The 72089-nt window shown below is 40.7% G+C and overlaps 1 protein-coding gene across 3 annotated transcripts; it reads right to left on the bottom strand.

Annotated features, from left to right (window-relative positions):
- Nucleotides 1-42201: 42201 nt before the first annotated feature.
- LOC110621010 (ribonuclease II, chloroplastic/mitochondrial) lies at nt 42202-52675 on the bottom strand. Of its 3 annotated transcripts, XM_021765001.2 has the most exons (14): nt 52274-52675; nt 51329-51482; nt 51056-51169; nt 50877-50954; nt 50675-50806; nt 46931-47152; nt 46526-46708; nt 46289-46351; nt 46095-46201; nt 45869-46018; nt 45219-45378; nt 44029-44424; nt 43569-43793; nt 42202-43013 (listed from the first exon to the last, which is right to left on the bottom strand). In XM_021765001.2, exons 1-14 carry the CDS (start codon nt 52543-52545, stop codon nt 42885-42887), a joined length of 2385 nt encoding a protein of 794 aa, XP_021620693.1. In that variant the 5' UTR covers nt 52546-52675; the 3' UTR covers nt 42202-42884. The 3 variants fall into 3 exon arrangements, with proteins under 3 accessions (XP_021620693.1, XP_021620694.1, XP_021620695.1); XM_021765002.2 differs by lacking the exon at nt 52274-52675 and having other exon boundaries at nt 51292-51482; XM_021765003.2 differs by lacking the exon at nt 52274-52675 and having other exon boundaries at nt 51284-51471.
- Nucleotides 52676-72089: the final 19414 nt, after the last annotated feature.

Here is a 72089-nt window from a genome sequence, read left to right as displayed (position 1 = left end):
TGAGTTCAGGCAGTGTGGTACAGCCAGTTGTACGGCCAGCAGCCCCAGTCATGCCTCAGACTAGTGGCAGAGGTAGAGGGAGAGGGGTAGCCTCTACTTCAGCAGCAGGTTCCCGAGGTGGAAATCCGGTAGCCCCAGCACGGATTTTCACGGTGACACAGGAGGAGGCGAACACGTCGAACACAGTGGTGTCAGGTAATCTCATCATTGGGTGTTCAGATGTGTATGCTTTGATGGACCCCGGTGCTTCTCATTCCTTTATTGCTTCGAGAGCCATAGAGCGATTGGGTTTGATCAGTTCTGAGTTAGAGTATCCTCTCTGGGTCAGTGGACCTAGATGTGACCCATCAGTGGCAGTGTCAGTCTGTCGTTTCAGTCCAGTATTCATAGAGGGTAGATGCCTTCCAGCTGACCTTGTGGTTCTAGACTTGACAGATTTTGATGTCATTCTAGGGATGGATTGGTTGTCTACATATAGTGCTACGTTGGACTGTCGAGAGAAGTTAGTGAGTCTCAGAGACCAGGATGGGTCAGAGTGTGTCTTCAGAGGAGACTGGAGAGGTACACCCAGAGGTATGATTTCAACCCTTCAGGCTCGTCGTTTGCTTAGGAGGGGTTGTCAGGGGTTTCTAGCTCATGTGAGAGAGCTAGACAGTCAGGTGAGGGAACCAGCCACAGTACCAGTAGTTCGAGAGTTTCTCGATGTGTTCCCAGACGATTTGCCAGGACTACCACCTGATAGGGAGATAGGGTTTGAAATTGAATTACTATCAGGTACCAGACCTATTTCTATTCCTCCCTACAGGATGGCGCCAGCTGAGTTAACAGAGTTGAAAGAACAGTTGCAGGACTTGGTAGATAAGGGTTTCATCCGCCCTAGTACCTCACCTTGGGGTGCTCCAGTGCTTTTTGTCAGAAAGAAGGATGGATCCCTTAGACTTTGTATCGACTACAGACAGTTGAACAAGGTTACTATCAAGAATAGGTATCCGCTACCTAGGATTGATGATCTATTTGACCAGCTAGCTGGAGCAGGTTGTTTCTCGAAAATAGATCTGAGATCTGGGTATCATCAGTTGAGAGTCAGAGAGGCAGATGTGCCTAAGACAGCTTTTCGGACCAGATATGGGCATTATGAGTTCTTAGTGATGCCGTTCGGGTTGACTAACGCCCCTGCAGCATTCATGGATCTCATGAACAGAGTTTTTAGTGAGTTTCTGGATCACTTTGTCATTGTGTTTATCGATGATATCTTAGTGTATTCCAGAGATGCAGAGGAGCATGCCCAGCATTTGAGGATAGTTTTGCAGACACTGAGAGAGCATGGTTTATATGCCAAGTTCTCAAAGTGTGAGTTTTGGTTACGGAGCATTGCCTTCTTGGGACATGTGGTATCAGCAGAGGGTATTGAGGTAGACCCCAAGAAGATAGAGGCTGTAGCTAACTGGTTCAGACCCACGACAGTGACTGAGATTAAAAGCTTTCTGGGACTGGCAGGTTACTACAGGAGGTTCGTTCAGAACTTCTCAAAGATAGCAGCTCCTATGACCAAATTGACTCAGAAGAACCAGAAGTTTATCTGGTCAGACCAGTGTGAAGAGAGCTTTGAAGAGCTCAAGAGGAGATTGACAACAGCACCAGTGTTAGCTCTGCCTGTCAGTCATGAGGATTTCACAGTGTTCTGCGATGCATCCCGAGTGGGATTGGGTTGTGTATTGATGCAGTGTGATAGAGTAATCGCTTATGCTTCTAGACAGTTGAAGAAGCACGAGTTGAATTACCCTACCCATGACCTCGAGATGGCAGCAGTTATCTTTGCACTTAAGATGTGGCGGCATTACCTCTACGGGGTTAAATGCGAGATCTTCACTGATCACAAGAGTTTACAGTACATCTTAAGTCAGAGAGAGCTGAATTTGCGGCAAAGAAGATGGGTCGAATTGCTCAGTGATTATGATTGTAAGATCCAGTATCATCCGGGTAAGGCGAATGTTGTCGCAGACGCCCTAAGCCGGAAGTCACTAGGCAGTTTATCCCATATAGCAGCAGAGCGGAGACCAGTTGTGATGGAGCTTTATAAGCTCTTTGACGAGGGATTACAGCTAGAGTTGTCTGGTACAGGTGCATTGATAGCACAGATGAGAGTGACACCTGTGTTTCTGGAGCAGATAGCTCAGAGACAGCATGAGGACCCTGAGTTGATGAAAATTGCCAGGACTGTTCAGTCAGGCAACAATGCAGAGTTCAGATTTGACAGCAAAGGGATCCTTCGCTATGGGAGTCGACTTTGTGTACCAGATAGGGGTAGTGTGAAGGAAGACATTATGAGGGAAGCTCATAGTGCAAGATATAGTGTTCACCCAGGAGCTACCAAGATGTATCAGGATCTAAAACAGATCTATTGGTGGCCAGCCATGAAGAAGGAAGTGGCGCAGTTTGTGACAGCCTGTGAGGTGTGTCAGAGGGTGAAATTAGAGCATCAGAAACCAGCCGGAATGCTTAACCCATTACCGATTCCAGAGTGGAAATGGGAGAACATAGCCATGGATTTTGTAGTGGGTTTACCAGTAGCGTCCAACAGGATAGACTCGATATGGGTGATTGTGGACAGACTCACGAAATCTGCTCATTTTCTTCCAATACGGAGTAACTATTCTGTGGATAAATTGGCACAGGTCTATCTGGATGAGATAGTGAGATTACATGGAGTTCCAGTATCTATAGTTTCAGACAGAGGACCTCAGTTTACCTCCCGCTTTTGGCGGAGTCTGCAAAGTGCAATGGGCACGAGATTGGATTTTAGTACTGCTTTCCACCCACAGACTGATGGACAGTCAGAAAGGACCATCCAGACTATAGAGGATATGCTTCGCCTTTGTGTGTTAGACTTTGGCGGTTCTTGGAGGCAGCATCTACCTTTGGTGGAATTTGCCTACAATAACAGTCATCATGCTAGCATTGGGATGGCTCCTTATGAAGCATTATATGGGAGGAAGTGCAGATCCCCTGTTTGCTGGGAAGAGGTAGGAGAGAAGACTCTTGCAGGGCCAGAGTTAGTAGACATTACCAGTAGAATGGTGCCCATGATCAGAGAGAGAATCAGAACAGCTCAGAGTAGACAGAAAAGTTATGCAGATGTTCGCAGAAAGCAATTGGAGTTTCAAGAGGGTAATTGGGTATTGCTGAAAGTGTCTCCAATGAAAGGAGTGGTTCGTTTTGGGAAGAAAGGTAAATTAGCTCCACGGTACATTGGACCCTTTGAGGTGTTACAGAGGATCGGAAATGTGTCGTATAAGCTGGATTTACCTACTTCTATGGAGAGGATTCACCCGGTATTTCATGTTTCTATGCTACGACAGTTTGTGTCAGATCCGAATCAGGTTCTGAATGAGCCTGAGGTGGAGATTCATACAGATCTCACCTATATAGAACAGCCAGTGCGGATTCTGGACACGCAGATCAGACAGCTAAGGAACAAGGAGATTCCGATGGTGAAAGTTTTATGGAACCACCATAATTTAGAAGAATGTACATGGGAGACGCGGGAGTCTATGCTCCAGCAGTATCCATATTTGTTTTGAGGTTCGTTTCCTCCTTTTGTTGTGATTGTTGTTTGTTTTAGGAACATTCGAGGACGAATGTTCTTAAGGAGGGGAGAATGTAATATCCGGCTCGAGTCCGGCACCGGAATTCCAATTGTCTGATGGAATCCAGGGTGCTGGGAGTCGAGAAAAAGGGTAGGAGTTTTGTTTGCTAAGTGTTATGATGTGTTTTATGAGATGTTTTAAGGGTAAGGGAAGTGAGTAATGAGTTGAAATGACCTAAGGCAATTGAGCCAAGTTCGGCCGCCGAAAGTAAGTTCGGCCGCCGAAAGTGTTTGGCTTCCGAAGGGAAGTTCGGCCTTCGAAGGTTGCATGATCTTGCCTGTGATTGGGCAGCCGACGATGAGTTGGCCAGTGAGCTGAGTCATGGTTTTTGACAGATGTTGGCTTCAGATTCTTGCCATGAGTTAGCCACGTCTGCTATGACTCCTCAGTAAGTGTTTTGAGCAGCTCATGCAGGAGTTTGCTCATTTACCACGTTTTGAGAGGTTTAGCAACAAGTGGGTTTGAGAGAGAGTTTGAGAGTGTGAGAAGAGGTGATCCGTTTTCCCTTGGTCAGAGTGTGTAGCTACAGAGGTCAGTGATGCTTTTGACCATGGTTCTATGTTTTCTGAAGGTTTTATGGACGTTAAGGGAGAGAGATGCATGTTGACGTGAGAAGTAGTGTTTTTGATGATTTATGCATGATTATATGTTTCTGTGTTATGTTTGATTTGTTGTTTGGGGTATTAGATAGTTTTGGACCCCTGTGATCATATACATGAGTATATGTATGTTGAGTAGATGAGATATGCATGTTTTGAGAGCTTGAGGGGAAGGAGAAGATGGTTTGCCGTTGAAACTGAGTTCTGGATGAACTCAGGTTCGGCAGCCGAAAGTTCATTCGGCCGCCGAACCTCCTGCATGGTGGCTTAGTTGCCACAGCTTGCCCCGAGTGTTTTTGCATGTTCGGCTCTGTTTGGGGACTTCGGCCGCCGAAGGTGCCGCCGAAGGTTAGAGACTTTCGTCTCTGGAGTATGTTTTGGCCCCCGAAACTTGCCCCCGAAAGGGTTCGGCCGCCGAAGCCTGATATTCGGCCGCCGAAGGTGCTTGAGTTTCGTCTCTGGAGAGGACATTCGGCCGCCGAACCTGCCGCCGAACATGTTCTGTCCAGCTTTTCTTGTACATGCTTTGCATGGCTAGTTAAGTGAGTTTCAGGGGATTCTTGGGGAGGATAATAGAGGTCTTGATAAGTTAGTTTGGTCCCTCATTTGAATCTTTATGTGTTACAGACCAGAGGAACCAGAGAGAACAGCAGTGAGTACTGCTCCAGAGGTAAACCTGCAGAGTCAGTCAGTCCAGATAGCCAGAGGTGAGTGGAACTAAACTTATGACTTTTAATTGAACCATAAACTATTTTTAGCATATCTCATGCATCATGTTTATGCCATAGGTTGATTGCATTAGTATCACGAATATGTTGCATTGCATTGTTATTTGGTGATGTGAGTAAATGCTGAATGATCCAATAGTCACAGACAGGAAGTCCAGGAGCCTTTGACTACGCCCTGGCACGTATAGCAAAGACCAGGAGCCTTTGACTACGCCCTGGCAGGTATATAGCAAAGTCCAGGAGCCTTTGACTACGCCCTGGCAATGGTAAGTTCACAGGTGTTATATACACATATACATATATGACAGGAAGACCAGGTGCTCGATTCTACGCCCTGGCACAGAGTTACTGGGACTATGTGGTGACAGGTTTACTCTTGATGTGGCTTGTCTGTGATATGGCGCATTCCATGAGATCATATTTTACTGAGTTGTTTTACTGTTCTACTCACTGGGCTATAGAGCTCATCCCACTCCCTTAACCCCAGCTTTGCAGGTTCAGTGTACAGTGTACAGGGACAGTCCAGCAGATTACAGGAAGAGTAAAGAGAGTTGTAATAGCGTAGAGTGGACATGTAATATGATAAAGATGTAACAGTTGTTGCTTGACCTAGTGATGTATGTTTTGTACATGATCTGTATATGTATATATGTTTTCCTGTATGTGAAAACCAGGCTTAACAGGTATGAATTAACCCATCTAGAGCAAGCTCTAGTCAGGGATACAGAGTACAGAGTACATGAGTACAGAGTACAGAGATAGTGCATGCATAGTTTAAGCCTTGGTTCAGAACAGAGTTTTATTTTTCACTGAGAATGTATGATCATGTATGAGGTTTACAGATACATAGAGAGTATTGCAGGCTTGCTACGGGTTCTGGCGGCCTTAAGCCGACCTGAATCCTAGCGCCGGTGACGGTCCTTTTTGGGGTCGTTACATACCCTGTTCATGAGATCCATAAATGCTGCAGGGGCGTTAGTCAACCCGAACGGCATCACTAAGAACTCATAATGCCCATATCTGGTTCTGAACGCTGTCTTAGGCACATCTGCCTCTCTAATTTTCAACTGATGATACCCGGATCTCAGATCTATTTTCGAGAAACAACCTGCTCCAGCTAGCTGGTCAAATAGATCATCAATCCTAGGTAGAGGATACCTATTCTTGATAGTGACCTTGTTCAACTGTCTGTAGTCGATACAAAGTCTGAGGGATCTATCCTTCTTTCTGACAAAAAGCACTGGAGCACCCCAAGGTGAGGTACTGGGGCGGATGAAACCCTTATCTACCAAGTCCTGTAACTGTTCTTTCAACTCTTTTAACTCTGCTGGTGCCATCCTGTAGGGAGGAATAGAGATAGGTCTAGTACCTGGCAGCAATTCAATTTCAAACCCTATCTCCCTATCAGGTGGGAGTCCTGGTAAATCGTCTGGGAACACATCGAGAAACTCTCGAACTACTGGGACTGTGGCTGGTTCCCTAACCTGACTGTCTAGCTCTCTCACATGAGCTAGAAACCCCTGACAACCCCTCCTAAGCAAACGACGAGCCTGAAGGGCTGAAATCATACCTCTGGGTGTACCTCTCTTGTCTCCTCTGAAGACACACTCTGACCCATCCTGGTCTCTGAGACTCACTAGTTTCTCTCTACAGTCCAAAGTCGCACTATATGTAGATAACCAATCCATCCCTAGAATGACATCAAAATCCGTCAAATCTAGAACCACAAGGTCAGCTGGAAGGTATCTACCCTCTATAAACACTGGACTGAAACGACAGACTGACACTGCCACTGATGGGTCACATTTAGGTCCACTGACCCAGAGAGGATACTCTAACTCAGAACTGATCAAACCCAATCTCTCTATGGCTCTCGAAGCAATAAAGGAATGAGAAGCACCGGGGTCCATCAAAGCATACACATCTGAACACCCAATGATGAGATTACCTGACACCACTGTGTTCGACATGTTAGCCTCCTCCTGTGTCACTGTGAAAATCCGTGCTGGGGCTACCGAATTTCCACCTCGGGAACCTGCTGCTGAAGTAGAGGCTGCCCCTCTCCCTCTACCTCTGCCACTACTCTGAGGCATGACTAGAGCTGCTGGCCGAACAACTGGCTGTACCACACTGCCTGAACTCATCTGCTGGGATGGTGCAAACGTCACCTGCGGACAATCCCGAGCAATATGCCCTTCCTGTCCACATCTAAAACACGCTGTAGATCCCAACCGACAAACTCTGCCATGTGGTTTTCCGCATCTTCTGCAGACTGGAGCTGTGCCAGAGCTTGAGCCACTACCTATTCCCAGACCTGACTTCACTTTGTTCCAGAACTTACTCTTTGTTCCTTTTGCTCTGTCCCATCTCTTGCTGCCTGACGTGCCTGCACTGGGGGCCTTAGAACCCGAAGCCTGTGCCTTTGACTGTTTCTGAATATTGGCACTAGCTTCCATTTTCCTGGCTGCGTCCATTATGGTGTGGAAACTCTCTTTTTCTGCTGGAAGAATCAAGGAAGAATACCTAGGATGCAATCTCATAGTATATCTCCTTGCCTTCTTCTGATCAGTATCATAGGCTTGACCCACATACTGAAGCAAATCCAGGAACTTATCTGTAAATTCATCAACACTCATCTCATCTGTCTGTCTCAACTGTTCAAACTCTATGACTTTCATCTCTCTGGAACTGTCCGAAAAAGCCCACCCTGCAAATGCATTGGCGAACTCTCCCCATGACATGCTGTCCATTCTGGGTTCCACATAGTTCTTAAACCATTCTCTGGCTTTCTTGCATTTTAATGTGAAACCTGCCATCTCAATAGCTCTACTATCATCAGCTCCCAACTCACTAGTTATCATCCTAACTGATCTGAGGTATTCAAATGGATCATCTCCCGTGTTATATTTAGGAGCATCCAATTTCAAGTACTCCGTCATTTGCACTTTACCTCCTGATGAGCTAGGTTGTTGTCTGTCAACAACAGGGGCTACTGGTTCTGGTGGTAGTACTGGTTCATTTGGCTCTGGGTGTGCTGCACTTGGATGGGTAGGGGACGATGGATACATAGGATATGGTGGATAGTACGGAGGGTAAGGCATATATGGCATGTAAGAAGGATATGGCACAAAACTAGAGTACTCCGACATACCTCCCATCGGATACTCTGGATAGCCAAAACCTGAGGTCTGACCACCTCCCTGCGACTCTCCCATACCTTCCTCAAAACTGCCTATACCCATACTGTCATCTCTAGACTGATCAAACTCCATAGCTTCCCTCCTTTCCTCTGATCATCCTCCCCTAACTGTACCTCTTCTGCTCTCGTCTACAGACCTTCTAGGGTCTATTGACGTACCTTCCCTGCTAGATCTCTGAGACCTTGCCCTTGGCAATGCAGGAGGATGAGCAGCTGGTCTCTCACTCTCTGGTGAGACTCCAGTCAATCGAGCTGATCGACGAGTTCCTCGCATCGTTACTCTCTGGAAACACAACATATAACATAGCACTTTAGCATATAACCAGCACATAGCAATAAAGCACATGCATAACTCATGGCATGAAACAGATAGGACGCAACACCCTATCCTAGTGGACATGCTTTCCTATTGTGCTTGACCACTCTCTATGAGCCCGACACTGTCTCTATAGGTCCGATCATGTGAACCTAGGGCTCTGATACCAATCTGTAACGACCCCAAAATGGACCGTCACCGGCGCTAGGATTCAGGTCGGCTTAAGGCCGCCAGAACCCGTAGCAAGCCTGCTATACTCTCTGTGTACCTGTAAAACTCATACATGATCATACATTTTCTGTGAAAATAAAAACTCTTTGCTGAACCAAGGCTTAACCTGTGCATGCACTATTCTGTACTCTGTACTCTGTACTCTGTACTCTGTACTCTGTACCCCTGACTAGAGCTTGCTCTAGATGGGTTAATTCATACCTGTTAAGCCTGGTTTTTCACATACAGAAAAACATACATATATATCCAGATCATGTACAACACATACATCACTAAGTCAAGCACATGTCTACCTTTAGACACACATTTATTACATGATTACATGTCCACTCTAAGCTATTACAATTCTCTTTACTCTTTCCGTACTCTGCTGGACTGTCCCTGTATACTGTACACTGAACCTGCAAAACTGGGGTTAAGGGAGTGGGATGAGCTCTATAGCCCAGTGAGTAGAACAGTAAAACATCTCAGTAAAACATGATCTCATGGAATGCGTCATAACACAGACAAATCACATCAAGAGTAAACCTGTCACCACATAGTCCCAGTAACTCTGTGCCAGGGCGTAGTCAAAGGCTCCTGGACTTCCTGTCATATATGTATATGTGTATATAACACCATTATACGTACCATTGCCAGGGCGTAGTCAAAGGCTCCTGGTCTTTACTATAAACCTGCCAGGGCGTAGTCAAAGGCTCCTGGACTTAGCTATACATGCCAGGGCGTAGTCAAAGGCTCCTGGACTTCCTGTCTGTGACTATTGGATCATTCAGCATTTACCCACATCAACAACTAACTATGCAATGCAACATATTCGTGGATACTAATGCAATCAACCTATGGCATAATCATGATGCATGAGATATGCTAAAACATTCCATTAGTCAATTAAAAAAATGGTAAGTTTAGTTCCACTCACCTCTGGCTAACTGGATTGACTGACTGAGCAGGCTCTGAAAACTCTGGAGCAGTACTCACTGCTGCTCTCTCTGGTTCCTCTGGTCTGTACAGATACAGATAAACTCAAATGAGGGACCAAACTAGCTTATGACCAACTCTATGAAACTTCCCTAGACTCCCCTTAAACTCACTCTCAACCTCATGCAAAGCATGCAAAGGAAGGCTGGACAGAACACTTTCGGCGGCAGGTTCGGCGGCCGAATGTCTTCTCCAGAGACGAAACTCAAGCACCTTCGGCGGCACCTTCGGCGGCCGAAAGCTCCAAACAGAGCCGAACATGCAAAAACACTCAGGGGCAAACTGTGGCAGCCAAGCCACCATGCAAGAGGTTCGGCGGCCGAATGAACCTTCGGCTGCCGAACCTGAGTTCATCCAGAACTCAGCCCGACGGCAAACCAAGCTCTTCCTTCTCTTCAACATCTCCAAACATGCATATATCAACTCCTCAACACTCATATACATAAGTATATGTTCACAGGGGTCCAAAACTATCTAATAACCCCAAACAACAAAACAAACATAACACATAAACATAGATACATACATAACCATCAAAACCACCAAACATGTCTCTCTCTCTTCCTAAAACCTGTAAACCCTTCAGAAAACATATCAACAGGTTCAAGAGCACCACTTACCTCCTGTAAGAAGAAGCTCAACACTCTGACCAAAAGGCAACGGACCAACTTCCGTCAACCACACAAACTCTCAAACACTTAGGTTTTTCGTCAAAACGTTCACTATCTTTTGCACACCAGCTCACTCTTGCATGAGCTGCTCAAACTAAGCACATATAGTATGGGAGACGTGGCCACTCTTCTGGCCAAGGTTTGGAGCCAACACCTGTCCACCATGCTGACTAAGGATACAAAACTGCTGGCTCAGCAACTCAGCTTCGGCTGCCGAAGCGCATGCAAAACCATGCAACATTCGGGGGCCGAACTTGCACTTCGGTAGCCGAACCTTGAGCACTTTCGGCGGCCGAACTTACCTTCGGCGGCCGAACTTGGCTCAGCTGCCTTGGGTCCTTTCAGCTCAAACCTTAAGTCCATTTGACTTTAACATCTTAACACACAACAGAACACAGAGGAAAACAGAAATCCTACCCTTTCATAGACTTCCGACACCCCGGATTCCACCGGACAACAGGAATTCCGGTGCCGGACTCTAGCCGGGTATTACAGTTTGCAAACTCCTCCCAGGTCATGCTGTCCACCCTCGGGTTCACATAATTTTTAAACCACTCACGGGCCTTCTTGCATTTGAGTGTGAACCCAGCCATCTGAATGGCTCTGCTATCGTCCGCTCCTATCTCATCTGTAATCATTTTGACCCTTCCAAGATACTCAAACGGGTCATCCCCTTTGTCATACTGAGGAGCACCAAGCTTCATGTAGTCGGTCATCTTCACCTTGCTCCCTCCAGATGAGCTAGGTTTAGGTATGTGGGTTTCTGGAACTGCGGGTTCTGCTGGGGGTGGAGGAGGTACAGCATTCCCCGAGGTAGGGTTTGCTGGATTTGGATGGTAGGGAGGGGGTGGATACATAGGGTACTGTGAGTATGGTGGGTAGTAAGGTGGGTATGGCATCTGAGAGTGATAAGGGTTATAGCTGGGGTAATCCGATGTACCTCCCATCGAATACCCGGGGTTTTGAGAAAAGGGTGGGTAGTAAGGTGGCTGAACAAATCCCGAGGCCTGAGTGCCTCCTTGGGACTCTCCCATTCCCTCTTCCGACATACTTACTCCGAGACTGCCATCCCTCCTCTAGTCCACATCCATCTGATCCTCCATATCCTCTGACATCCCACCTTGAACTGTTCCCCTCACTAATCTACTTCTGCTCATATCCAAAGACCTTCTAGGGTCTCTTACTGCTCTTTTCCTGCTAGACCTGCTAGACATTGCCCTTGGCAATGCAGGGGGACGGGCACTCATGCCCTCATCCTCAAGTGGTACTCCAGTCAATCGTGCAGATCGACGAGTTCCCCTCATCCTATTTTCTGAAAAATAGTACACATCACATAAACATTAGCATCATATGGTTCATGTGAGAACACATGAACCCGCATCACATAAACAGCATACATAGCATATCATTAATGCTCATGCATATAATCATGGCATTTCACATCATCATCAAAAGACAGGACTACTCATCCTATCCTAGTGGACATGATCTTTCCTATTGTGCTTGACCTTCTATAACATCTATGAGCCCGACACACTATAGGTCCGACCATGTGAACCTAGGGCTCTGATACCAATCTGTAATAGCCCGAAAATCGGACCGCTACCGGCGCTAGAATCCAGATCGGCTTAAAGCCACCGGGACCCGTAGCAAGCCTAACATACATCCTGTGAACCTGTTTAATCCCATACATGATCAACAACATACATAAAAATTTAAAACTTTTCTTTTCATTCATGAACCAAACTCAACCTGTGCATGCATTAACATAGACATTAACATTAACCCCACCATGAAGTTCGCATCAATGCTCCAATGGGTGCCATAATCATGCATTAAGTTTGGTAAAACATCAACATCCATAAAAGATCATGCATTCATAAAGGGATTACACAGCTAGGGTCAAGCACACTTCTAAACTTCAATACCGTCATTACATTACATAACTCAACATTACATTACAACATCCATCATGTCCACTACTAGCTATTACATAACCAAAACTTTACTCTATCCGACCTCCTGCTCTATCCTGTACCTGCAAACCTGGGGGTTAAGGGAACGGGGTGAGCTAAAAAGCCCAGTGAGCAGAACCATAAAACATTTTAATTATTCATGCTTTCATGGAATACATCATAGCACAGACATTTCACATCAAGGACGGACTTGTCGCCAATAACTGTCATTTCCATAAACAATAATGTAATTGCCCGAACGCGTGGCATGGGCAGCCCGAGACTTCATGACATGGTGCCAGGACGCGTGGCATGGGCAGCTCTGGACTTTATATGTTACATACTGAGAGCTAGTGGGTCATCCAACATCCATCCACATCAATAATAAAAATGCAATGCATCATATTCGTGATTACTAATGCAATACAACCTACGTAAACATAGCATTTATGATGCATGAATCATGCTAAACATTTTATTAAATTTTAAAGCATAGTTCTGTTCCACTCACCTCTGGCTGATGCTCTAAGGACTCTGAAGCAGCTAGCACTGCTGACCTCCTCGGTTCCTCGGGTCCAAACCTACACAGGTGGACTCAGATGAGGAGCCAAACATACATAAACATAACTCTAAAACATCCCCCAAAAACCCCCTAAAACACCTCAAAACAATCAAGGAATTCATGCAAAGGAGGGCTAAATAGGGCACTTTCGGCGGTAGGTTCGGCGGCCGAAAGGCCCTCCAGAGCCGAAAGTCATGCACCTTCGGCGGCACTTTCGGCGGCCGAAGGTTCCCTCCAGAGATGAAACTCATGCATGTTCGGCGGCACCTTCGGCGGCCGAAACTCCCTTCCAAAGCTGAAAGTCCACTTTCGCGGGCAGGGTTCGGCAGCCGATTCATGCTACCACAAGCAGGTTCGGCGGCCGAAAGAGCCTTCGGCTGCCGAACCTGGTTTCTCCCAAAAGGGCAGAAACTCAGCTCAACATGCACAAATGCCTCCCAACACATTCAAACATGCATTTTCCTATTCTACAACATGCATATTCAAGCATACAAGCTCCTAGAGGCTTCAAACTATCCTAAACCCCAACTACAACACATCAAACAACCAACATTGCTCATAAACATAACATTTAACCAAAAACTCAACATAAACCTGCACATGCATTTCTACCCCAAGAAACTTTATAAAACTTACTTAAAACGTAAAAGGAACTATGGATCTACTCTTACCTCTTGTAGAACGAGAGGAGAGACGATCCAACTCAGAGATGGGAGAGATCCGCTCTTTGGTCTCCAAGTTTCCAAAACTTGCTCTTTTTGCTCAAATCTCTCCAAATCAACATAAAGCTTGTTAAAACATGAAAGATCGGAGGAAAAACATCAAAAACGAAACCGTGGCCGAAAATGGGGAGAAAACTCGCCCGTTTCGGCCATGGAGCTCTTATATAGGGCTGGCAGACCACCTTTCAGCAGCTGAACGTGCCCCCACATCTCATGCAAGTTCGGCGGCCAAACATGAGATTCGGCAGCCGAACCTGGAAATATCTCCTTGGTCTTTTTTCATTCAAAACTCAATTTCCCTATTGACTTAAAACATAAAATACATTAAAACATTTCATAAAAACATGACTTTACCCTTCTAGAGGTTTCCGACATCCGAGATCCCACCGGACGGTAGGGATTCCGATACCGGAGTCTAGCCGGGGATTACAATTGGTCTGGGGGTGATAGGCTGAGCTAAACCTTAAGTCAATTTTTCATTTTTTGCAGAAGTCATTAAACCTGGAGCTTGCAAATTGAGTTCCATTATCGGTGATCACTATTTTTGGTATTCTGAATCAAGTGAATATATTTTTATTGATAAAAGCAATCGCTTATTGGGTAGTGATGGACTGTACTGCTTCAGCTTTTGTCCATTTACTAAAATGATCTACTGCTATGATTACGAACTTCTTTGACCGTGATGTTTTAGGGAATGGGCCAAGGGTGTCTATCCCCCAGTGGAAGAAAGGCCAGGGACTTCCAGTGGCTGCTTGCATTTCTCCCGAGATCCTGGGGATGTTCGTATGTACTTGGCACCTTCGATACTTCTAGAAAAGTTGCTTCACGTCTTGCATTATCATCGGCCAATAGTACTCTTGCCTGAATGCTTTCCGGGCGATTGTTCGAGCTCCTTCATGGCTCCACAATCACCTTCATGGATATCCTTTAGGATTTTTTAGCCTTCCTCTTCTATAACACGCCGTAGCCATGGCTGTGTCCAGGATCTCCTATATAACCAACCATCAATTAGTGTATATTTAGAAGATTTTTTTGTTACTTGTTTGGCTGATAACTCATCGGTTGGAAGGTCATCTTGTGTCAAAAATTTGTATACGGATGTCATTCATGACTCACCCTCTTTTATAGGAAAAGACTCTTCCGCTTCTATTGCTGGGGTGTGTAATTCCTTGAACTCAAATGGTTGAGTCCAGTGTTGTTCACCTGCCGCTGCCATTTTAGCTAGAAGGTCCGCTTCTTCATGTTGCCTCTAGCCACTTAGCAAAGTTCACAGCTACCATGTCCTTCTTTGATTTGCTCCTTTAGGAACCGAACATTTTCCTCGTATTTGACAAGATTCGATTCTTGGACTTGAATTATACCTGTTACTGATTAACAACTAATTGTGAGTCACTAAAAATAAATGATTTTTATATACCTAATTCCTTGATGATCCTCAGGGCCATTATCACAACCTCGTACTTGGCCACATTATTCGTGGCATTGAAAACGAGTTTTTTAGCATACCGAAACTTTATACCAGTTTGAGACTGTAATAGGATCCCTATTCTAGAACACCTAGCTCCGCTAGCTCCATCTACCCAAACTTTTCATTCCTCTATGGTTGACTTAGGAGACTCCAAAGGTTCTAACGGTGAAGTCATTTCTGCAATAAAATCGGCTAGCACTTAGATTTTTATTGCCTTCTTGGAAATATACTTGATATCATAAGCCGACAATATTACTGTCCAGGTTCCAATCTTCCGATGGAATCTCCGTTGGAACCCGGAATCTCGAAGCTGGAATCTCCTTAAAAAGGGTAAAATAAGGTTTTTATAAAATGAATTTTGAAAATTTTAAGGTTTTAAGAAAGAAAGAAAAGAGTTTTGAAGAAAATAGTTTTGGAGGGGAAAAACCAGGTTCGGCTGCTGAACCTTAAGTTCAGCCGCCGAAGGTGGTGCCGTCGCGGGACCTCCCTTTTTGGCCCCCGAAGGTGGTTTATCTAGCCACCTATAAGAGGCCTCCAGCTCGGAAATGAGAGAGTTTTTCTCTCCATTTTCAGGCAAAGGTGAGTCTTTGCCACCCTTTGATATTTTTGTGGTTTTTCCTTCAAATCTCTTAAGAAATTCATGTGTTTCACCTTGTTTTTGAAGATTTGAGCTTGAATCCAAGTTTTTAAACCTTGGAGACCTCCGGAGATCGTTTTACCTCATCTCCATGTCGGGGTTGCCGTCACCTTTAGATCTCTAAGAGGTAAGCCTAGATCCTTGCTTTTCTTATGTTTTAATCAAGTTTTAAGAAGGGGTAAAGGGTAAAAAATGAATGAAATGGTTAGATATAAAGTTTTAGGGTTTGAGTTGGGTTATTAATGAATGTTTGCTCTTATGAGTTTTTATTGTTGTTTGTTGGGGTTTAAGCTAGTTTTTATGCCCCTTATGCTTGATGAGTGTGTATGCATGTTTTGAGAAGTTGAGTGTGAGGATTTGAGAGTTTTGAAGGCTGAGTACATAGGGTAGAATCGGGTTCTGCCTTGCTGGAGAACCCAGGTTCGGCCGCCGAACCTGCTGGTGAAGGTAGCCTTTTGGCTGCCTAACTTGCCCCTGAAAGCATGACTTTCATATCTGTGATGGGATTTTGGCCGCTGAACCCGCCTCCAAAAGTCCCTGACTTTTGAATCTGTGTGGAGTTTAGGCCGCCGAACCTGCCCCTGAAAGTCCCTGACTTTCAAATCTGTAAGGGACCTTCGGCCGCCAAACCTGCCGCCGAAAGTCCCCTGCCCAGCCTTCCTTTGCTTGTTTTATGTGCATGTTTTGGGATGTTTAAGGGAATTTTGGGGAGTTGTTTAGAGTCATGTAATAGTTATGTTTGGTCCCTCATTTGAGTCCATCTGTATAGGATCGGACCTGGAAGACCGTAGAGGCCTTCAGTGAGTTAGCTACGTCATTGTTAGGCAAGCATCAGCCATAGGTGAGTAGAACTAAACTAATCTATTGTTTTAAAGTAACCAAACTTTTTAAGCATGTTTACGCATCACGAATGCCATGTTTATGTATTAGGCTATTTGCATTAGAACTCACGAATATGATGCATTGCATAATTTACTGTTGATGTGGATGGATATTGGATGACCCACTAGCCCTCGAGATGTTATGACATGATATGATACGGAAAGATCAGGGCTGCCCATTCTATGTCCCTGGCACTATGTAAGGGAAAGACCAGGGCTGCCCATTCTACGCCCCTAACATTTTGGATATGTTATGATATGTTTAAACGAAAGTCCTGAGGAGCTCCGTCGAGGGCCGGGCACATTGGAATATGCAGAGGGTTACTGTTGACAAGTCCATCTTGATGTGAACTGTTTGTATTGTGACGCATTTCATACGAGCATATGTTTATTAAACTGTTTTTATGTTCTGCTCACTAGGCTCTTGTAGCTTATTCCTTTCCCCTAACCCCAGGTTTGCAGGGTCAAAGATAGCATCGAGAAGTCGGTATAGTAGCTGGTATAGTCTTTGTAATAGTATAGTGTGAACATGTAAATGTTTAATGGATTAGAATTGTGCTTGGCCCTAGTTTTCTTTACCTTTGTAATCCCTGTTAACATGATCATTATGTAAAAGTTTTTAATTATAAGTTATGTTTGAACCAAACTTGAGGCATGTGATGTTAACCATGCCAAAGTATTTGATGAGGGCTCTAGTATGGGTTTTATGTTTTCAGTATGATACATGTACAGGTTGAGTTTCGTTTCATGGAATGTTTAAGTTTTTGTGATAATGTATGATCATGTATGGGATTTTGTCAGGTACCCAGGATGTATAGTAGGCTTGCTACGGGTTCAGACAACCTTAAGTTGATCTGAATCCTAGTGCCGATAGCGATCCGGTTTCCGGATCGTTACTGCGGCATAATACACCAGGCTTTGCTCCCTATTGTTTTCACGAACGAGCACCTAGCAAACTATTTCCTGTGTCACAGACAAGTATAGAAATAAAATTTCACCTTTGACAGGCGGGCTTAGCAACGGAGGATATGATAAAAAAGTTTTTAAACTTTCAAATGCCTCTGTACACTCTTCCCTCCATTTAAACTTACCTTTGTCTTTTAAAGCTTTAAAGAATAGGAGACATCTTTTAGCCAAGGATGATATGAAGCATCCCAAGGCAGTGACTCACCCATTTAACCTTTGCACTTCATTAATGGTTTTGGATGGATAGAGCTTATTTTCTCAGGGTTCACCTCTATGCCTCTTTCTGAGATGATATACCCCAGAAATTTTCCAGCCTTCACCCCGAAGGCACACTTTTTAGGATTCAGCTTCATACCTGCCTTGTCTAGGATGTTAAAGACTTTCCAGATATCTTCTGGATGGTCTTCTAATGATCGACTCTTTACCATCATGTCGTCTACATATACTTTGACGGTTGATCCCAACATGTCCATAAAGATTTCTGACACCAGCCTTTGGTACATTGCTCCCTCATTTTTTAGACCAAAAGGCATTATCTTGTAGCAGTAAACTCCTTCGCCTATTATGAATGTAGTCTTCTCTGCGTCCTCGATGTCCATCATGATTTGGTGGTATCCTAAAATGGCATCAAGGAAGGAAACCAATGTGTGACCCAAGGTCAAGTCTACTAATCTATCAATGGATGGTAATAGCTAATGATCCTTCAGACATGCTTTATTTATGTCAATGAAATCCCCACACATCCTCCACTTTTCATTAGCTTTCTTTACCAGGACTGCATTGGCCAACAATGTGTGATATTGGACTTCTTTTATCAATCCTGCACTCAAAAGCTTATCAACCTCTTCTTTGATCACCTGCTGCTTCTCTGGTGTAAACTTTCTTTTTTCCTTTTTTTTTTCTGTTGGACTGGTTTGACGGTTTTGACAACAGATAGCTTATGCATGATGAGAGCTAGGTCTACATTTGTTATATATTTTGGAGACCAAGCAAAAGTGGTTACTCGGCTTCTGAGCAATTCTATTAGATGAGTTTTTGTTTCACCGATTAACGCAGTGCTGAACCATATCTTTTGCTTCTTACCTATCTAGACCTCCTCTACTAGGTCTGTCAATTCCGGTTTCTCCAACAAGTCAATGGATATGACTGCTTTCCCGAGGCCTTTTGCTGGGTACCTATAACCTTCTTTGGCCAACCTCAGATTGCCTCGGACCACTGCTTTTCTCTCTGGAGTTGGAAGCTTAAGACACATAGCACTCATATTAATAACGATATTGTGGCAGTTTAGGACCGGGCGGCTGAGTATCATATTATATGCAAATGGGATATCTACCGCTACAAACTCTGCATACAACTCTCACCTATACTTTTCGTCATCCAGTACTAGGGGAAGGTTGATGGTACCTAGCATTGCCATGGTCTTATCTCCTAATCCTACTAAAGGAGATAGAAAACACTGACAATGCTATTTTTATCTAAGCATAACTTGTTAAAAATATTTAAGATGAGAAGGTTAACAGTACTACCTATATCCACCAATACCTGTCTTACCTTGTATCGGTTTAGGAGGATATTAATGACCAGTGGGTTATTTTAAAAGAATCCAATCGCTTTTTCGGCAGGACTGAACTTTACCTCTTGCTTAGTCTATGGTTCTTGATCAACATATAGGACGTCTTCTACTACACGCTTATCTTTTCCTTTGTCTTTATTAAGCTCACCCGTAATAACATGTACAATTTCGGCCATTTTAAGAGATAGAGAGGAAAGGTTCATCTTTTAGAGAGAAAAGGAATAAGAGCCCAGTGTTACTCCAAATGAACAGAAAGAATTCAATGGAGTTTTTCCAGCAACAAAAGCAAATGATATTGTAGAGATTAGCTTGATGACGTGGCCGAAATGGAATTGTGCTGTGATTGGCTAGACCTGCAAGGAAGAGAATGTGAGGTGGTGGTGAGTGCCCACGGGAGCCACTCTGATGCTCAAGTCAGTATACTGAATGATGCAGAACTCCAGCCTATTAGAGACTAAAACGACACATACCCTAGTAAAAAGAACTTAGTTCAGAAAATAATTCCTCAATCTAAAGCACCCTTAATTAACGAGCAATTAAGAACACTTATAACTGATTGATTTTAAGAGCCGCAAGAATAAGAAACATACAAGTTAGTATCAAACCTTATTCGTGATGCAATATCAAGAACCAAGATCTCTCTTAAGCTCTGAAAGAAGAATCGCATAAAGCCATTGTATTAAATAATTGATAGTCTCTGTGTACAATATGGAAAAAGAGATGCTTTATATAACCTAAATAAAGACCCATGATCTTTGCCACTTCCCACTACTATGTATGGACCCATGATCTATGCCACTACCCACTACTCTGCATGGATCCATGATCTATGCCACTATCCACTACTGGATAACTACCCACTACTAGATAACTACCCACTACTAGTTAACTACCAATAGCTAAATAACTACCTACTATAAATACAAAATTTGAATTGTCAATAAGGACACATTCGACCTAATTGACTTGAAATGGCCAGATTGTTCTTCAACTTCAAAATAAACATGCAGAGCTTCAACATATTCCTTCATGACTCCTTGAAGTGCTTCCTTAAACCTCTTGGATCTCAACCTTGTAATTGGTTCTTGAGGCAATGCTAGCTCATCATTTTTGGTGTTGTTGGTTGTGCTTACATCATCCCCTCCCTCTTGAAAAGGATTCGTCCTCGAATCTATACCAAAATCAAAAGGAGACAAATTAGAAACATTAAAGGTAGCACTTACACCAAACTCACCTGGCAGATCAATTATGTATGCGTTGTCATTGATCCGTTTCAGCACTTGATATGGTCCATCCCCTCGTGCATCTAGTTTTGATTTTCTTAGATTAGGAAACCTCTCCTTTCGCATATGGATCCAAACCCAATCACCTGATCTAAATACAACTTTTTTGCGACCCTTATTAGCTTGTTTCTCATACATTTTGTTACGCTTCTCAATATGCTCACGCGCTTTCATGTGTATTGATTTAACCATTTCAGCCTTCGCTTTTCCATCTAAATTAAAAAAACCCGTTCAAAGGTAAATGCGTTAAATATAATACAGTTAATGGATTAAAGCCATACACAATCTCAAAATGTGAATAACCAGTAGAAGAATGGACAGCGCGATTATAAGCAAATTCAACATATGGCAAACATTATTCCCAAGTTTTTAAGTTCCTTCCCACAATAGCACAAAGCATAGTTCCTAAAGTCCTATTAACAACTTCAGTTTGGCCATCTGTCTGTGGATGACAAGTAGTAGAAAATAAAAGCTTAGTACCCAATTTCCCCCACAAAACACCCTAGAAATGACTAAGGAACTTAAAATTTCTATCAGAACCAATAGTCCTAGGTATACCATGCAAACGGACTACTTCCCTGAAAAACAAATCAGCTACGTTTGTTGCATCATCAGTTTTATTGCATGGAATAAAATTGACATCTTACTAAAACGATCTACAACAACAAACACTGAATCTGTATCTCGTTTTGTTCTAAGTAAACCTATCACAAAATCCTTAGAGATATCAGTTCAAGGTTCAGTAGGTACAGGCAAAGGAGTATACAACCCATGTGGCAAGGACTTAGATTTAGCCTGTTTACATGCAAAGCATTGAGCACAAATTTTCTCTACATATTTTCGCATGTTAGACCAATAAAAGTGTTCATTCAACATGTCTAAAGTCTTTTGCACACCAAAATGTCCCATTAACTCTCCTGAATGCGATTCTCTAATAACGCATTAAACAATTGGGTATGCATATTTATTTCCCCCTAAAAAGAAACCCATCATGCAAATAAAACTTGTTAAACGTCCTATGTTCACATGCCTTAAATACATCAGAAAAATCAGTATCATTCTCATATATGTCTTTCAAATGCTCAAACCCTAACAAATTAGAACTAAGCATGGAAGTCAATGCATAACGTCTAGATAATGCATCAGCTACCACATTCTCTTTACCTTGCTTGTATTTAATCACATAAGGAAAGATTTCGAGATACTCAATCCACATACCATGCCGCTTGTTCAACTTACCTTGTCCCTTCAAGTGTTTGAGAGACTGATGGTCGGTATGAATCACGAACTCATTAGGCAGCAAGTAGTGTTCCTAAACTTTAAGAGCCCTAATCAGTGCATAGAACTCTTTGTCATAGGTGGAATAGTTTAAATGTGCGCCACCTAGTTTCTCACTGAAATATGCTATGGTTTGGCCTTCCTGTATAAGAACAGCACCAATACCAATCCCAAAAGCATCACATTTGATTTCAAAGGTTTTAGAAAAATCAGGTAACCTTAAAATAGGAGCAGTAGTAAGTTTTTCTTTTAATGTGTTAAATGCAAGTTCCTGTTTTTTACCCCATTTAAACCCAATAGCCTTTTTAATAATCTCATTTAGAGGTGCAACAATAGTGCTGAAATCTCTAATAAACCTCCTATAGAAGCTTGCTAATCCATGAAAGGATCTCACCTCATTAGCATTCTTAGGTGTAGGCCATTCTTGGATAGCCTTAACCTTTTCAGTATCTACCTCAACTCCACATGAACTAATAATAAATCCTAGAAATATGACATTATCAGTACAAAATGTGCATTTCTTAAGATTAGCATACAATTCATGTTCACACAACTTTTGTAGAACAAGTTCAACATTCCTAATATGATCATCTAGGTTTCGGCTATAAATCAATATATCATCAAAATACACAACCACAAACTTACCCAAGTAATCACGCAAAACATGGTTCATCAATCTCATAAATATGCTAGGTGCATTAGTTAAGTCAAAAGGCATCACTAACTATTCATATAAACCATATTTAATCTTAAAGGCAGTTTTCCACTCATCACCTAACTTCATCCTAACTTCATGATAACAGCTTTTCAAATCAATTTTGGTAAAGAAAACAGCACCACATAATTCTTCAAGCATATCATCTAATCTAGGAATAGGATGGCGATACTTTACAGTGATTTTATTGATCGCACGACAATCAACACACATGCGCATTGTTCCATCTTTCTTTGGAACCAACAAAACAGGTATTGCGCATGGACTGAGGCTCTCCCTAATATGTCCCTTAGCTAGCAACTCATCAACTTGCTTTTGCAATTCCTTCATCTCCTCAAGATTACTCCGGTAAGCTGGACAGTTTGGAATCTGAGCTCCAGGAACAAAATCGATATGATGTTCTATTCCCCTAATGGGTGGCAACCTAGATGGCACCTACTCATGAAATACATTCGCAAAATCCTGCAATAACTTAGAAAAAGGACTAGGCAATTCATTAGTAGGGTTATTCCCAATCATAAAATTGGAACTAAAATGCAACATAATCAAAGCCCTCTTCCCTAAGTATGCTTTCTTCAACTCTCTCTCTTTACAATAAAAGGAAGACTTGCTGAATTCTTCACACTTCTCACTCAGCTCTCTTTTTACCTCCACACTCACTAACATTTTCTCTCCTACACGTCTCTCATTTTTATCCTTTCCTGTGCAGTCACTCTCCTTTGGGCCATTTGAAACCTTCTTTTTACTACTGGCCTCTTTTCCCTCATTCTTTTTACTTGTCTCACCTCCTTTATCCAATTTAGCAGATTGTTGTAATTTCACTTGATCTGCATATATATCTTTAGGATTAATGGTACAAGTATATATTTTACGCCAAGGAATGTAAAAGAAAACCTATTACTATACCCATCATGAATGACACGCCTATCAAATTGCCATGGTCTACCCAACAAAATATGTTCAGCCTGCATGGATACAATATCACAAGTAACCTCATCTACATACTTGCCAATAGAAAATGACACTTTACATTGCTGGATTACCGTTGCCTCGCCACTATCATTCAACCACCGAAGTCTGTAAGGATTAGGGTGTTTAATAGTTTCTAATCCTAATTTATCAACTAAAATAGTACTATCACAATTAACTTGACTACTCGAATCTATTATCATGCAACAGACTTTACCACCTATCAAACAATGAGTGTGAAAGATGTTTTTATGCTGTTCAAGCTCCTCTTCTTTAATAGAAACATTTAAAGTACGCAATATCACCAAGGACTCTTCCTGAACAAGATACTCGTCTATCTCTACATCATAACAAACTTCTAAAGGTGGTATTTCATCAGAATCAGAATCAGTTTCGGAGACTATCTCATCTCCCCTCACTATCATGGCACTTTTATTAAAACACTCATTGGCATTGTAATACCCGGCTAGACTCCGGTATCGGAATTCCTACCGTCCGGTGGGATCTCGGATGTCGGAAGCCTCTAGTAGGGTAGAAACATGTTTTCATAAAATGTTTTAAGGTATTTCATGGTTTTAAGTATGAAAATTTAATGAGTTTTTGCATGAAAAGTCTTTGGAGGAAAACCCAGGTTCGGCCGCCGAAAGTCGAGTTCGGCCGCCGAACATGAATGCGTTTTGGAGGCACGTTAGGCCCCCGAAAGCATGAGTGAGGGAAGTCCAGGTTCGGCCGCCGAAAGTCAAGTTCGGCCGCCGAACATGGCATGCATGCGGAAGCACTTTCGGCCCCCGAACGTGGCCTGGCCAGCCACCTATAAAAGGGTCACTTAGCCGAAATGGGCGAGCTTTCTCCCATTTTCGGCCATAGCTAGCTTCCGACCTCCCTCTCCCCAGATCTTGTGTTCTTTCTTCAAATCTCCTCCATTTTTCTTGAGTTTTCACCTCTCATTGCAAGTTTTGAGCATTTAAGACAAGTTTTGGAACTTTGGGAACTCAGGAGCTCATTTGCTTGGATCTCCGAGTTTAGGTCGTCTCTCTCTCGATCTTCAAGAGGTAAGAGCCGATCTTAAGCTCATTATATGTTTTAAATAAGTTTTATGCAAGATCTATGGGGTAGAAATGCATGTGTAGGTTTTTAGTGAGTTATGGATGATTTTTGAGTTTATGCAAATGTGGCATGTTTGAAGTGTTGTAGTTGGGGTATTTGTTAGTTTGAGACCCCTAGGTGTGATGTATGATGGGTATGCATGTTTTAGAACAAGTTTATGCATGATTTGAGGTTTTGGGAGGCAAGAGGTTCGTTTGAACCAAGTTTCTGCCCATTTGGGAGAAACCAGGTTCGGCAGCCGAAGGGAGTTTCGGCCGCCGAACCCCCTTGTGGAGGCAGCATTCGGCTGCCGAAGCTTGCCCCCGAAAGAGGACTTTCGTCTCTGTCTGGGAGTTTCAGCCGCCAAAGGTGCCGCCGAACCTGCCTGACTTTCGGCTCTGGAGGGACTTTCGGCCGCCGAAGGCGCCGCCGAAAGTGCCCTGTCCAGCCATTTCTTGCATGTTTTTATGTAGTGGTTTTATGATGTTTTAGGGGGTTTTTGGGGAGTATATTAGAGTTATGTTTATGTACGTTTGGTCCCTCATTGGAGTCCACCTGTGTAGGTTCGGACCCGAGGAACCGAGGACCCCAGTAGTGATCCAGCTGCTACAGAGTTTGTCAAAGCTAGCCAGAGGTGAGTGGGATAAACTTTAAGTTTTAAAATAAATGAAATATGAATTTTGAGCATGATCCATGCATCATGAATGCCATGAGATATAGTAGGTTGTTTGCATTAGTATTCACGAATATGTTGCATTGCATTTATGATGTTGATGTGGATTGGTTATTGGATGATCCTTTAGTCCTCATATGGCATGATGATGTTACGGCATGATATGGTATGGAAGTCCAGGTTGTACCCATTCTACGTCCCTGGCACGATGTAAGAGAAAGTCCAGGTTGTACCCATTCTACGTCCCTGGCACATTGGTATGTTATGATATGTTATGATAAGGGAAAGACCGGTTGTACCCATTCTACGTCCCGGCACAGTTGGACTATGTAGAGGACTATTGGTGACAATACCATCTGAGATGTGATTAGTTGTGATTTGTTGCATTACATAATGGTATGAAATTTTAATATATGATTTCACTATTCTGCTCACTGGGCTTTGTAGCTCACCCCTCTCCCCTAACCCCAGATGTGCAGGTACAGGGTAGACCAGGAGGTTAGCCAGAGTTTTGAAGTATGTGTATGTAATAGTTAGATTGTGGACATGACAATTGTACTATGATGTAATGTAAGAGATTACAGTATGTTATGTAATGAGGTATATTGAGGTTATAGATGTGCTTGACCCTATGAGTATTGTAATCCCTTGTTGATGCATGATCTTAGATTTTTGATGATACAGATATTAGCCAAACTCAACACATGTATATCGCCCTTTGGGGCATTGATGAGATCCCATAGAGGGGTCAGGTTATGATGATGATTATATATATGTTTTAGTGCATGCACAGGTTGAGTTTGGTGTATGAGTAATGAATGAAAGAAAAGTTTTAGTTTTTATGTATGTTCTTGATCATGTATGGGATTAAACAGGTTTTCCAGGATGTATGTTTGGCTTGCTACGGGTCCCGGCGGCCTTAAGTCGACCCGGATCCTAGCGCCGGTAGCGGTCCGATTTTCGGGTCGTTACAGAATGGTATCAGAGCCCTAGGTTCATAGGATCGGACCTAGAGTGTCGGGCTCATAGATGTTATAGAAGGTCAAGCACAATAGGAAGATCATGTCCACTAGGATAGGATGTGGAGTCCTGTCTTGCATGATGATGTGAATTGCCATGACTTTGTGCATGTGCATTAATGATATGCTATGCTATGTGATGAGGGTTCATGTGTGCCCACATGAACCATATGATGCTAATGTTTGTATGATGTGTACTGTCTTTCAGAAAATAGGATGAGAGGAACTCGTCGATCTGCACGATTGACTGGAGTGCCACCTGAGGATGAGGGCACGAGCGCCCGTCCTCCCACATTGCCTAGGGCAATGTCTTGTAGAGCCAACAGAGAAAGAGTGTCAAGGGACCCTAGAAGGTCTTTTGATGCTAGCAGAAGGGGGACTGATAGAGGAGGAAGTTCTTCGGATGTGAGGGAGGTTATGGAAGAGGATCAGAGGAGGGATGGGAACCTGGATGTGAGCATGGAGGAAGAAGGGACAGGGGAGTCTCAGGGAGGCGTTCAGGCCTCGGGGTATGGTTTTCCACCCCATTATCCACCCTTCCCACAGGGTTCAGGGTATCCGATGGGAGGTACATCGGATTACTCCAGCTTTAACCCCTACCCTACCTACATGCCTTATCCACCTTTCTATCCACCTTACACACAGTACCCAGCTTATCCACCCTCACCCTTCTATCCAAACCCGGCAAACCCCACCTCGGGGAATGCTGCACCTCCACCTCCACCACCTACAGAACCAGCAGCCCCAGTTACTCAACCTCCTAGACCTAGCTCAGCTGATGGGAGCAAGGTAAAGATGACAGATTACCTCAAGCTAGATGCTCCCAAATACAAGTCAGGGGATGACCCCTTTGAGTATCTGAGAGTGGTGAAGACAATAACTGATGAGCTAGGGGCAAGTGACAGCAGGGCCATTCAGATGGCAGGGTTCACTTTAAAATGCAAGAAGGCACGGGAATGGTTCAAGTGTTATGTGGACCCGAGACTAGACTGTATGACATGGGAAGAATTTGCAAATGAGTTCGCTGGATGGGCTTTTTCAGACAGTTCTAGAGAACTGAAGATGATTGAGTTTGAGCAACTGAGGCAGTCAGAGCACATGGGTGTAGAGGAGTTCACGGATAAATTCTTAGAGCTATTGCCTTTTTCAGGGCAAGCTCTAGATACAGATACGAAGAAAGCCAAGAGGTATGTTATGAAGCTGCATTCCAGGTACTCCTCGTTGATTCAGTCAGCTGAGAGAGAAAGTTTCCACACTGTGGTGGATATGGCTCGAAGAATGGAAGCAAGTGCTATAGTTGAGGGGTCAGTGAAGCAGTCAGTGACCCAGTCTTCAGGGGTTAAGACCCCAGGCAGAGAAGGACCAGGTTTCTCTTCTCAGAGCTCAGGTAAGAAGAGGTGGGATAACACCACCAGGAAGCCGAAGAAGAATAAGTTTTGGAACAAGTTGAAATCCGGTCTGGGATTTGGCGGTGGCTCGAGCTCAGGCTCAGATGGTACAGAATGCCAGAGATGTGGAAGACCGCACAGGGGAGTGTGTCGAGCTGGGACTAATACATGTTTCAGATGTGGACAGGAGGGACACATAGCTCGGGAGTGTCCTAGAGCGCCTTTTATGGGCCAGCCCCAGCAGACAGCTTCTGGTAGTGTGGCACAGCTAGCAGTTCCAGCCACAACTCAGGGCAGTGGCAGAGGTAGAGGGAGAGGGACAGCCTCTTCTTCTGGTTCCCGAGGTGAAGGTCCATCAGCTCCAGCCAGGATCTTCACCATGACTCAGCAGGAGGCTAACACATCCAACACCGTGGTGTCAGGTAATCTCGTCATTGGGTGTTCTGATGTGTATGCATTAATGGACCCGGGTGCATCTCATTCATTTATTGCTCCGAGAGCCGTTGAGAGGTTGGGTCTGATAGTCTCTGGGTTAGAGTGTCCCCTATGGGTCAGTGGACCCAAGTGTGACCCGTCAGTGGCAGTGTCAGTCTGCCAGTACAGTCCAGTTTTTGTTGAGGGAAGATGCCTCTCCGCCGACCTTGTGGTTCTAGATTTGACAGACTTTGACGTCATTCTAGGGATGGATTGGCTATCTACCCATGGTGCTACCTTGGACTGCAGGGACAAGGTAGTCAGGTTCAGAGATCAGAACGGGTCAGAGGTCGTCTTCAGAGGAGACAAGAGGGGCACACCTAGAGGTCTGATATCAGCTCTTCAGGCTCGTAGGTTGCTTAGGAAGGGATGTCAGGGGTACTTAGCTCATGTGAGAGAGCTAGACAGTCAGGTCAGGGAGCCGGCCTCGGTGCCAATTGTCAGAGAGTTTCAGGATGTCTTTCCTGATGAGCTTCCAGGTTTACCACCTGCTAGGGAGATAGAGTTCGAGATAGAGTTGGTGCCTGGAACTAGACCGATCTCTATCCCTCCCTACAGGATGGCCCCAGCCGAGTTGAAGGAGTTGAAAGAGCAATTGCAAGAGCTGGTAGAGAAGGGCTTCATCCGACAGAGTACCTCACCTTGGGGTGCTCCGGTCTTGTTTGTGAGGAAGAAGGATGGATCCCTCAGACTTTGTATCGACTACAGGCAGTTGAACAAAGTCACTACCAAAAATAGGTACCCTCTGCCAAGGATCGATGATCTATTTGACCAGCTAGCAGGAGCGGGTTGTTTCTCCAAAATAGATCTAAGATCGGGGTACCATCAGCTAAGGATAAGGGATGAAGATGTGCCGAAGACAGCTTTCAAGACCAGATATGGGCATTTTGAGTTCCTTGTAATGCCGTTCGGGTTAACCAACGCCCCTGCAGCATTCATGGATCTCATGAACAGAGTGTTTAGCCAGTACCTGGATCACTTCGTTATTGTCTTCATAGATGATATCTTGGTGTATTCCAGGAACGCAGAGGAGCATGCCCATCATCTGAGGTTGGTTCTGCAGACTTTGAGGGAACATGGCTTGTATGCCAAGTTCTCTAAGTGTGAATTCTGGCTGAGGAGCATTTCATTCTTGGGGCATGTAGTGTCAGAGAATGGTATAGAGGTAGACCCCAAGAAGACAGAAATTGTGGCTAACTGGCCTAGACCCACTTCAGTGACGGAGATCAGGAGTTTCTTGTGTTTGGCAGGTTACTACAGGAGGTTCGTTCAGGACTTCTCAAAGATAGCAGCTCCTCTGACCAGACTAACCAGGAAGAATCAGAAGTTTCTGTGGACCGACCAGTGCGAGGAGAGTTTTGAAGAGCTTAAGAAGAGGTTGACTTCAGCACCAGTTTTAGCTCTGCCATCTAGTGATGAGGACTTTACAGTCTTTTGTGATGCGTCCCGTGTGGGACTGGGTTGTGTACTAATGCAGAATGAGAGGGTGATCGCTTATGCTTCTAGGCAGCTGAAGAAGCATGAGTTGAATTACCCCACACATGACCTAGAGATGGCAGCAGTAATCTTTGCACTCAAGATGTGGAGGCACTACCTCTATGGGGTAAAATGTGAGATCTTCACGGATCATAAAAGCCTGCAGTACATCCTGAGTCAAAGAGATTTGAACTTGAGACAGAGGAGATGGGTGGAGCTGCTGAGTGACTACGATTGCAAGATTCAGTATCATCCGGGTAAGGCGAATGTCGTGGCAGACGCCCTAAGCCGGAAGTCACTAGGCAGTTTATCCCACATATCGGCAGAAAGGAGGCCAGTGGTGAAGGAGTTCTACAAGCTCATTGAGGAAGGTCTACAGATGGAGTTGTCTGGTACAGGTGCCTTGGTGGCCCAGATGAGAGTAGCACCCGTGTTTCTGGAGCAGGTGGCTCAGAAACAGCATGAGGACCCGGAGTTAGTGAAGATTGCCAGGACTGTTCAGTCAGGCAATGTTAGTGAGTTCAGATTCGACAGCAAGGGGATCCTCCGCTATGGGAGCAGACTATGTGTACCAGATGACATAGGGCTAAAAGGAGACATTATGAGAGAGGCTCATAATGCAAGATACAGCGTTCACCCCGGGGCCACCAAGATGTATCAAGATCTAAAGAAGGTTTATTGGTGGCCAGCTATGAAGAAAGAAGTGGCACAGTTTGTGTCAGCCTACGAAGTGTGTCAGAGGGTGAAGCTGGAACATCAGAAGCCGGCTGGAATGCTTAACCCGCAACCTATTCCAGAATGGAAATGGGAAAATATAGCTATGGACTTCGTAGTGGGGTTACCGGCAACGTCCAACAGATTGGACTCCATATGGGTGATTGTGGACAGACTCACCAAATCTGCTCACTTCATCCCTGTCAGGAGTGGCTACTCTGTGGACAAGTTGGCACAGGTATATGTGGATGAGATCGTCAGGCTGCATGGGGTTCCTGTTTCAATAGTGTCAGATAGAGGGCCCCAGTTCACCTCCAGGTTTTGGCAGAGTCTGCAGAATGCCATGGGTACTAGGTTGGATTTCAGTACTGCCTTCCACCCCCAGACTGATGGACAGTCAGAAAGGACCATCCAGACTATCGAAGATATGCTCAGAATGTGTGTGCTGGACTTTGGCGGTTCTTGGAGGCAGCATCTACCTTTGGTGGAGTTTGCCTACAACAACAGCCATCATGCTAGCATCGGGATGGCTCCATATGAAGCTTTGTACGGAAGGAAGTGCAGATCACCTGTTTGCTAGGAAGAAGTTGGAGAAAAGGCCTTGGCAGGGCCTGAGCTAGTAGAGATCACCAGCAGGGTGGTACCCATAATCAGAGAGAGAATCAAGACTGCTGCCAGCAGACAGAAGAGCTATGCAGACGTCCGCAGACGGCAGTTAGAGTTTCAGGAGGGGGATCTGGTATTGCTCAAGGTGTCTCCAATGAAGGGAGTGGTTCGCTTCGGAAAGAAAGGTAAACTAGCCCCACGATACATCAGACCCTTTGAAATCTTGCAAAAGATTGGGAGTGTGTCGTACAAGCTGGATTTACCTACTTCAATGGAAAGAATCCATCCGGTTTTCCATGTTTCAATGTTGAGGAAGTTTGTGTCAGATCCGAGCAAGGTTCTTAGTGAGCCTGATGTGGAGGTCCAAGAGGATCTCACTTATGTTGAACAGCCAGTACGGATCCTAGACACCCAGATCAGAAAGTTAAGAAACAAGGAAATCCCGATGGTGAAACTCCTGTGGAACCACCACAACTTGGAAGAATGCACTTGGGAGACACGGGAGTCTATGCTCCGGCAGTACCCTCATCTCTTTTAAGGTTAGATCTCTTTGCGTTTATGTGTTTTCCATGTATGTTACGTTTTATGCCATGCTATGTGTGCTAGTTGAGGTACATTCGAGGACGAATGTTCTTAAGGGGGGGAGAATGTAATACCCGGCTAGACTCCGGTATCGGAATTCCTACCGTCCGGTGGGATCTCGGATGTCAAAAGCCTCTAGTAGGGTAGAAACATGTTTTCATAAAATGTTTTAAGGTATTTCATGGTTTTAAGTATGAAAATTTAATGAGTTTTTGCATGAAAAGTCTTTGGAGGAAAACCCAGGTTCGGCCGCCGAAAGTCGAGTTCGGCCGCCGAACATGCATGCGTTTTGGAGGCACGTTAGGCCCCCGAAAGCATGAGTGAGGGAAGTCCAGGTTCGGCCGCCGAACATGGCATGCATGCGGAAGCACTTTCGGCCCCCGAACGTGGCCTGGCCAGCCACCTATAAAAGGGTCACTTGGCCGAAAATGGGAGAAGTCCAGGTTCGGCCGCCGAACATGGCATGCATGCGGAAGCACTTTCGGCCCCCGAACGTGGCCTGGCCAGCCACCTATAAAAGGGTCACTTAGCCGAAATGGGCGAGCTTTCTCCCATTTTCGGCCATAGCTAGCTTCCGACCTCCCTCTCCCCAGATCTTGTGTTCTTTCTTCAAATCTCCTCCATTTTTCTTGAGTTTTCACCTCTCATTGCAAGTTTTGAGCATTTAAGACAAGTTTTGGAACTTTGGGAACTCAGGAGCTCATTTGCTTGGATCTCCGAGTTTAGGTCGTCTCTCTCTCGATCTTCAAGAGGTAAGAGCCGATCTTAAGCTCATTATATGTTTTAAATAAGTTTTATGCAAGATCTATGGGGTAGAAATGCATGTGTAGGTTTTTAGTGAGTTATGGATGATTTTTGAGTTTATGCAAATGTGGCATGTTTAAAGTGTTGTAGTTGGGGTATTTGTTAGTTTGAGACCCCTAGGTGTGATGTATGATGGGTATGCATGTTTTAGAACAAGTTTATGCATGATTTGAGGTTTTGGGAGGCAAGAGGTTCGTTTGAACCAAGTTTCTGCCCATTTGGGAGAAACCAGGTTCGGCAGCCGAAGGGAGTTTCGGCCGCCGAACCCCCTTGTGGAGGCAGCATTCGGCTGCCGAAGCTTGCCCCCGAAAGAGGACTTTCGTCTCTGTCTGGGAGTTTCGGCCGCCGAAGGTGCCGCCGAACCTGCCTGACTTTCGGCTCTGGAGGGACTTTCGGCCGCCGAAGGCGCCGCTGAAAGTGCCCTGTCCAGCCATTTCTTGCATGTTTTTATGTAGTGGTTTTATGATGTTTTAGGGGGTTTTTGGGGAGTATATTAGAGTTATGTTTATGTACGTTTGGTCCCTCATTGGAGTCCACCTGTGTAGGTTCGGACCCGAGGAACCGAGGACCCCAGCAGTGAGCCAGCTGCTACAGAGTTTGTCAGAGCTAGCCAGAGGTGAGTGGGATAAACTTTAAGTTTTAAAATAAATGAAATATGAATTTTGAGCATGATCCATGCATCATGAATGCCATGAGATATAGTAGGTTGTTTGCATTAGTATTCACGAATATGTTGCATTGCATTTATGATGTTGATGTGGATTGGTTATTGGATGATCCTTTAGTCCTCATATGGCATGATGATGTTACGGCATGATATGGTATGGAAGTCCAGGTTGTACCCATTCTACGTCCCTGGCACGATGTAAGAGAAAGTCCAGGTTGTACCCATTCTACGTCCCTGGCACGATGTAAGAGAAAGTCCAGGTTGTACCCATTCTACGTCCCTGGCACATTGGTATGTTATGATATGTTATGATAAGGGAAAGACCGGTTGTACCCATTCTACGTCCCGGCACAGTTGGACTATGTAGAGGACTATTGGTGACAATACCATCCGAGATGTGATTAGTTGTGATGTGTTGCATTACATAATGGCATGAAATTTTAATATATGATTTCACTATTCTGCTCACTGGGCTTTGTAGCTCACCCCTCTCCCCTAACCCCAGATGTGTAGGTACAGGGTAGACCAGGAGGTTAGCTAGAGTTTTGAAGTATGTGTATGTAATAGTTAGATTGTGGACATGACAATTGTACTATGATGTAATGTAAGAGATTACAGTATGTTATGTAATGAGGTATATTGAGGTTATAGATGTGCTTGACCCTATGAGTATTGTAATCCCTTGTTGATGCATGATCTTAGATTTTTTATGATACAGATATTAGCCAAACTCAACACATGTATATCGCCCTTTGGGGCATTGATGAGATCCCATAGAGGGGTCAGGTTATGATGATGATTATATATATGTTTTAGTGCATGCACAGGTTGAGTTTGGTGTATGAGTAATGAATGAAAGAAAAGTTTTAATTTTTATGTATGTTCTTGATCATGTATGGGATTAAACAGGTTTCCAGGATGTATGTTTGGCTTGCTACGGGTCCCGGCGGCCTTAAGTCGACCCGGATCCTAGCGCCGGTAGCGGTCCGATTTTCGGGTCGTTACAGGCATAATGCCCACGCCCTTTACATTTAAAGCACTAAATATCTTTAGCCCTATTAGATTTAGGGGCTGATTCATTTTTACCATGAGAGTTAGATGTTTCTTTGGAAGGTAACACGCCTTTTTGAGTTGAAGACTTATCAAACTTTTAGGATCAGTCTTGGTGTTCCATTTGGAACCCCATTTGCTGTTGGAGTTTTGAGCAGCCCTGTTACTCCCCCATCTATTTCGGCTTCTTTGTCTTTCCACCTTAATGGCAATGTTCACCAAGTCTTCCAAATCAACATATGGTTGCAAATCAACCACATCAGCAATCTCCTTATTTAGACCACCAAAAAAACAAGCCATAGTCTGGTCTTTCTCCTCCACTATGTTTGCTTTGATCAGGAGTAACTCCATCTCCTTATGATACTCATCAACAGATTTTGATCCTTAGGTTAATCTTTGCAACTGATGATGGAGATCTCTATGGTAATAAGTAGGCACATATTTCTTCCTCATGATTCGCTTCATCTCTTCCCAACTAGCAATGGGTAACTCTCCATTCCTTCTCCTAGATTTCACAAGCTCATTCCACCATATTAGTGCATAGTCTGAAAACTCAAGGGCAGCAAGTTTTACCTTCTTATCGTCGGAATAGCTTTGATAGTTAAAAACCATATCCACTTTACGCTCCCACTCTAAATAGGCATCAATATCAGCCTTACCATTGAAGCTTGGAATCTTCATCTTTATGGAGTTCATATTGTTATCTACATAGGATACACAATCATTGAACCTTCTGACTCAGAAAGGGGCTGATTGTGCCACATTTTCCTCTTCATAGGATGGATCGTGTGTATCATCATTCCCCTGATGGATCGTGTGTATCATCATTCCCCTGATGGAACTTGCCCTTTGAAGATCTAAGGTTGTCCTCAAGGTTATCCATTCTTAAATTTTGCTTCTGAAAGCTATCCATGAAAGCTTTATACATATCTTTAAGATCAAACGTATGGTCAGAAGTATCACCAGTATTATGCCCAGACATTATAGAAAAATTCACAATTCTCTCAGCTCACGTGTTTAACTTTCAAGCACTTACTTGGTATCTCAAAAGTACACTTCAGAATAAAGACTCAATAAGCCAAGCTTGTATGATTCAAATAATAAGGAAAGTAAGGAAAGACCTAACAAGAAAAGATAGGAAATAACGCTAGATGCAAACTGACCAAAATGAACAAACGGATTGATTTAGCACACAAAAGTGAAGTTTCGTGTACTAAGTGTAATTAGATATTCAACAATGTGCAATTTGTCAAACTAAGTGTAAGGAACCAACAGACAGAAAGACACCAAATTGACAAACTAAGAATAAAAAATTAACAAGACGGATGTACTTAACACGAAGTTATCCCTAAGCATGCAATCCTAGGTTAACTGATCTTAATATTGACTCAGCAAAAACAATTCAAAGCAAGCAAACAAAATAGACACTTAAAACAGAAAGTATTAAGTACAACTGTTTTTATGAAAATACTATCCAAATTTTCTCTAAACCTACCCCAAACATGTATTTTGAATCCCAAACCCAGAAATATATTCAAGGTATATGAAATATGATTTGTACCAGTAGGTATCAATATCAAAATGAAGTTTGAACAATTGACCCAAATTGCAGAAATTCTTTTTTTTTTCTTCTTTTTGGTATTTTTTTATATGGACTAAAGTAAAACATTGAAAATACTATTCTAGGAGTGTTAGAATAGGAGCATACGAATTAGGCCAGAAAGCACAAACCAAACCACTAAAGATAGTAATTCCGCCTAAACAAGAATTTAGAGTAAAATTCGATTTAAACAGCAACTAAACAATGTATTCGACTTTAGTAGGTATCCTGACGCAGAACCCTGTGGCACAAGCCTCAAACCTACACGCACAAGTAGATATAGAATCCAAAGATTTGATAAACTCACCTCCTATGGCATCCCAAACTTAGAGAAGCTAAAACACCAATGATCGAAGGATTTAGATGAGAATCTGACAAACGCCACAACGAATAGTTGATAAGTTAGCCAAGATTCTTGGTGCAATTGATGAAAGCAAATCCTAACTCTCACTCAAAGCAATACACGCCAAAGGCATGAGAAGAATTCTGAAATATTTGATTAAAAGCTGCCTCTTACAATTATTTCTTATCCTTATATAGTAAGGAGAAAAACAAATCAAACCCTAAGACACTCTTCTTGGACCTGACTTAAACACATAAGGCCCAAGCTCAATCACACACTAAAATAACACATAAGTATTAAAACATAAACCCAAAATATGGCCCAACACTCTAAAACTTAAAAGATAAAGTATGGCCAGAATACAAGCCCAAACAAAGCTAAAATAAAATAAGTGTTAAATAATAAAAATATAGCAAGCCCATCATAACAAAGCTGAATCCTCACAAACGCCTTACTTGATCTTCACTTTAGGCTTCCCTTTGTGTAGTTTTAGCCCATAGGTTTGATTAGGCTCCCTAAGCCTATGATTGCAAGTGTTGCACCAAATCTGTCCCATATGAGTTGAAGCACGCCCCAAATATATATGGATCATATGAATATGATTTTGAACTCCTTTTAGATCCATTTGAATGACATAAGTTTGCTCCACACCATTATTAGAAATTTGCTCTATTGGATCCGTATCATTCTCTCCTTCTTTAGAAAAGATTCGTCCTCGAATCTTGCTGATATTTATGTCAAAAAGGGAAGCTTTAGGAACCTATGTATCTTCAAAGACCTCCTTTTGAATAGGTGGAAATAGGATAAAACTTTCGTCGTGAATGTTTTCATCAACAACCTACACATCAAGAACAAATGAACTAGGCATAAAAAATATTAGTCATAGAAAGATCCTGTGGATGTGACCCATTCTCCTCTACAACTTCCAAAACAGTCTCATTCGCCTCCTCCACCTCATCAATCACGTGCTCCCCATGTCCCTCATCATTCACAACCTCTTCTATAAGTTCATTGATAGAATTCTCAACAACAACTACATTAGATTCATGCATTACAACTTCCTCTTCAATTTCAATCTCTATGGAAGTTGATATAAGAACTTTAGCCTCTTCTTTCTCCTTTTCTTTCTCCACCTTCCCTCTTTGAACTAGTATTGATTCTTTTTCAACCTCTTTACCCTCAAACTCACTCTTTTCTCTCATCTTTTCCGCAGAATTCAAGCTCTCACTCCCCTTTATGGCCAAGGCCGAAGCCTCCCTCTCCCTCTCCAGCATCTTTATCTGATCAACATATACCTCCTGAGGTGATAAAAGAGCGAGTATAACCTTCTGTCCTTCATGAGTGAATGAGTACTTATTATTGAACCCATCATGTTGCACCTTTCTATCATGTTGCCACGGTCTACCCAACAACATATGGCTTGCCTGCATAGGTACCACATCACATAAGATCTCATCCTTGTACCTACCAATAGAAAATGGTATAACCACCTGGCGTGTAACCCTAACCTCACCACAATCATTCAACCATTGCAATCTATATGGCTTAGGGTGTTTAATAGAAGCCAAGCCCAATTTTTCCACCATATACACACTAGCCACATTTATGCAACTACCTCCATCAATAATGAGAGTACACACTTTTCCATTAACCAAACACCTAGTGTGAAATATGTTTTCCCGTTGTTCTAGACTTTCTTCCTTAACCTGCATATTCAGAGCATGCCTAGCAACAAGCATCTCACAATGTGCAGCAAGCAACATATTATTAACCAACACATTCGAATCATCACAGTCATTATTGCAATTAGGAGTTTTTTGAGGTATTCTTGTAGAAGTGGAAGCTTGTGAGACATTCAAACTCTCCATAGTTTCAATCAACCTCTCAAGAGTCTTATTGAGCCTTTGTAACTCACCACTGACTGACTTCTTAAAGAGCATATAATCATTACCCATATTTGATTCACTTCCATTAGTACGATCCACCACATTCTTCTCTATACTCATCCTACCTTAAATGAACAAAGAACAAAAAGAACTAGCAAATATTGTGTTAAAAAAAAAAGTACTCAAGTGTTTGCACTATTACCATTCTTTTGCTGATTCTTCAATTGCACTTCAGAAACTAAGGTCAACCAACCAACCATAAGGTGCGTTTAATGAAATAAATAAGAAAACCTAAGGAAAGAAGGAAGCGCGCAAAAAAAACTAGAAAGAAGACACTGACAATTTAGAAAGTAACATACAAACTAGGCTTTGTGCTACTTGAAAAATATCACCTAGAGTATAGATCCAAGCAAACAATACTCCAGCAATGTCAAGGAAGCAAAAGCAAGCTTAAACCAAAAAAAGAAACGTAGAATTCAAATAAAAAAAACTAACCTGAATAAAAGTTTGAATTTAATTCACTTCAAAGCAAATTAAATATGGATCTATATAAATCTACCCAAAAAGGAAAGTATCAAAACCGCACAAATAGAATTAGAAAAGAAAAATATAAATTTCACTCAGATAAGAAACATAGACGAAAATTCTGGTATTAAAAGAAAGATTTGACATCAAATCAATTTTAGATGTAATTGCCTTAAATGTACACCTTAAGGAATAGGCAGATTTCTTTTGTCTCCTAATCTGGATTCAACCCAATTCAAAATTCAAATTTGATTCCCATAAACTACAGTAATCAATTGAGATAGGTAAGAAAATATAGATGAAAAAGAAAGCATATCACAATTTCGACCAGATCAAGATAAATATGACAAAGGCGATTTTTTTTTTCGTTTTCCTTTTTTTTTTTTTTTTGGATTTCGAATTTTTCTTCCAAAGGGATTATGTGATAATTTATCAAGAAGGTGCAGCCATGAATATAAAAGCTTTCACCGAAATCAATAACGAAGAAAAGAAAACTAAAAAAAAAAACTCTAGATCCTGAAATAAATAAGAATTTACCTCACTTTGGCTCTGATATCAACTGACGCGGAACCCTATGCACAAGCCTCAAACCCACACGCACAAGCAGATATGGAATCCAAAGATTTGATAAACTCACCTCCTATGGCACCCCAAACTTAGAAAATCTGAAACACCAATGATCGAAGGATTTAGATGAGAATCTGACAAACGCCACAACGAATAGTTGATAAGTTAGCCAAGATTCTTGGTGCAATTGATGAAAGTAAATCCTCACTCTCACTCAAAGCAATACACGCCAAAGGCATGAAAAGAATTCTGAAATATTTGATTAAAAGCTGCCTCTTACAATTGTTTCTTATCCTTATATAGTAAGGAGAAAAACAAATAAAACCCTAAGACACTCTTCTTGGACCTGACTTAAATACATAAAGTCCAAACCCAATTACACACTAAAATAACATATAAGTATTAAAACATAAGTCCAAAACATGGCCCAACACTCTAAAACTTAAAAGATAAAGTATGGGCAGAATACAAGTCCAAACAAAACTAAAATAAAACAAGTGTTAAATAATAAAAATATAGCAAGCCCATCATAACAAAGCTGAATCTTTACAAACGCCTTACTTGATCTTCACTTTAGGCTTCCCTTTGTGTAGTTTTAGCCTATAGGTTTGATTAGGCTCCCTAAGCCTATGATTACAAGTGTTGCACCAAATCTGTCCCATATGAGTTGAAGCACGCCCCAAATATATATGGATCATATGAATATGATTTTGAACTCCTTTTAGATCCATTTGAATGACATAAGTTTGCTCCACACCATTGTTAGAAATTTGCCCTATTGGATCCGTATCATATCCCAAATGGAAAGATCATGAAAAATTGAAGAAAAGACACAAAGGATAGTTAAGAAATTATTACTAAGTCTAGCTCTGATACCAATTGATGCGGAACCCCAGCTTATTAGAGATTGAAACGACACATACCCTAATAAAAAGAACTTAGTTCAGAAAATAATTTCCCAATCTAAAGCACCCTTAATTAACTTGCAATTAAGAACACTTATAATTGATTAATTTTAAGAGCAGCAAGAATAAGAAACATACATGTTAGTATCAAACTTTATTTGTGATGCAATGTCAAGAACCAAGATTTCTCTTAAGCTCTCAAAGAAGAATCGCATAAAGCAATTGTATTGAATAATTGATAGTCTCTGTGTACAATATGGAAAAAGAGATGCTTTATATAATCTAAATAAAGACCCATGATCTTTGCCGCTTCTCACTACTATGCATGGACCCATGATCTATACCACTACCTACTACTCTGCATGGATCCATGATCTATGCCACTACCCACTATGGAAAAAGAGATACTTTATATAACCTAAATAAAGACTCATGATCTTTGCCACTTCCCACTACTATGCATGGACCCATGATCTATGCCACTACCTACTACTCTGCATGGATCCATGATCTATGCCACTATCCACTACTGGATAACTATCCACTACTGGTTAACTATCCACTAATGGTTAACTACCAATTGCTAAATAACTACCCACTACTAAATAACTATCCACTATAAATACAAAATTTGAATTGTTAATAAGGACACATTTGGCCTAATTGACTTGGAATTACCAGATTATTCTTCAACTTCAAAATGAACTTGCAAAACTTCAACATATTCCTTCATGACTCCTTGAAGTGCTTCCTTAAACCTCTTGGATCTCAACCTTGTAATTGGTCCTTGAGGCAATGCTAGCTTATCATTTTTTGTGTTGTTGGTTGTGCTTACATCACTGAAGAATAGAGAGAATGCGTTGAATTGCTTAGAACTTGAGTAGTGTTCAAGAATAGTGTAATTTTTCTCCTTTTATACTATAAGAATATGGGAATAAATATAGTATTTCCCGATTATCCGGCGGTGATGTGGTCGGCTACTTGATAAGAATATCGTCAGTTAATAAGTGGACAATCCTGCTATTATAGATGTAATGGGGATATGCTGGACCATTCCTACTAATGGTAATTTCGTGTCGAGATTCACTCTATCGAGGGAAGAGCGAGTCTTAATGATGCACTAGGTGTTAAGGTGTCCGCATCTTTCTTCCCTTGGGTTGGACCGCATTTTCCACTCGTCAGAACCTTGTCACGTAAACCTATCTGACCTATCTCGTAGTGACAGTTTACGGCTTACATAGTACCACTTCCCAATCGACCAATTTGATAAGTTGAAAATTTTAAAAATCTTCCATCCTCTTTTAAACACGGGTTGAAAATTTTTAAATTTTGAAAAACCCTCTATTACCTTACAAAATCTCCTCCCAAACAGAGCTTCAGCGTTTTATGTGGGTTAGGTAGGCATTTTTTTTTAATAATAATTAGCCTACTATATTATTTTATATATATATACAATTAGCTTTCCAGGTTCGTCGTACCTTATTAATGAAATATTATAGCTCGATAAAAAAAAAAAAACAAACAAACAAACTTTTCTCTCCTTATCGTCTACTTCTTTCTCTCCATGTATTATTACCATCTCTTATTATCCTTTTCTTTTTCCTCTTTGCAATTACTAAATTTATAATTTTAGTATAATTATGAAAAAAATATACATAAATAAATGGATTGAGATGAAGTGTGTATAATTTCATTAAAATTAATAAAATTACAAACAAATAAATTAATGTGTTAAGTATCGTGCAAGAGAATTAAACAATTGTATTAATCACATCATAAAATACTAAAGTATACAAATAATATAATAAGTGAATTAAAACTTTTTTTGAAAAATAAAATTCTTAAATAAATTTTACTTAGCTCATTTATAAATTTAATATTTGGCTCACAAATTGGTTTTATATGCATTTTATTTTAATTTAATATTTAATAAATTTATTTCTACTAATTGTATTAATTACTATATGAATTAATATCCTAATAATCGTTTTTTTTTAATTATAATTTTTATAATATGTTTCCAAACTTAAGCTAATATACTACACATACAATTAGAATTCTTGTCGAACATATAAATTTATTTATTTATTTATTATTATTATTATTAATTTGTTATTGCTTATTTTTTAGTCTTATTTTTTGCTTTTATTTATTATTTTTTTTAAATCAAGATTTTTTGCTTTTATTTATTATTTTTTTAAATCAAGACCCTTCACGTATAATATTCTTATCTTTACAAATTATTAAAAAGAAGAAAAAAAACTTGAATTACTTTAAAGATATTGAGCATGGCAAAAATTTATCAGGATTTCTTCGTTTTTCTCTAAATAATAATATAAAAAAATTAGCATAGCTAATAACTATAATTGATAATTAAATTAAAAACTTTGTAACGTTCAAATTATGATTATATTTGCATCATATAAAGGTAATTAATTACTTTATCCTTTGTTTGGAATAATTTTTTTTTTTTTTTTGTTTCTGTCAAATTTCATTATTGAAATGTAAAAATTCTTTTTTTTTTTCCGTTTAAAAATAAATGATTCCATTCATAAGCAGATCAGTACAAACCAAGCCTAAGTGAAGGAGCTAGAGCTAATTTGAGCCTTTGAAAAAAAGCAGACACAAGAAAATCCTAATCCAATTACAGGGCTCAGGTCTCCTTCCATCTGGACCTGGCCGTGGGCTTAGCCAGAAACGCAAGTTCGTGCGGTTTCACGGTTCGTTGGCCTTCACTATTATATAAAAAACATGCCAAAATCAGGGATACAACAATGCTATTCTTTTTTTCCAACCAAAAATTGGAAAAAATGGACAATTTCAGCCACAACACTGGCAACGAGCCCTTGAAGAAATTTCTGTTGATCAAATTCCAGATTTTTCTGAGAATAGGTGGGCAGAGATATAGATAACGTAGCTTCTCAGTAAATACCCTTCAGTGCAATGAAATTGGTTTGTTCCAAAATTTGCACTTCCAGACTTGAAAGGTCACTGGAATCTTTCCTGTCAATCATCCTCACAGAGCAATGATTAGCAGCAAGCTAAAGAGAATCTAGGTAATTACCAAGATGAATTGGAACATTTAAGGTGGTCTGGTATTTTGATCTTTTGGGCAAAACCTCTTTCACTATAATTATAATTTTAGTTGCCCTGTATAACCTCCTTGAGAGAAAGAATATCATCACGTGCATGAGCTTCTTCTACCAGAACTTGTATTTCATCTCCTATATGCCTTCCTACAGACACCCATGCAGACGCTTGAAATCCCACCTGCAACATCAAGGGGCTGCTCTTCAATCGAACTGCACGCATTTCTTTTACACACACATGCACACGAAAATAACTAAGCAATTTTCGCATGTTTACTAATTTGTCATGTTTGACCACTATTGATAGAATAGAAACAATGCTGATTACAAGAATTAATAAATGTGTGTGCATGTGCTGTTACTTCTATTGTGATTTCTTTCCAGTATAGTTACTTAAGGCGCAAAGCACACCAAGGGACTAAGGGGTTCATAGTTCATTTGGTGCCTTACAATCATTTTCTGTGATTCTTTCACATTTTTTGGAAAACCAATATATTGATGACAATCATGGAATTCAAAATTTTCAACAATCTCATGAAAAATATGCACCATTAATTTTTCATGCCCCTACATATAATCTATTTAAAAAGCACAGAACATGGATAAAGCACAAATCAAAGCCAAGCTGGGAAGACATGGGGCCAAGAGAGAAATAGAGAATCATAAAATGATGACTATAACTAAGAAGATGATCCGTATTAATTTTTCCCCCAGCTAGTTCATGCTTGAGGCTTACCTCAACTAGTAGTAAGGCTGCAACTCGATCTTTGATAAATCTAAGGATCAGTGCATGATATCTTCTCTCTTTTGGTTGCCTTTTCAAGAATTCAATTATCCAATAGCGAAGACTGCTGTTACAGAGCCTCCTTGCTACTCTAGCTTGCATGTTAACTATTGATGCCATCCCTTCCAGCTGACCAGCTGAGAAAGGAGGAGATTCACCTCTTAGAAAAGCTTTGACCTACACATGCACGTACACACAATTGATTTTTTTTAGCAGATAAAGCACCATCTAGACTAGGTTGATATCATATAACATGTATGCATCATAAAGGCCTGTTGAGGGGCTGGGAGGAAAAGATCAAGAGAAGTACATAAAGTAAATGACATATTGTGAAAGCTGTCAAAGGCATTAAGATATTTTCTTTGAAATTCATTGATTATCCGATGCATTGAGATTAATAGAAGAAACTCACTTGATAATGAGCAAGAAGATCCATATATCTGCGAATAGGAGAAGTAAATTGAACATAACCAGGTATTCCCAAAATCCCATGCCGTATAGGTTTTCTGAAATCAAATTCAGCTGCGCGCATTATTCTAACAATCGCAGCACTTCTAACAGGCCCTTCAGGGAGGTGTGCAAAAGCAGATACATCAATATTTGATTGGGGTTGTCCTCTATAGGGTAAAGGAATGTTGTGGCAAGAGCCATAGGTGGCTATGACTTCCCCGCAGAGTATCATCATCTCAGAGACAAGTCGCATTGCAGGATCAGCTTGGTTTTCAACATAAAGATTAATTGAAGGCTCTGGATCTTCAGGATTAGCCACCTTGATACGAGTTTCCAAGGTGGTTGTGTCGACCGCACCCTGAGAATCACAAGTTCTCAATTTCTTTCTTGAATGTTATTAGAGAAAGGTCATGTACAATTAATAACAGCCAAGGCAAAATCATTAATCCGTTAAGCATGATCTGTTAAAAGTATGTTAAACAGGGTGTTCAAATTCCAATGAAATGAAAATGATAATAATTAAATTGATTTTGACAAACTTATCATTTTAATCACAAGCAGAAAACTTATCTATTCACAAGGTACGACAGTATCTTGAGACTACAAAACAACTTTGTGTGACAATTATTTGTAACATATGGATGGATTATATCCTTCACAAGAGGGTTGCAAGATTACATTATTAACTTACAGAATGCATCAATGATCAAACACTCACATTCATATGAGACCCATGAATAAAACTAACTCATGGTCCAACAGCCTAAGAAGAGTGCAATTCACCAAGTCCCTGAATATACCTCCATAAACAGAGAAAAAAAAATTTCATGTAAAGCCAGTACTCTCAGCAACATTTATGTGAATATTACATTGTTGTTTTTTGAGTGTACTAACAACAATTGCTATCCCCCAATAAATCGATGAACATATTTGATATCACTAATACAGCTTAGGCTTATTTTGCAATGAGCCACAGTAATGAATTCATACTCCAAGTTGCTGGTCATGTTAGCTTAACCATGAAAACAAGGATCAGCAGAAAAGCAATTCATTTGTTAAGACTGTCTGATTTAACAGACAGGAAAAGGAAGAATGCAAACAATTTTGTGCTCCATCTAAATTGATTTGTAGATGAAGGCCAGCAAGGCTAACCTGTTGGCGGCGCCATTGTAACCGGCGAGCTGCAGCCTCAGAAAGAAGTCTTAATTCAGCCTCCTCTTCAAGGTTCAAATGAAGCAACTCAGATGCACTCTCATATGTCAGCATATAGGTTGGTTTAATGATTGAGTTATCCACTGAATATTCTGCAATGCTATTGTAACCACAGATTATTTAATACTCTTGATATCATGTTTTACAAGTCCAGCAAATTCATTTCATATAAATATTTACATTCAAGAGAAAGTAGCCACGATCATGAAGTGATACCTAGAAGTATTCTTTTCCAAGTCCAAATAATTGGATGATAAGGGCAAATCTCATGGTTGCCACTTGACAATTAGTTAGTATTAACCCAATATTGTAACCACATGGTTGCCACTTGACAATTAGTTAGTATTAACCCAATAGTGTATATTATGGCAAATCTCACTAGGTTTTCAGTAATTTCTGTTAACAAAATCAAAAGCCTATTTTGATAGCCCACTTACAAGGAAAGCATTCACCCAACTTTTGTAAGATATCAGAAGTCCCAACATTATGTCAATATGAGATCCTAAAGTTCAATTGACATATGTAGAAACTCAAACATGCATAAAATGAAAATCATTCTCATAGAAAACACATGCAGGAATTGTATTTACCAGCCATCAGGGTGTAGAACAACAGATACTGAAACAGCATTGCAAACCTCTCCTTGTTTCAAACTCATTCCCTCCATAGCAAGCTTCTCTGGAAACATTGGATAAGTAGCTGTGGGCAAGAAAACAGAAGTGCCTCTTCTCATTGCTGTCCTGCATGGTACAAAATAAAATTTAAAGACAAGATACAATGAAAAAGGTTAGGTATGTGCTAGAGATCCAGTGAAACCTGTCCATTGTGCTTCCAGGTTGGACATATTGAGCTGGATCCGCAACATGTATCCAAACTTTGATCCGACCATCCTGTAACCTTGTTGCACTCAAGGCATCATCAAGCTACATTCAAATCAAGGCCATTGCAGGATCACAAACAACATAATTCAATAAATAACACCGCATCAAAATAGAACTGCTGCCATTTACCTCATCAGCTTCATCAACATCAATGGCGTAGACCTTTAAGTCAGTAAGATCTTTTCTGTTGGTCTAAATACAAAGATAGAGTAAGATCTTTTCTGTTGGTCTAAGTACAAAGATACCAATAAGCCAGCAGCAACACAAATCCCAGAGAAATAATAGTACTTGCATAAAATAAAATCATCAGATATGGTTTCATGAATTTAGTCCTGAAAAAGATAGCCTCAACAACAGGAGATGTACCTTGTCTGGGTCAACTGATGCCAACACAAGATTTTCAGCAGCTGATATAACCTCATCTGAATGATCCGTAGCAATATTTAACTTCAATAGATCAAGATTGACATGGACAGGGAAATACCCAATATCTATGAGGAGGTTTACAGCAGAGGATGCTGCTTTTGCCATTCCCATTGCCTTGAGGATCTGATGAAAGAATAAACACATCATATAGAAAATGGCAACAAATCCCATCTTGAATAAATCACACAAAAAGCAAGCATGTGATATTTTTCAGTCTATTCTTCATATTAAAACCTTCTTAAGCACCTAAAGGAGGTTTCACATCTTAAATCTTTTCAGTATACAAATTATAAAATCCCATATCATAAAAAAAAATAAATAAATAAATCAAGTTAAACAAGTTACCATCCCTGCTGTTTTCTTTTGGCCATCACTTTTGCATGCATCAATTGCATATGCTTCAAGAGATTCAATTTTTTCTTGGATTTTCTCTTCAATCATCCATGATGATTTGGAAGGTTTAGCATGTGAAGGCATTGCCTTAGCAGATTTTAGTAATTGGAGAAACTCATGAAGATCTTTTTCAGCAGCCTCCCTAGCAAGCTTCCTGTTGATTAGTTCTTCCACCTATTTTTCAAAAATGACAGAATCTCAGTTAGAGTGAAAATGTGAAATAACACATGGTTTTAAAGGCCATTAAAGAAAGGTTTCTGAGGTACTACCCTTGTAACCAATGGGCATTTTGAGAATGGTTATGATCATTATCAGCCATTACTTATCAGGTCATGGGTTAAGCATAAAGGAGAGAATCTATTTTCTTCCTTTATTGTGCACAAGCCAGGATCAACTTTCATCACATCCACTCTTTCTGCACTTCTCTCAAATTTCCCATCTCTATAAATCCTCAAATTATCAAATAAACTATACAAAGTGAATGTTTATTTGAAGGAGAGAAATTAATCTATATGTCTACATCCATAATTTGCAAGGATGAGATCTTTGTTATATTACTAGTGTTTTTTTTTTCTTATTTGGTGAAGAAAGTTATGATTTATGTTAGGTTATGATGTATTTTGTAATATGAGACACTATTTTGCATGATTCTACAGGTTATTCTCTTTTTTCTAATTGTTTTCTAATTTTGAATTTTTTTTGGTAGAATACATGAGTAATTGGAAACTAACATCAAAGAAAGTTTTCGTCTTCAATAATATTTGTTATGTATAAATTTAGGCTTCGATAAGGTAAAAATTTGAGAAAAATAATTTAAAAAAAAAATATTTTGAAATTAAACTTAGTAAGTTAAATAGAACTTAATTTTTGAGTTAACTTCTTACTTGTTTATTATACCCAATGCATAAATAAGTCAATTTAGTGGATGGGTAAGTGCAAACAAGTCATAATGATATATATTGTAACTGAAATAAAATAGATCTGTTTTTGAAGTTCAAAAACTTAACCATAATTTATTAATTAGGTTCATATTTTCAAATTTGATGTGACATACTTCTAATATTGTTATGAAATGAAACTAAATTTAGAAGTGATTTTGAGTATACTTTTCTCGACAGCAAGCTTGACCCCCCAGTGTTTGAAAATGACTTGAAGAGGAAATGCAAAGCAAGTAATGGCATTGGAAGGAAATTTCCCACCCTAATAGGGGAAAAAAAAGGAGATATTGCTTGCTAGTTTGTAGAAGGAAACTAACTAAATAATTTCACTAGACCATAGTTCGCCATTTAATTAATATGCATCTGGAATCATAATTAAACAAAACAAGAAAGTGAACTGGTGTGACCCAGTTGACTCGGCCATTCGAACCGGTAACCCAGTCAATGGCAGCAAATATTTTGAAAGGTTGATTCCACCATTCCAACCGGTGAACCAGTGTGACTTGGCCGGTCAGATAGGTTAGTTAAAGAAAATTTTATTTTGAACATTGACAAAGGGATATCCAACTCTTCACAGAAGATCCTTAAAGCCATAACCAACTAAGCTAGCTTGATAATTGTATATTTACTATTCCACAAGATATATATGCCTAAAAATATAATAAATTTGATAAAATAATATACCTATTTATTGTTAACATATACTTATATTTCATAAATATTAAAAATATAGTAGCTCATTTGTAGAAAATTTTATGTATTACTTGTATTAGAAAATGTAATAACGTTTAAAGTAAAATATTGTCATATAAAATTTAAAAATATCATTCAAATTTTATGTAAATATAACTTAATAAATATTGAAATTTTCACTTTAAATAGCTTAATTAATTTTATTTATTTATTTCTATTGATGGTTATTACATTCGACTAATTTTTAATTATTTATGCATTTAAATAATTTTTTATTGATCCATAGATTGAACCATTGACTATTGGTTTAGTTTGTGGTCACAGTAATGGAAACAGGCCTATAGCAGCTATAGCATAAAAATAATGGACTATTGCGATGCAAATTTTTTCAAAATTTTGCATAATACAAAAAAAAATAATAATAAATATTTAAGGATATAATTAAAACTAAGGAAAATTACTATTTAGTTGATGTGATATAGTGAAACAAGCTAATTTCCCTATGGTATTAAAAATAAATCAAATAGTCCTTATGGTTTTGAAAACCCAACTATAAGATCCCTCCCATTAAGTTTTAGTACTACTACCATTAGTGTATACAATAAAAGGTGAGAGAGAAGCTAGTGTTAACAATGCTAAAACCTAACGAGAGAGACCTTTTAGTTAGTTTTCAAAACCACAAAAACTATTTAAAAGTGTTCTTAAAGGCGCCAACAGGTGCCGAGCGAGGCGCCAACGCCTCTTGAAGATAACATGCATGGCTTTTTTCTTTCTTTATTTTTAAAGACTAAACCCTAATACATATCCTTTTGAAGCAAATGATTCCAAAGCTAAATTTTTTAGGTACTAACTAGAGAATGTATCCTCATAATTATGCTAATTAATTAGGATTTATATCCTATAATTGGGTTAATTAATTAGAGATTATATCCTATAATTATGCTAACTAATTGAGAATGAATATCTTTATAATTAGGGTAACTACACTTTACTCCTTGAATTTTAGCACAATTAATGGATTGGCCTGTATTTTAAAACCGAACACTTAATCTCTCTATAATCAATCCATCCAAACTCTAATCCTTCCATCCATTAGTTGCCGCTAAAAGCATAAAAATGTCTTTATTACCCATTTATTGTTGTCCTCGTGTTCAAATTATACATAATTTAAACACTTTGGTCCTTCATTCTTAATTTGAAGAAACACTCAAGTCCTTGTAACTTTTGTTCATATTATCACATCCAATTAGTTTTTAACACTTTTACCCTTCAATTTCTATTCATTAAAATATTTCAATACTTGACAACGAAGATGATGATGAGAAGGGTTTGTGATGAATAAGAAGTGGTACCAAGTAGCCTTAAGTAGGTCGCAGACTTTTACAAAAAGTACTTTAGGAAGAAAATTAGATTTTCAGAAGTGTGACCACCCACCTACATTGAGCTAACATTTATAATGGATGGAAGGACCACGGTTTTAGATGGACTGAATATAGAAGGATTTAAGTGTTTGGTTTTAAAAATACAAGGATCGATCCATTAATTATGCTAAAACTCAATGACTAAACTGTAATTTACCTTTATAATTATGCTAACTAACACTAATGCTGTCCAAGAATGACGGAGTTATTGTCCTTATCTAACATATTAATATTTATTGTTTAGTTGTATACCTTAATTTTAATCATACCTCTAAATATCTATTCATTTTATAACTTTGCAATTAAAAAAAAAATATCTGCATATCGATAGGCAGTCACTGTTAAGTTACAGCCATTACATGCTTTGTCTCTGTTATCCATGAAGACAGTCGCAACGGCAATTTTAATCCATGATCACAACAACCAGAATTCATCAAACAAAAACTTGTTTCAATCAAGGTCAGCAAAAAAGATATTTGACCAAATTAGCAATTTTTCTGGTCAACCCAACCAAACAAGATGTCTTATTTGCAATATGCATATCACGTACTACTGAGAATCATAGGTGCCATAGAACTTCTCATAGAAATAAATAAATAGATCTTACAAACAGAAATATTATAGAAAGATGCAAAAACATATACCTGTGTAGCAGGCCGAGGTCCATAAAGAGCACAAGAACCCCTTGTCTCCAACACTGTGAAATATATTTCATCTTTTGACAGCAAAAGATGTGCACAATAGCTCTCAAGAGGTTCCACACTACCAAAAATCATCTGTATAGTAAGATAGAATCATTAAAGAAGCAAAAAGGCATATGAACTAAAATGCTTTTTAATATGGTACCTCTGCTAATTCCTCTGGAGTTACTGACTTATTCTTTTCTAGAAGTTCAACCCAAGCAAACTCTAGCAGTGATGGGTCCTACACCATTCATGCATTGTGAATTTATCAACCAAGTTACACCATTCACATAAAACTCAACATAGCTTTAAATAACCTCTCATTAAGAAAGAAGAACCCACCAAGTTATCTTGAGCTTTCTGAATAAATTTAGAGATCTCCGTGTAGTCAAAATTTTCAACACCCGGAACAATATAAGTAACTTGCTGTGGTTTAATGGAGGACATAACACCATTCTGCCATAAAAACAAAAAAAAAAAAAAGGAGAAAAAGAAGAAAGAAACACTTAAATTAATGAAAAATGAATCGCTCTTTAAACAGCTCAAAAAAGCAATGCCAAATTCCAACACCTAGCAACCTATTCAACATGCCGCATTAGTTGTTTCTACTAGAACCTGATCATACACCATCCAATTCTTCTTTCCATCTGGCCTCTGTGCCACTGCCAATAGAACTCTATCGGAATCCTTCTTGAACTCCAGCAACAATCCTTTCTCAAGCACCCGGTTTACAAGCTTATCATTCAGAAGCTCTCCACTGCTGGTTAATCTGTATAATCACTTATGAATTTATTATACAGCATAAATTAAACTATAACATATTAATATATGAACATAGTGTTCATGTATCTTATTCACAACCACCCCATTTCCCGAAGTGAAGCTGGTCCAGCAACTCATGCGATAATGAACCTGGTACATGGATATTCAATTTTAACCTCATTGAGAAGCATAGATGAGGTTTATCCGAAGAACAAGAAAAAAAAAATATCTTCTTCATCTTAGATTTTCCAGATATACAAGAAGCAATATCCCTAAAAGTTGATGCTTCTGAGTTAACTAATCCTAATTTGGGTTCTTGCAATAAGGAACATTTGATAGAGTGCAATGCGATAATAAATAATGAATTTAAGTCTCCATGACATTCCATTGCAGTCTAGCACCTATTATAATTATAGTATTGCACAACATGAAAAGCTATTTTATCAGCTGTGTCATGTTTCTCTCAACCTCGTATCTAATGAGCTTGAGGAAATTAGAGGGAGCATTCAATCTGATGGTTTGACGTCATCTCCTACTGATTATCTTCACATAAGAAATGGTTTTCCATGTCAATTGATAGCACCACGGCTGCCTCACTTCCTCCATATCCCAGTTCACTAATTTCAACTCTTGTCATGCATAAATATATATAATACGAACAACACATTCTTTCTGGCAATTACTTAATAGTCATGAATATCAAATCGATAAGAGAAAATTCAGAGTAATGAAACAGAAAATAGCATAAAAAAATATACTAGATAACGAAAATTGCAGCAGCACAAAATTGAGACGCACTTGATGGCGGAGCAAACTCTCTTGCGTTTGCGAATAGCTGCAAGCTCTTCCATGACGCTGTTGACGAGACTGTGGACCGAACAGCTCCTGATACTGCCGCCATGACAATAAAATGAGTCGCAGCGAATTATGTTGGACTGAAACCCAAATTTGATGTAGCGGCCATATTGCAAGGTCTTGAAATGGCAAAAATGGTATTGAAGCGCAAAGAGAGGAGGTGGAGAAGCGGTGCGAAAGAGAGAACAAGTGTTAACAGCTCGAAGCGCCATCATTATCTAGCAAAGGTAAGTGATAGGGTTTGAATTCATGTGGTGAGAGAAAAGAAAAGATAGAGAAGATTGACGATTTTCTCTGTCTGAGGCCTGGAGATAAATGGAAGCGTACTGGAGCTTTGGTGGGATAAAGCCGCGTCCGCTGTTAAGTTACTAAAAACGCCCACGGTAATTTGCTGCCGTCGTGTGAGTGGGCGCACTACCTAGAGATGCGATTTTCTTTTATTTTAAAAATATGCTAAATGCACTACTAAATTTTATTTTTAAAAAAATTATGTTATTAAATTATTCAAAAAGTCTAATTAAAATAATCTTATAACTTTAATATAAAATAGTATGAATTACAAATACATTAATATATATGCATAATATTTAAATTATTACATAATTTTATTATTAATAATACATAATATATAAATTTTAAAATCAAAAGATCTTCTCTTTAAATACTAATTAAAATTTTAAAATTATTTTAATTTCACTTTTAAATAGTCAATCAAAATTTAAAATACGATAAGATTTTTTTAATAAAATTTAGGAATGCAAATATATATTGTGTTTTAAAAATAAAAATAAAAAATAAATCAAAGCCTATACATATATATATATATATATATATATATATATCATCAAATTAACATAACATCTTTTAAAAATGATGCAAGATGTGTACTCTTTCACAATTGAATCTAGCATAAAAACAATTTCAACCGAAGAATGAGCACAATAATTCATATTGTAAATTGAATGTGAATAATGAATTACTTATGAATATGACTTTTAACATTAATCCATAAATAATCAAGAAGTAAAATCTTGATTAATATTAGTTGATGATGTTCTAAAATTCAAAAAAAGAGTTTTACAGTATGAGTGTAAGTTTAGATGGAGAGATAGGAAATATTCTTCCTCTGCTAGTAACTTCTAACGACCTCTCTGTTATAATGTCACTTGTTTCTGTCACTCAGTTTCGTATGTACGGACGTGTCAGACTCCTCTCCACACCAGACGGTCATTTAATTCTCCCGGTGCGCATGCAGATAGGGCTGCAAAGTGACTGGACCTGCTATTTTTTCTCATATCACATCACCAGGCTGAATTACCTTTTGGTAGATCTAGATTCACGATTGACCCGGCTTGTCCTGTGTATCTTGGTCAAGACTTGAGATGATGGATGGATCAGTTAAAGGGAGTTTTATGGGTTTTGTACTAACTCTGTTTTCTTAGACTCGTCCTTACTAAGGATAGATAAACCCGACGATCATCGGTTGGAATATGTAATAGTTTTGAAAATCCATTTTAATATTTAAAAAAAGTGAATTCAGTCCAACTTAGATAAAGTTTCAACTACCTGACTATTGAGAAAACATGAAAATGAACCATAGCTCCTAATTATACCATAAAATCCAATCCCGGCTTATTTTAGAATAAGTGCAATCCAGTATTATTTCAACATTGCATTTAAAAGAATAAGAAGTCACTTAACCACATGATTACAGGATTGTTCTTTTTAGGATGTCCTCGAAATTGATGAGTTAAATACCATTCAAACAAGGTGCACTCATGCTTCGAGATTCAGCATCAAGTTGCAAAAACAGAGTTTGATTAAGGGGTTCAATTAATGTAGCTAAGGGATCTGTATTTTCAAACATGTGTTTTTAATGTTAGAATGAAGCTAAAACACTATAAAAGCAATATAATTTTTTTTTTAACTGAAAATTGGAAATCAAGAGGGTAAAACAGATTTATTCAGATTTATTAAGTTAAATTTCATAGTCGAAATAGTTGGTTTCTCATGTCCACGTAGCAATAAATATTATGTATTTATTTGCTATTAATAAATTTCAAAATAAAGAGGACCCAATCAAATTAATACTTTGTAAGGGCTGGGAGACATTCTATGAAATTCACATGTGAAATATATTCCAGCTTGATTAATATGTTCAATAAGTTTTATTAAAAATCTCCTAATAAATGTTCTTGAGATTTTTAATTTATTCTATTAAACTTTATAACTTCAATCTCAAGACATTTTATTAGATGCTATGCCTTGTTTTATCTATTAAGTTACTCATTGAAAAAATAATAGACGAAAGATGTAATGACTCGATTACTAAGTTGAAAAACATTCTGTAAATCAATTATCACATATTCAAAAGCCCATTATATTACTAGAAGTGAAAGGTCTTGCCACTAAAAGGAATGATATTACATTACAACATCATTACAAAATTGACATTTTTCAATGTTGTGAATAGTTTTTAATTAAAATAATTAAACAATAAGTTCAATAATTACACATTGAACTGATGATATAAAAACAAACATCATTTTGAACTGATGATGTTTGCAAATTGGTATAAAAATTTATACCTTACGACTCTGTTGAATATAGAATGATATAATTAACCGTGCAATTTGAGTATTTTAAATAAAAATTAATTCTCTCTCTCCTCGATATACTTTTTATCGGGGTCAAATTAGTCTATTTTAATTATTTTTTAGACCAAACAGGTCATTAAGCCTTTCAAAATAATAAATTAACTCCATAAATTGTCAGAATATAACATATATATTACATGGTGTAATGAGTGAATGAAGGATGACTTCTTACGGTCATAGAGAAAAAGTGAATGTATGCATGAAAAGAGGTAAATTAGCTCTTAAATCCATAAAATCACAAACTTCTCCTGAAAATTTGAGATCTGGATCTCAAATTCTCTCTGGAATCCTTATAACTGCAAGCCTTTTGAATTGAATTTGATGAATTTGGATTTAATGAATCTATTAAAAAAATATAAAAGTCTTTTGATTATGTGAAATCTGAGTCATTTTTATTATTAAAGCCACTGTAAAAGCATTTATCAAAAAAATAATTGTTTGTCGAGAATGAATTCCAATATGGTCTCAAGTTACAAGTGCGAATTATTATTTAGATAATTGGACTATAAAACTAAAAAGAATCATTTATATTGAAAATGGATCTTAATATGGTCTTAAGTTACATGCACGAATTATTATATAAGCAATTGGGCTATAATAAAATTATTTTATAATGAAAGATATTTTTCTTCATGGTGTATCTTTTGAAGAAGGCGTATATGGAGTAACCACCTGAATTTGTTATTCAAGAAAGTCAAGGAAAGTGTGTAAACTGAGGAAGTCTTTTTATGACTTGAAATAAACTTATCGAGCTTGATTCTAGAAGATCTAGTGAAGTAGTACAAGAATTTGGTATGCATAAGAATAAATGTGACCATTCAGAAATTAACAAGAAAATCTAAGACTAATCTAATATTATTAGTAGTTAATTTCATAATTTCCAGACTCGGATCGATCCAAACAGTCTGATCATGAATCTTGTGAATTGATTTACTCAATTGTTCAACCCATATTCAGGAACTGTTAAGATAAAAAACAGCTGAAACATGTCGAATCGATTGGATACTCAATAAACCATTTAAACCGATACAAAATTTTGAATTTGAATAGGTCTGATTTTATTTTATTTTTACTCATAAAATGATATTGTTTAATATATTTTATTTAATTTTTCACTCCTTTCTCTCTCAAACTCAACAACTTCTCACACGTGATAGCCTCCCTCCGTTAGTCTTTCTCAGGCTATGCAACCACCAAATCAAGAAGCAACTAACATCTCTTTTCTCCCATTTTCTCCTTCTCACACATGATAGCCTCCCTCCCTTAGTCTTTCTCATGCAACCACCAAATCAAGAAGCAACTAACATCTCTTTTCTCCCATTTTCTCCTTGAATCTTCAAGTTGCAGATTGGATTTGGATTTGCAATTACAAGTTAGTCTTCAAGTTGCAGATTGGATTTGGATTTGCAATTACAAGTTAGTCTTTAGTTTTTCGAAGTTATGAATTTTTAATTCTTTAGTTTTTTGAAGTTATGAATTTTTAATTCTTTGAAGATTGTGTATTTTAGTTTTATTGTGGATTAGTTTTTAACAAATCTGAAAATTAAAGGGAGAGTAAATTAGTTCGTTGAAAATCTGTAATTTTTAAGAAGTTTATTATTTAGGAATAATTATAAAAAATTATCTCGTGGTTTAGCACATTTTCACGTTGAGTCCTATACTTTAATTTATAATAAAAAAGATCATTTACTTTTACACCGTTAGTAAAATAATATTTTTCTTTTTAACACCATTAAATATCAATGATAAATTATCATTTACTCTTTGATGTTTAATAAAAATTATATTTTAATCCTTAAATTTTTAAATTTAGTCCATTAAATTTTATTTGATTAATAAAATAATTTTTTAATTTAAATTTTATATTTTTAATTGAAATTAATCCTATTTTTATAGATTGGTTTCTAAATATTATAATTACTAACAAGTCCTTATATTTATAAATTAACCTCTTTGTTTATTAAATTTTAATATTTTACATACGAAAAATAATAAAATAAAAATAAGATGAAAAAATATGATATCTCCTTTTTGTCCTAACTAATAAAAAAATAATTGGGAAGGGAAAAATTAGACTAGAAAGAACTATTTGGACTTGAATTTAGATGTATATTGTGCCAAGATTCTTGATTTAATTTTTATTTTATTAATTTATTTTAAGATATTAAATTTAATAAGCATGCGAGATTAATTTGAAAACAATACATAAGTACTTGTTTGTAAATAATTATAATATTTAGGGATCAATTTGTAAGAATGTAGGAATGAATTATAACTAAAGGGACTATTTTATTATAAAACAGAACTTCATAACTAAATTTATAAATACTTGAACTAAATCATATATTTTATAAAATTTTAGAATTAAAATGTAATTTATTCGAATTAAAAATTATTTTTAATTAATTTTTAAGTGTCACATCAACATTTATTAACAGTGTTAGGGTTAGATAAAAAAGTCTCACTTTGCTAACAGAATAAAACCACATAACTCTTTTTGTTATAAACTAAATTACAGGATCCTACTTCAAAAAAATACCAAACTATAGGATAGTTTTTTTGTAACTACCCTTTACTTGTTAGCATTTGATCTTCAAAATTAAAGTATTTTGTTATTATAGCTGAGGCCAAAAGAGTGAGCCCAGTTGGATTTGATGGATTTTAACAATTTTCAATAAAAAAAAATAGGACAATGAAATACTTTTTAATCTTGAAAGATCCACCTAAAGAAATTTTATCAGAATGAAAATTTATTTTATTTCTGATATGAGTGTGATATAAATGGATATAAGAGAGTTCAATATACAAAAATTTCAACTGTAATACCCGGCTAGAATCCGGTACCGGAAGTCCTGTCGTCCGATGGCATCCGGGGTATCGGACTTCTAGAGGAAGGTAGGAGTTAAAGTCAAATGGAATTAAGTTTTGAGCTGAAAGGACCCAAGGCAGCTGAGCCAAGTTCGGCCGCCGAAGGTAAGTTCGGCCGCCGAAAGTGCCCAATGTTCGGCTTCCGAAGTGCAAGTTCGGCCCCCCGAATGTTGCATGGTTTTGCATGCGATTCGGCAGCCGAAGCTGAGTTGCTCAGCCAGCTCTTGTGCACTCCTTAGTCAGCATTTTGGACAGGTGTAAACACCAGATCATGTCCAGAAGGTGGTCACGTCTCCCATGATATATTTGCTCAGTTTGAGCAGCTCATGCAAGAGTGAGCTGGTGTGCAAAAGATAATGAAAGTTTTGACGAAAAACCTAAGTGTGTGAGAGTTTGAGTGGTTGACGGAAGTTGGTCCGTTGCCTTTTGGTCAGAGTGTTGAGCTTCTTCTTACAGGAGGTAAGTGGTGCTCTTGAACCTGTTGATATGTTTTCTGAAGGGTTTACAGGTTTTTAGGAAGAGAGAGACATGTTTGGTGGTTTTGATGGTTATGTATGTATCCATGTTTATGTGTGATGTTTGATTTGTTGTTTGGGGTTATTAGATAGTTTTGGACCCCTGTGAACAGATACTTATGTATATGAGTGTTGAGGAGTTGATATATGCATGTTTGGAGATGTTGAAGAGAAGGAAGAGCTTGGTTTGCCGTCGGGCTGAGTTCTGGATGAACTCAGGTTCGGCAGCCGAAGGTTCATTCGGCCGCCGAACCTCTTGCATGGTGGCTTGGTTGCCACAGCTAGCCCCCGAGTGTTTTTGCATGTTCGGCTTTGTTTGGGGACTTCGGCCGCCGAAGGTGCCGCCGAAGGTACTTGAGTTTCGTCTCTGGAGAAGACATTCGGCCGCCGAACCTGCCGCCGAACGTGTTCTGTCCAGCCTTCCTTTGCATGCTTTGCATGAGGTTGAGAGTGAGTTTAAGGGGAGTCTGGGGAAGTTTCATAGAGTTGGTCATAAGCTAGTTTGGTCCCTCATTTGAGTTTATCTGTATCTGTACAGACCAGAGGAACCAGAGAGAGCAGCAGTGAGTACTGCTCCAGAGTTTTCAGAGCCTGCTCAGTCAGTCAGTCCAGTTAGCCAGAGGTGAGTGGAACTAGACTTAACGTTTTTAATTGACTAATGGAATGTTTTAGCATATCTCATGCATCATGATTATACCATAGGTTGAGTGCATTAGTATCCACGAATATGTTGCATTGCATAGTTATCTGTTGATGTGAGTAAATGCTGAATGATCCAATAGTCACAGACAGGAAGTCCAGGAGCCTTTGACTACGCCCTGGCAGGTATATAGTAAAGACCAGGAGCCTTTGACTATGCCCTGGCAGGTTTATAGTAAAGACCAGGAGCCTTTGACTACGCCCTGGCAATGGTACGTATAATGGTGTTATATACACATATACATATATGACAGGAAGTCCAGGAGCCTTTGACTACGCCCTGGCACAGAGTTACTGGGACTATGTGGTGACAGGTTTACTCTTGATGTGATTTCTCTGTGTTATGACGCATTCCATGAGATCATGTTTTACTGAGATGTTTTACTGTTCTACTCACTGGGCTATAGAGCTCATCCCACTCCCTTAACCCCAGTTTTGCAGGTTCAGTATACAGTGTACAGGGACAGTCCAGCAGAGTACGGAAAGAGTAAAGAGAATTGTAATAGCCTAGAGTGGACATGTAATAGTAAAGAGATGTAATAATTGTATGTCTAAAGTTAGACATGTGCTTGACTTAGTATTGTATGTGTTGTACATGATCTGGATATGTATATATGTTTTCTGTATGTGAAAAACCAGGCTTAACAGGTATGAGTTAACCCATCTAGAGCAAGCTCTAGTCAGGGGTACAGAGTACAGAGTACAGAGTACAGAGTACAGAGTACAGAGTACAGAGTACAGAGTACAGAGTACAGAGTACAGAGTACAGAGTACAGAGTACAGAGATAGTGCATGCACAGGTTAAGCCTTGGTTCAGCTAAGAGTTTTTATTTTCACAGAAAATGTATGATCATGTATGAGTTTTACAGGTACACAGAGAGTATAGCAGGCTTGCTACGGGTTCTGGCGGCCTTAAGCCGACCTGAATCCTAGCGCCGGTGACGGTCCATTTTGGGGTCGTTACAGATTGGTATCAGAACCCTAGGTTCACATGATCGGACCTATAGAGACAGTGTCGGGCTCATAGAGAGTGGTCAAGCACAATAGGAAAGCATGTCCACTAGGATAGGGTGTTGCGTCCTATCTGTTTCATGCCATGAGTTATGCATGTGCCTTATTGCTATGTGCTGTTTATATGCTAAAGTGCTATGTTATATGTTGTGTTTTCAGAGAGAGTAAGATGAGAGGAACTCGTCGATCAGCTCGATTGACTGGAGTCCCACCAGAGAGTGAGAGACCAGCTGCTCATCCTCCTGCATTGCCGAGGGCAAGATCGCAGAGATCTAGCAGGGAAGGTACGTCAATAGACCCTAGAAGGTCTGTGGACGAGAGCAGAAGAGGAACAGTTAGGGGAGAAAGATCAGAGGAAAGGGGGGAAGCTATGGAGTTTGATCAGTCTAGAGATGACAGTATGGGTATAGGCAGTTTTGAGGAAGGTATGGGAGAGTCGCAGGGAGGTGGTCAGACCTCAGGTTTTGGCTATCCAGAGTATCCGATGGGAGGTATGTCGGAGTACTCTAGTTTTGTGCCATATCCTTCTTACATGCCATATATGCCTTATCCTCCGTACTATCCACCATATCCTATGTATCCATCTTCCCCTACCCATCCAAGTGCAGCACACCCAGAGCCAAATGAACCAGTACCACCACCAGAACCAGTAGCCCCTGTTGTTGACAGACATCAACCTAGCTCATCAGGAGGTAAAGTGCAAATGACGGAGTACTTGAAATTGGATGCTCCTAAATATAACACAGGAGATGATCCATTTGAATACCTCAGATCAGTTAGGATGATAACTAGTGAGTTGGGAGCTGATGATAGTAGAGCCATTGAGATGGCAGGTTTCACATTAAAATGCAAGAAAGCCAGAGAATGGTTTAAGAACTATGTGGAACCCAGAATGGACAGCATGTCATGGGGAGAGTTCGCCAATGCATTTGCAGGGTGGGCTTTTCCGGACAGTTCTCGGGAGATGAAAGTCATAGAGTTTGAACAGTTGAGACAGACAGATGAGATGAGTGTTGATGAATTCACAGATAAGTTCCTGGATTTGCTTCAGTATGTGGGTCAAGCCTATGATACTGATCAGAAGAAGGCAAGGAGATATACTATGAGATTGCATCCCAGGTATGCTTCCTTGATTCTTCCAGCAGAAAAAGAGAGTTTCCACACCATAGTGGACGCAGCCAGGAAAATGGAAGCTAGTGCCAATATTCAGAAACAATCAAAGGCACAGGCTTCGGGTTCGAAGGCCCCCAGTGCAGGCACGTCAGGCAGCAAGAGATGGGACAGAGCAAAAGGAACAAAGAGTAAGTTCTGGAACAAAGTGAAGTCAGGTCTGGGAATAGGTAGTGGCTCAAGCTCTGGCACAGCTCCAGTCTGCAGAAGATGCGGAAAACCACATGGCGGAGTTTGTCGGTTGGGATCTACAGCGTGTTTTAGATGTGGACAGGAAGGGCATATTGCTCGGGATTGTCCGCAGATGACGTTTGCACCATCCCAGCAGATGAGTTCAGGCAGTGTGGTACAGCCAGTTGTTCGGCCAGCAGCTCCAGTCATGCCTCAGAGTAGTGGCAGAGGTAGAGGGAGAGGGGCAGCCTCTACTTCAGCAGCAGGTTCCCGAGGTGGAAATCCGGTAGCCCCAGCACGGATTTTCACAGTGACACAGGAGGAGGCTAACATGTCGAACACAGTGGTGTCAGGTAATCTCATCATTGGGTGTTCTGATGTGTATGCTTTGATGGACCCCGGTGCTTCTCATTCCTTTATTGCTTCGAGAGCCATAGAGAGATTGGGTTTGATCAGTTCTGAGTTAGAGTATCCTCTCTGGGTCAGTGGACCTAAATGTGACCCATCAGTGGCAGTGTCAGTCTGTCGTTTCAGTCCAGTGTTTATAGAGGGTAGATACCTTCCAGCTGACCTTGTGGTTCTAGATTTGACGGATTTTGATGTCATTCTAGGGATGGATTGGTTATCTACATATAGTGCTACATTGGACTGTAGAGAGAAACTAGTGAGTCTCAGAGACCAGGATGGGTCAGAGTGTGTCTTCAGAGGAGACAGGAGAGGTACACCCAGAGGTATGATTTCAGCCCTTCAGGCTCGTCGTTTGCTTAGGAGGGGTTGTCAGGGGTTTCTAGCTCATGTGAGAGAGCTAGACAGTCAGGTTAGGGAACCAGCCACAGTCCCAGTAGTTCGAGAGTTTCTCGATGTGTTCCCAGACGATTTACCAGGACTCCCACCTGATAGGGAGATAGGGTTTGAAATTGAATTGCTGCCAGGTACTAGACCTATCTCTATTCCTCCCTACAGGATGGCACCAGCAGAGTTAAAAGAGTTGAAAGAACAGTTACAGGACTTGGTAGATAAGGGTTTCATCCGCCCCAGTACCTCACCTTGGGGTGCTCCAGTGCTCTTTGTCAGAAAGAAGGATGGATCCCTCAGACTTTGTATCGACTACAGACAGTTGAACAAGGTCACTATCAAGAATAGATATCCGCTACCTAGGATTGATGATCTATTTGACCAGCTAGCTGGAGCAGGTTGTTTTTCGAAAATAGATCTGAGATCCGGGTATCATCAGTTGAGAGTCAGAGAGGCAGATGTGCCTAAGACAGCGTTCAGAACCAGATATGGGCATTATGAGTTCTTAGTGATGCCGTTCGGGTTGACTAACGCCCCTGCAGCATTTATGGATCTCATGAACAGGGTATTCAGTGAGTTTCTGGATCACTTTGTCATTGTGTTTATCGATGATATCTTAGTGTATTCCAGAGATGCAGAGGAGCATGCCCAGCATCTGAGGATAGTTCTGCAGACACTGAGAGAGCATGGTTTGTATGCCAAGTTCTCGAAGTGTGAGTTTTGGTTGAGGAGCATTGCCTTCTTGGGACACGTGGTATCAGCAGAGGGTATTGAGGTAGATCCCAAGAAGATAGAGGCTGTAGCTAACTGGCCCAGACCTACGACAGTGACTGAGATTAAAAGCTTTCTGGGACTGGCAGGTTACTACAGGAGGTTCGTTCAGAACTTCTCAAAGATAGCAGCTCCGATGACCAAATTGACTCAGAAGAACCAGAAGTTTGTCTGGTCAGACCAGTGTGAAGAGAGCTTTGAGGAGCTCAAGCGGAGATTGACAACAGCACCAGTGTTAGCTCTGCCTGTCAGTCATGAGGATTTCACAGTCTTCTGTGATGCATCTCGAATGGGATTGGGTTGTGTATTGATGCAGAGTGATAGGGTGATAGCTTATGCTTCGAGACAGTTGAAGAAGCACGAGTTGAATTACCCTACCCATGACCTCGAGATGGCAGCAGTTATCTTTGCACTTAAGATGTGGCGGCATTACCTTTACGGGGTGAAATGCGAGATCTTCACTGATCACAAGAGTTTACAGTACATCTTAAGTCAGAGAGAGCTGAATTTGAGGCAGAGAAGATGGGTAGAATTGCTCAGTGATTATGATTGTAAGATCCAGTATCATCCGGGTAAGGCGAATGTTGTGGCAGACGCCCTAAGCCGGAAGTCACTAGGCAGTTTATCCCATATAGCAGCAGAGCGGAGACCAGTTGTGATGGAGCTGTACAAGCTCTTAGAAGAGGGGTTACAGTTAGAGTTGTCTGGTACAGGTGCGTTGATAGCACAGATGAGAGTGACACCTGTGTTTCTGGAGCAGATAGCTCAGAGACAGTATGAGGACCCTGAGTTGATGAAAATTGCCAGGACTGTTCAGTCAGGCAACAGTGCAGAGTTCAGATTTGACAGCAAAGGGATCCTTCGTTATGGGAGTCGACTTTGTGTACCAGATAGGGGCAGTGTGAAGGAAGACATTATGAGGGAAGCTCATAATGCCAGATATAGTGTTCACCCAGGAGCCACCAAGATGTATCAGAATCTGAAAAGGGTCTATTGGTGGCCAGCCATGAAGAAAGAAGTGGCGCAGTTTGTGACAACTTGTGAAGTTTGTCAGAGGGTGAAACTAGAGCATCAGAAACCAGCAGGAATGCTTAACCCATTACCGATTCCAGAATGGAAATGGGAGAACATAGCCATGGATTTTGTAGTGGGTTTACCAGCAGCGTCCAACAGGATAGACTCGATATGGGTGATTGTGGACAGACTCACAAAATCTGCTCATTTTCTTCCAGTTCGGAGTAACTATTCTGTGGATAAGTTGGCACAAGTCTATCTGGACGAGATAGTGCGATTGCATGGGGTTCCAGTGTCGATAGTTTCAGACAGAGGACCTCAGTTTACTTCCAGATTTTGGCGAAGTCTGCAGAGTGCGATGGGCACGAGATTAGAGTTTAGCACTGCTTTCCACCCACAGACTGATGGACAGTCAGAGAGGACCATCCAGACCATAGAGGATATGCTTCGACTGTGTGTGTTAGACTTTGGCGGTTCTTGGAGGCAGCATCTACCTTTGGTGGAGTTTGCCTACAATAACAGCCATCATGCTAGCATTGGGATGGCCCCTTATGAAGCTTTGTATGGGAGAAAGTGCAGATCCCCTGTTTGTTGGGAAGAGATAGGAGAGAAGGCTCTTGCAGGGCCAGAGTTAGTAGAGATTACTAGTCGCGTAGTGCCCGTGATCAGAGACAGAATCAGGACAGCTCAGAGTAGACAGAAAAGTTATGCAGACGTTCGCAGAAAACAGTTAGAGTTTCAGGAGGGTAATTGGGTATTGCTAAAAGTGTCTCCAATGAAAGGAGTGGTTCGTTTTGGGAAGAAGGGTAAGTTAGCTCCACGGTACATTGGACCCTTTGAGATTTTGCAGAGGATCGGAAATGTGTCGTATAAGTTGGCTTTACCTGCTTCTATGGAGAGGATTCACCCGGTCTTTCATGTTTCTATGCTACGGCAGTTTGTGTCAGATCCGAATCAGGTTCTGAGTGAGCCTGAGGTGGAGATTCATACAGATCTCACCTATATAGAGCAGCCAGTGCGGATTCTAGACACACAGATCAGACAGCTAAGGAACAAGGAGATTCCAATGGTGAAAGTTCTATGGAACCACCATAATCTAGAAGAGTGCACCTGGGAGACGCGAGAGTCGATGCTTCAGCAGTATCCATATTTGTTTTGAGGTTAGTTTCCTCCAGTTTATGTGTTATTTGTTTTAGAATCATTCGAGGACGAATGGTTTTAAGGGGGGGAGAATGTAATACCCGGCTAGAATCCGGTACCGGAAGTCCTGTCGTCCGGTGGCATCCGGGGTATCGGACTTCTAGAGGAAGGTAGGAGTTAAAGTCAAATGGAATTAAGTTTTGAGCTGAAAGGACCCAAGGCAGCTGAGCCAAGTTCGGCCGCCGAAGGTAAGTTCGGCCGCCGAAAGTGCCCAATGTTCGGCTTCCGAAGTGCAAGTTCGGCCCCCGAATGTTGCATGGTTTTGCATGCGATTCGGCAGCCGAAGCTGAGTTGCTCAGCCAGCTCTTGTGCACTCCTTAGTCAGCATTTTGGACAGGTGTAAACACCAGATCATGTCCAGAAGGTGGTCACGTCTCCCATGATATATTTGCTCAGTTTGAGCAGCTCATGCAAGAGTGAGCTGGTGTGCAAAAGATAATGAAAGTTTTGACGAAAAACCTAAGTGTGTGAGAGTTTGAGTGGTTGACGGAAGTTGGTCCGTTGCCTTTTGGTCAGAGTGTTGAGCTTCTTCTTACAGGAGGTAAGTGGTGCTCTTGAACCTGTTGATATGTTTTCTGAAGGGTTTATAGGTTTTTAGGAAGAGAGAGACATGTTTGGTGGTTTTGATGGTTATGTATGTATCCATGTTTATGTGTGATGTTTGATTTGTTGTTTGGGGTTATTAGATAGTTTTGGACCCCTGTGAACAGATACTTATGTATATGAGTGTTGAGGAGTTGATATATGCATGTTTGGAGATGTTGAAGAGAAGGAAGAGCTTGGTTTGCCGTCGGGCTGAGTTCTGGATGAACTCAGGTTCGGCAGCCGAAGGTTCATTCGGCCGCCGAACCTCTTGCATGGTGGCTTGGTTGCCACAGCTAGCCCCCGAGTGTTTTTGCATGTTCGGCTCTGTTTGGGGACTTCGGCCGCCGAAGGTGCCGCCGAAGGTACTTGAGTTTCGTCTCTGGAGAAGACATTCGGCCGCCGAACCTGCCGCCGAACGTGTTCTGTCCAGCCTTCCTTTGCATGCTTTGCATGAGGTTGAGAGCGAGTTTAAGGGGAGTCTGGGGAAGTTTCATAGAGTTGGTCATAAGCTAGTTTGGTCCCTCATTTGAGTTTATCTGTATCTGTACAGACCAGAGGAACCAGAGAGAGCAGCAGTGAGTACTGCTCCAGAGTTTTCAGAGCCTGCTCAGTCAGTCAGTCCAGTTAGCCAGAGGTGAGTGGAACTAGACTTAACGTTTTTAATTGACTAATGGAATGTTTTAGCATATCTCATGCATCATGATTATACCATAGGTTGAGTGCATTAGTATCCACGAATATGTTGCATTGCATAGTTATCTGTTGATGTGAGTAAATGCTGAATGATCCAATAGTCACAGACAGGAAGTCCAGGAGCCTTTGACTACGCCCTGGCAGGTATATAGTAAAGACCAGGAGCCTTTGACTACGCCCTGGCAGGTTTATAGTAATGACCAGGAGCCTTTGACTACGCCCTGGCAATGGTACGTATAATGGTGTTATATACACATATACATATATGACAGGAAGTCCAGGAGCCTTTGACTACGCCCTGGCACAGAGTTACTGGGACTATGTGGTGACAGGTTTACTCTTGATGTGATTTCTCTGTGTTATGACGCATTCCATGAGATCATGTTTTACTGAGATGTTTTACTGTTCTACTCACTGGGCTATAGAGCTCATCCCACTCCCTTAACCCCAGTTTTGCAGGTTCAGTATACAGTGTACAGGGACAGTCCAGCAGAGTACGGAAAGAGTAAAGAGAATTGTAATAGCCTAGAGTGGACATGTAATAGTAAAGAGATGTAATAATTGTATGTCTAAAGTTAGACATGTGCTTGACTTAGTATTGTATGTGTTGTACATGATCTGGATATGTATATATGTTTTCTGTATGTGAAAAACCAGGCTTAACAGGTATGAGTTAACCCATCTAGAGCAAGCTCTAGTCAGGGGTACAGAGTACAGAGTACAGAGTACAGAGTACAGAGTACAGAGATAGTGCATGCACAGGTTAAGCCTTGGTTCAGCAAAGAGTTTTTATTTTCACAGAAAATGTATGATCATGTATGAGTTTTACAGGTACACAGAGAGTATAGCAGGCTTGCTACGGGTTCTGGCGGCCTTAAGCCGACCTGAATCCTAGCGCCGGTGACGGTCCATTTTGGGGTCGTTACATCAACAAACACAAAACTAATAGAATTATAACAAAAGATAAATTCAAGTGGTTGATTTTGATTGTGATTCCAAAATCGAACCAACATTATCTCTAACAGAAGATAAATTTAAATAGTTGATTTTGATTGTGATTCCAAAACTGAACCAACATTATCTCTAACACTCCTCCGCAAGATTGAGGATTCTGACACGTATACATCGTGGATATGTTGTCACAGTAGATGACCAGCGGTGATGTAATACCCGGCTAGAGTCCGGCATCGGACTTCTACTTTTTGGTGGAATCCAGGATGTCAGAACCCTCTAGAAGGGTAAGATTTATATTTTTTTTAACGTATTTTCATAAGTTTAAATGTTTTAAGTGTAAAGGAAATGAGTTTGTGAAAGAAAAGAGCCAAGGAAGGAAAGCCAGGTTCGGCCGCCGAACATGCATAGCTTTTGTTTTCACATTTGGCCGCCGAAGGTGGTCTGGCCAGCCACCTATAAAAGGCCCTAGGTCGGTGAAATGGATAAGTGTCTTCCATTTTCACAGACCTAGGTGAGACCATGCTCTTCCTTGGGTGATCTTCATAATTTTTACAAATCTTTCAAAGTTTTGATGAGTTTGTATGTTGTTTTGAAGGTTTTGAGCTAAAAACCAAGATTTTGAAGTTTGGAGAGTTTGAGAGTGAATTTCTCCACATCTCCACGTTAGGATCATATATTCTCTAGATCTTTAAGAGGTAAGTGTAGATCTTTAGCTTCTTTGATGTTTTATGAAGGTTTTATGGAGATTTATGGGTAGAGATGCATGATTAGGGTAAGTTGAGTTTTTGGTTGATTTGTGGTCAACGCATGCTTATGTGTTTCGTTGTGATGTTTGTTGGGGTTTTGAGGTAGTTTTGGACCCCTTTGTGCATATGTTTGAGTATATGTGTGTTGTAGAGTTGAGGGTTGCATGTTTGAGAAGTTTGGAGGAAGATTGCATGAAGTTGAGCAGGGTTCTGCCTTACTGGGGAACCCAGTTTCGGCCGCCGAAAGAGGGTTCGACTGCCGAACATGCTAAGGAGGTGGTTTCGGCTGCCTAAGCTTGCCCCCGAAAGTTTGGACTTTCGGCTCTGGAGGGGGGGTTTCGGCCGCCGAAGGTGCCGCCGAAGGTTAGGGACTTTCATCTCTGGAGAGGACTTTCGGCAGCCGAAGTGCCGCCGAAAGTGCTTGAGGTTTGGCTCTGGAAGAAACTTTCGGCCGCCGAACCTGCCGCCGAAAGTGCCCTGTCCAGCCTTCTTTTGCCTGTTTTTCTTGATTCTTTTAGGATGTATGAAGGGGGTTTTGGGGAGTTTTATAGAGTTGTTCTTGAGCTAGTTTGGTCCCTCATTTGAGTCCATCTATGTAGGAATGGACCAGAGGAACTAAAGAGATCAGCAGTGAGCACTGCTTCAGAGTTTTCAGAGTCAGTTTAGAGTCAGCCAGAGGTGAGTGGAACGAAACTAAACGTAAGATTTTAATATGAGAACTTAATGCTTTTAGCATGTTTCATGTATCATACTTATGCAATAGGTTGCTTGCATTAGACATCACAAATATGTTGCATTGCATTCTATATTATTGTTGATGCGGGTGATAGTGGATGATCCATTAGTCCCTGAGAAAGACCAGGTGCCCATTCTACGCCCTGGCACGGATTAGTAGAAAGTCCAGGTGCCCATTCTACGCTCTGGCACGGTATAAGGTAAGTTATGTTATGATGTGATAGAACAGGAAGACCAGGTGCCCATTCTACACCCTGGCACGAGTTAGGATGTCGGGACTATTGGTGACATGTTCACCCGAGATGATGTGAATTGTGTGTGATGTGATGCATTCCATGGAAGCATGTTTAATAACATGTTTTATTGTTCTACTCACTGGGCTATAGTAACTCACCCCTCTCCCTTCACCCCAGTCTTGCAGGATCAGAGTACAGAGGAAGTCAAAAGAGTACAGAAAGAGTAAAGAGTTTTGTAATAGCATAGTGTGGACATGTAATATTTGTATTGAGATGTAATGGTATTATATTATATAGCGTATAGTATTGTGCTAGACCTAGATGTGTTGTAAATCCTTTTGGTATACATGATCTGTTTATTGTATGTAACTGTTTTTATGAGGATAGAAACCAGGCTTACCATAGTATGAGTTTAACCCGTCTAGAGCAAGCTCTAGTAAGGGGTTCTGTAAGTACAGAGATAGTGCATGCGCAGGTTGAGCCGTGGTTCAGAGCAGAGTTTTACGCTTTTACAGAAAATGTATGATCATGTATGGGATTTTACAGGTACACAGCCAGTATAGCAGGCTTGCTACGGGTCCCGGCGACCTTAAGTCGACCTGGATCCTAGCGCCGGTAGCGGTCCGGATTCTGGGTCGTTACAGATTAATATCAGAGCCCTAGATTCATATGGTCGGACCTATAGAGAGAGTGTCGGGCTCGTAGAGTGTAGGTCAAGCACAATAGGAAATCATGTCCACTAGGATAGGATGTAGAGTCCTCTCTTTATGATGATGTGTAATGCCATGATTTATGCATGTGCATTGTTGTTATGTGATGTTTATGTGCTATTATGTGTTGTTTTCCAGTAAGCTAAGATGAGAGGAACTCGTCGATCTGCACGATTGACTGGAGTCCTACCAGAAAGTGAGGGTACAGCTGCTCGTCCTCCTGCGTTGCTAAGGGTGAGATCTCAGAGATCAAGCAGGGAGGGTACGTCGAGGGGCCCTAGAAGGTCTTTTGACGAGAGCAGAAGAGGAACAGATAGAGGAGGAAGGTCAGAGGAAGTGAGGGAGGCCATGGATGTGGATCAGCCAAGAAAGGAAAGCATGGGTATGGACAGGTCGGAAGAGGGTATGGGAGAATCTCAGGGAGGCACTCAGGCCTCGGAGTTTGGTTATCCACCCCATTATCCACCCTTTTCACAGGGCCCGGGGTATCCGATGGGGGTACGTCGGATTACTCTGGTTTTACCCCATATCCTACCTACATGCCTTATCCTCCTTTTTACCAACCATATCCCATGTATCCACCCACACCTTTCCATCCCAGTTCAGCATACCCAGGGCCAAGTTCAGCACCTCCTCCACCACCAGAACCAGTAGCCCCTATTGTCCAAATACCTCAACCTAGCTCAGCTGAGGGAAGTAAAGTGAAAATGACAGAGTATTTGAAGTTGGATGCTCCCAAATTCAATACGGGAGATGATCCATTTGAGTACCTCAGAACGGTTAATATGATAACCGATGAGTTAGGAGCTGATGATAGCAGAGCCATTGAGATGGCAGGGTTCACACTCAAATGTAAGAAAGCTCGAGAGTGGTTCAAGAATTATGTGGACCCCAGGTTGGACAGCATGTCATGGGGAGAGTTCGCCAATGAGTTTGCAGGGTGGGCTTTTCCTGACAGTTCCAGGGAGCTGAAAGTGATAGAATTTGAGCAGTTGAGGCAGACCGAGGAGATGAGTGTAGATGAATACACAGACAAGTTCCTGGATTTGCTTCAATATGTGGGTCAGGCTTATGACACTGACCAGAAAAAGGCAAGGAGATATACCATGAGACTTCATCCCAGGTATTCCTCCTTGATTCTTCCAGCAGAGAAGGAGAGTTTCCACGCTATAGTGGATGCCGCCAGGAAGATGGAGGCAAGTGCCATCATTCAGGGGACAATAAAACAACAAGTGGCACAACCTTCGGGTTCTAAGACCCTCAGTGCAGCAGCTTCAGGCAGCAAAAAATGGGGAAAGGCAAAAGGTACAAAGAATAAGTTCTAGAGCAAGATCAAGTCTGGTCTGGGAATGGGTAGTGGCTCAAGCTCTAGCGCAAGCAGTCCAGTATGTGGGAGATGTGGGAGACCGCACAAAGGAGTTTGTCGGTTGGGATCTACAGCCTGCTTTAATTGTGGGCAGGAGGGGCATTTTGCACGGGAATGTCCTAAAGCGACCTTTATGGCACCATCCCAGCAGATGACTTCTGGCAGTGTGGCTCAGCCAGCAGCTTCAGCTATGCCTCAGAGTAGTGGCAGAGGTAGAGGGAGAGGGTCAGCCTCTTCTCCAGCAGCAGGTTCCCGAGGTGGAGGTCCTGTAGCCCCAGCACGGATCTTCACTGTGACTCAGGAGGAGGCAAACACGTCGAACACAGTGGTGTCAGGTAATCTCATCATTGGGTATTCTGATGTGTATGCTTTGATGGACCCCGGTGCTTCTCACTCTTTTATTGCTTCTGGAGCCGTGGAGAGATTGGGTTTGATGATCTTTGAGTTAGAGTGTCCTCTCTGGGTCAGTGGACCCAAATGTGACCCATCAGTGGCAAAGTCAGTCTGTCGCTTCAGTCCAGTGTTCATAGAGGGTAGATGCCTTCCAGCTGACCTTGTGGTTCTAGATTTGACGGATTTTGATATCATTCTAGGGATGGATTGGCTATCTACATATGGAGCTACCTTGGACTGTAGAGACAAGGTAGTTAGTCTCCGAGACCAGGATGGGTCAGAGTGTATTCAGAGGAGACAGGAGGGGTACTCCTAGAGGTTTGATCTCAGCCCTTCAGGCTCGTAGGTTACTTAGGAGGGGTTGTCAGGGGTTTCTAGCTCATGTGAGAGAGCTAGATAGTCAGGTGAGGGAACCAGCCTCAGTACCAGTAGTCTGAGAATTTCCAGATGTCTTCCCAGACGAGCTTCCA

The sequence above is a fragment of the Manihot esculenta genome, chromosome 8, assembly GCF_001659605.2.
Source record: "Manihot esculenta cultivar AM560-2 chromosome 8, M.esculenta_v8, whole genome shotgun sequence".
In the NCBI taxonomy this organism is placed as follows: domain Eukaryota; kingdom Viridiplantae; phylum Streptophyta; class Magnoliopsida; order Malpighiales; family Euphorbiaceae; genus Manihot; species Manihot esculenta.
Note: the sequence above shows the minus strand (reverse complement) of the source record. Positions and strands in the feature narration are given on the sequence as shown.

Bases quoted from the DNA above. Each gene is read 5' to 3' on its own strand.
- LOC110621010 (XM_021765001.2), bottom strand. From the start codon at position 52,545: ATGATGGCGCTTCGAGCTGTTAACACTTGTTCTCTCTTTCGCACCGCT. The intron at 51,483-52,273 runs GTGCGTCTCAAT...GTGATTATACAG, and splicing joins AGAGTTTGCTCCGCCATCAA to ATTAACCAGCAGTGGAGAGC. The intron at 51,170-51,328 runs GTTCTAGTAGAA...TTTTTATGGCAG, and splicing joins ATTGGATGGTGTATGATCAG to AATGGTGTTATGTCCTCCAT.